The sequence below is a fragment of the Engystomops pustulosus genome, chromosome 4, assembly GCF_040894005.1.
Source record: "Engystomops pustulosus chromosome 4, aEngPut4.maternal, whole genome shotgun sequence".
Classification (NCBI taxonomy): Eukaryota; Metazoa; Chordata; class Amphibia; order Anura; family Leptodactylidae; genus Engystomops; species Engystomops pustulosus.
The window spans coordinates 144,664,337-144,736,425 of record NC_092414.1 but is presented as its reverse complement, the minus strand read 5'-3'; the positions used below and the strand labels follow the sequence as shown (position 1 = coordinate 144,736,425).

Genomic DNA, 72,089 nt, shown 5'->3' with positions numbered 1-72,089 from the left:
GCAATACACTTGTATTGCAGTGTATAGTGTAAGTAACTGAGCATGCTGCAGTTACATACAGCCGGGTCCTGCCAGGAAGGCAGAACCCGGCGAGAAGAGGAGCCGGAAGCCCCGGGTCATTAGCCGGACTTGGGGCAGCGGCAGGATGGATCGGATGTGCTTACCGGGGGAGTCCGATCCACGTGGGACACACTTGACCGCGGCGTGTAAGGGGTTAGACACCCGGGATCGGGTATCACAGGATATCACAGCCCAACACCGGCACTTGCAAGACCCGATGTCCCGAAATCTTCTTCTGACGCGACGCTGTAGAAAGGCGTACACGTCAGAAGAAGTACCCTTAATGACCGCCGTAGAATCCCGATACAGCGGTCATTAAGGGGTTAAATCTTAGTTCTGGTATTGCACAATTACACAAATCGTAATGAGTGACTTTATCAGGGGATAAAGAATATGATATGCACCCTGCTTCGTCTTTTTTTTTTCTCCTCTCTTTATTTTCAAGGTGTTACTGTGTGGTCTTCTATTTTATGTGTGATAGTTGCACTAAACTCATTGCAGTGCCTGTATTTATTTGTGGATTGTGCAAGTCATAATATTGCAGCCATACTATAACAGTGTTCTATTTCATAAGGAGCTTGCAGTTTTGGAAATTTGACACTTTTGTCACTTTATAAGGTCTTCACTTATGTATTTCATTATTTGTATTTGTTTCTCTTCTGCATGCAGATAACCTTAAACTTAGGATCCTGTCCCACGTTGCGTTTTGGTTGCGTTTGCAAACCACAGGGGCCGGCCATGGCCCGATCCCATCAGCGTTTCTATGGTAACACCTACGATCGTGAACGAGCCGCCGGTATTTTGCGTTACTGTAATAGAAAACCCCGTCGGCTCATTACCGATCGCAGGCGTTTCCATAGAACCGGCGATGCAATTGGGCCACGGCCCGCCCCGGTGGGTGCAGTTTGGTCTGTGTTTGCAAACGCAGCCAAAACGCAACGTGGGACAGCGCCCTTACATAAATACGGGGGAACATTTATCAGGTCTTCTAACAATCTCAATTACTCGCAAAATGAACATTCAACTTTAAGGATTGCATAGTTTTTATGCAAAACTACGCCAGCTAGCAGGGGGTCTTCCATCGTATGACGGCGTTTGATAAATCTCCCCCCATGATATCCATCTCTGTTACAGATCATGTCTATTTGCGTAGTTTCACACAACTGTATGCCCGCCCGGCTAACTGTGTGCTGGAGAGGAGGAGGGGTGACCCCTTCCTCTCTCCATAGAGAACAGCACACGGGGAAAGATGGAGCACGCCGGGCTGCCATTGCCGTCTATGGGGACGTATATGTTGCCACATATACATCCCCCAGACAGCCGGCCGTGTGAATGTACCCTTAGGCTTTACGTTCTCTGCATTCACTGAACGCACTTCTTATGTAATAGTGACATCTACTGGCAGTATTGGTCATGCGCACATATCCCAGTGTCACACATGGGCCGCTACAATCATCGCTATTCTGTAAGGCTTCCCTGGATCTCTACCTAAACTTGGTGCTCATGATATAACACAGCATATTGCTGCTATAAGGAACACCAGGAGGGATATTTACAGGAAATTCATACCTATATAAAGCAGCTTCACTGACTGAATCCATTTTTCACGCTGATGCAGGATCTGGCCCTGTTATTGTTTGAAATCGCGCCCTTTTCCTAACAAAATATGCTAATAAGCCACAAGTGTTCCAATGGGCATGTTATTGCCTGTGCAGCCTTAAAGAGAACCTGTCATGCAAAATAACCCCCTAATCTAAATATATTTTCATAAACTGCCATTAGAGAGCATTGGCTCTATCCCTTCATTGTCCCTCTACATGCCTGTAAACTTAAGCAATGAGGTCCTAAAGCTGTATGCAAATGACCTGTGAAATGTCCAATGAGTCATTAGCATATTCAAGCTGTCCAGCTTATTCATGAGTGGGAGGCACAGCCACACCCCAAGTGCATGACTAACAGCCTGTATAACGATGTGAGGTATAATGGTTTAATGGCTCCTCCATGTGCTTCCTGGTGCTGGCGCCACCTGCAGCCTGTGTGTGTATAGGAGAGATACAACAGCTCCAGGCAGCCATGTTATATATAGCAGAACATGTCAGGTACATGTATTACTGATGTCTGTGTCTCTGTATTAGGAGGATGCAGCATGTCAGGAGATGCAGCACAGATACCAGCAATACTTTACTATACATTACACACAGACATGCGCAGGAGGGTAACAGGAGTGACATCACTGCCTTTGATCATGTGACTCACCTCATTTACATAATAAGAATAGATGATTTTAGAATGATTAATATATGAATTGACTAGATAAAGGCCCAGCCTTTGTGATCTGCTGCAACAGGTAGTAGTGACACAGACCTAATAACAGGTGTCCTTTAAACACTTGCAGCTCATTAGCATATTTTTTAAAACAGATATTAGCCACAATTTGTGTGACTATCTCACAGTCCCAAACATTGTTGTGTGCATGTGAAATGGATATTTGATATGTAACTGTGGGACTTCAATTAAAGCTGTACAGTTTATTAATATGAGTCAGAGCTTCTCCTTTATAAGTAGTGTTGCTATATACACTCACCGGCCACTTTATTAGGTACACCTGTCCAACTGCTCGTTAACACTTAATTTATAATCAGCCAATCACATGGCGGCAACTCAGTGCATTTAGGCGTGTAGACATGGTCAAGACCATCTCCTGCAGTTCAAACCGAGCATCAGTATGGGGAAGAAAGGTGATTTGAGTGCCTTTGAACGTGGCATGGTTGTTGGTGCCAGAAGGGCTGGTCTGAGTATTTCAGAAACTGCTGATCTACTGGAATTGTCACGCACAACCATCTCTAGGGTTTACAGAGAATGGTCCGAAAAAGAAAAAACATCCAGTGAGCGGCAGTTCTGTGGGCGGAAATGCCTTGTTGATGCCAGAGGTCAGAGGAGAATGGGCAGACTGGTTTGAGATGACTCAAATCGCAACAGTGACTCAAATCTCCACCCGTTACAACCAAGGTAGGCAGAAGAGCATCTCTGAACGCACAGTACCTCGAACTTAGAGGCAGATGGGCTACAGCAGCAGAAGACCACACCAGGTGCCACTCCTTTCAGCTAAGAACAGGAAACTGAGGCTACAATTTGCACAACCTCATCGAAATTGGACAGTAGAAGATTGGAAAAACGTTGCCTGGTCTGATGAGTCTCAATTTCTGCTGCGACATTAGGATGGTAGGGTCAGAATTTGGCGTCAACAACATGAAAGCATGGATCCATCCTGCCTTGTATCAACGATTCAGGCTGGTGGTGGTGGTGTCATGGTGTGGGGAATATTTTCTTGGCACTCTTTGGCCCCTTGGTACCAATTGAGCATCGTTGCAACGCCACAGCCTACCTGAGTATTGTTGCTGACCATGTCCATCCCTTTATGACCACAATGTACCCAACATCTGATGGCTACTTTCAGCAGGATAATGCGCCATGTCATAAAGCTGGAATCATCTCAGACTGGTTTCTTGAACATGACAATGAGTTCACTGTACTCAAATGGCCTCCACAGTCACCAGATCTCAATCCAATAGAGCATCTTTGGGATGTGGTGGAATGGGAGGTTCGCATCATGGATGTGCAGCCGACAAATCTGCGGCAACTGTGTGATGCCATCATGTCAATATGGACCAAAATCTCTGAGGAATGCTTCCAGCACCTTGTTGAATCTATGCCACGAAGAATTGAGGCAGTTCTGAAGGCAAAAGGGGGTCCAACCCGTTACTAGCATGGTGCACCTAATAAAGTGGCCGGTGAGTGTATATATTTTTGGTGCCAGGCTAGGGTTTAGTATTTTGCAGGGTGAACCTCATTCTTGTCTATGATTTTTAGAAATTTGTCGGTCTGCAGTGGCCAAAAGTGCACAATGTCAGAGAAATGTTGTGAATCTAATAAGAACTGTGCACAAATGATAATTGCTTTACCTTTAAGAACCACCAGATGGAAATGGGTAAAGTGATAAGAAGAATTCCGAATGACAGACAGGTAAATAAAATGTGACAGCACCAGACTGACCAGTGGTTAGAAGCATCTGTGGAAAAGAAAATGGTTTCAATAACCAAATATATTTTTACAAAGAAAAGGAAAAGAAAATCAAATTAATTAAAAGAAATTAAATGTAGCTTCTGTAGTCCTACAAATGTATTATGTTGGGAAATATGTTGGACACAGGTAGTGGAAATGCTGCAGACAGTCTCAGGTTTATTAACAGCAGGAGGCAGAAGGAATGACTGAACTTTCCTTTCCATGTTTCAGTAGCAGATTTACTGCACGTAGAACCTAACTATGGGAGAATAAGGCTAAGTTCACATCTGCTTTCAGTAGGTTCATTAAAACATTATGTTATTAATAGCGGGAAAACAAATAGTGCAACAACCCACATCTCCCCCCCCCCCCACTATTTATAAAGGATGTGTAATAAAAGGGAACTAAAGGTCTATTTAGGACCGTCCACTAGTCCACTTTTAGTTTCTGTTACGCTCCCATTAAAGGAAATCTACCATCAAAACCAAGCATGATAAACCAGGGACACTAACGCACAGATTCAGACACTGGGACTATTGTAATCTTCTTATATCTCTTATCCACGGCCTCCTTCCTTCTAAAATTCATAGTATCATATCATAGTTTGGGAGGGGGAAGTGCTGAAGGCGTAGAGGTAAGGAGGGGGGAGTGTTACAGCCTGTGAAGCTGCAGAATGGAGGGGTTCTGGTTATGCCACCTGAAGTCATTCTGGCTCATTAGCATAATTTTAAAGGTTGATTTTAGAAGGAAGGCAGCCATGGATAACAAGTCTAAGAAGATTACCACAGTCACATTGTCTGGATGTAGGAGTCAGCTGAAATGCAGGTGCAAACTGAGCCTTATCCATGAATACCTGCAGCAGAAGCCAGAGCACCAGCCATAGATTTTTGAAGCAGATTTTTGGAGCATAGGTTTTGGAGCAGATTTTAGGGGACATCTACCATCAGGGTGAAAGACTGTATGCAAATGAGTCTGAGGGGCTCCAGGCTCCACTAACACCTATGGAGCCCCTCAGATTAATTTGCATACAGTCTTTCATCCCGATGGTAGATGCCCTTTAAGGCGGAAGACTGACTTATAATCTGCTCCCAGTCCTCTGGGTGAAGGCACTGCAAAAGAAACATTTTATCTTTACAGGTTTGGAAGCGTCTACAACACAAGTTGAATTTAAAGTGTGAGGACATGTGGGTCACGTGTGAGGGCAGCGACATTCTATGAGAGGTCGTACGTGATGGCTGTTACCTGGTTTTATAGGCTGTGAGGCCGGTCCCTCTAATGTCGGCGGTAAAGCCGTGTACTTGTACTGCTGCCACATGATGGAGCCTGGCTACATACACTATTACTTAGATACGAGGGTGACGCAGGGCAGTACACGGGCATCTCCAGTGTATACATCGCCTCACATCCGCCGCTCTTCCTGGTTACTGAGTGACAGGACGATCATCCAATTGGCTGCAGCGGTGGAGACACGTGACTGGCGGGAAGGCGGTCACACTACTGAGATGGCAGCGTTATATCAGGAGGGTATGTGTACACATAGCGATGTCCTATGCACTCAGTGATCACTGCTAGTAGTGTGCTGGAGCAGAAATTACTTTTCTGAAACAATCCCCCACACACACAGATGCGATGATACATACAAACCCCAACTCTTAAACGCACATTATAATTCTCTGTTGCATGGATCCTCTGCAGGAAAGATATCCAAAATGTATTCCGTTTTCAATAGTTTAATACACGGAAACAAGACTTCACTTTGTGCAAGTTCTGGAATGTGATCCCCAACTCACTAGAAAAATAGCATCAGTGTTGTACCCCAATTTTAGGCTACCTGCATGGTGCAATATCGGACCACAAACAACAGATAAGGGCTTTCTGCAAAGGGCATGTGCAAATAGGACGTATATAGCCCCTATGGCACTTGTGAAGGGGTTAAACACAGCTGGACTCCAATTAAGGCCGGCGCCACACAGGGCGCTTTGTCTGCGCTTGCAAACACAGACAAAGTCGCGCCCACCAGTCGCGCAAAACACCGGCGGCTCGCTCACGATCGCAGGCGTTTCCATAGAAACGCCGATGCGATCGGGCCGAGGCCCGCCCCGGTGGGCGCGACTTTGTTTGCGTTTGCAAGCGCAGACAAAGCGCCCTGTGTGGCGCCGGCCTTAGGAGTAGAACCATCTCAAGAAGGATCAACGGAGGGAACGAGCCGCTGGTGTTTTGCGTTAATTTAACGCGAAACACCGGCGGCTTGTTCCCGATCGCAGGCGTTTCCATAGAAACGCCGAGGCCCGCCCCGGTGGGCGCGACTTTGTCTGCGTTTGCAAGTGCAGACAAAGCGCCACGCATGGCGCCGGCCTAAGGGTGAAGACACACATGGCGTTTTTGGGCCGTTTTTACTAAGTGCGTTTTCAATCGTTAAAAAACGCATCCGTTTTTTAAAAACGCATGCGTTTTTAACGATCTGAAAACGCATTCACTAAAAACGGCCCAAAACGCCATGTGTGTCTTCACCCTAAGGGTTACAATTCCTCCCCATATCACCTAAAATTATCTTCCAGAGAGGCACTGTACCCTAATTACAGCCTTTTTTTTTATAAGCAAATTAGCCTTCTTGTCTCTGATCTCCTCTTCTCTCCCAGGTTGCCAGTGAACCAGACCCAATTACTTTAATTTGAATGTATAGACTGGGAAAGAAGTAAGGGTACTTGCATAATACCCACATAATAGTGTAGTACAAGTCAGAGTATTAGTAGGCCTGTGTTAGGGATTTTTATGCAGGGCCCCAACAGCCCTCTTGACCTTTGTAAGGTGAGTCCTAATTAACCCTTTCATGATTGAACATAATGACCAAGACATACGCGTCAATCTCTTAATCAAGATCTTCTTCCGTTTAATAATCAAAATGCATAATATATATCAGACAGAAGAGTCATCAAAGGGGTGTGAATAGTATACTGCAAAGCTATTGGTCATCAGTATATTCTGGGAAAAAAGTGAATTAATTGTGCTCAGTTCTCAGAGACCTTGTACACAGATATTGTTTATACTAGTTTGCTGAGAAGGAGATGATAAGTGGCTCCAGAATCATATTATTATCAAGGACAGACTGGCTTCTCATCAAATGTCAATGGGTATTAGCTGACAGGCGAGCAAACAGGTTACATAAAATGAAGTTTGAATCATGACATTAACTTGACAATGGTCAGGGAACATGGCCGCTGTATCTAAGATGGCGGACAGTAGTCAAGATGGCGTCCGAAACCAGTGCGACCTCCTTAACAATTCCCCCCTTTGAGCTTTGCTGGCCTGTAACTCCATCCTGAGCGACCTCCTCAAGCTCCAGGTACCCACAGGTAGGCTAAGCCCTTACCTGCTGGACTTGTTAACTCTTCAGCAGATCCCCTGGAGGCTAGTCACTCAGGGGTTACAGGTCTGCATACTCAAATCACATCACTGAGTCCCCATAGTCCATAGGTTTGTAAACAGGCAGCATCATCCTCCACTCCAGGCACTTCTGTCGTGGACAGACATCTGGGACATGGTGGACTTGACGAGGGGGACTACACAATGCGCAATAAGTGACAAGAGCAAAATCACAATCCCCAATATTACCCCCACTTAAAGGAAACCCTTCCAATCCCCCAACCACAAAGTGAAGGACAAAATGTCCACCCCAGAGTTTCTCTTGAGTTCCCTGGACAGTCCTTCAATCTTTTCACGAGCATGGGTAATGGATCCATAGGGGGCGATGTCATCTGGGATGTATATGCGACAAGCCACTCCCACCATCTTACAGACTCCTCCCTTCTCAGCAAGGGTCATGTCCAAAGCCGTGCGGTTCTGGGAAGCATCTCCGATATAATTCACAAGTCTCTGTTGATTACAACAAAAAACAGTTACCCAACCAACATCTTTGCTCATAGCTCTCTGGGGAATAATGGACTCTAGTCCTGTCCATATCTGATTGTGGGCCTTGTACTCATCTGGGACCCCCCTTGGTGCTCCCACTGTATCTATATAAACGTTGTCATCTCATTGCTTCTCTCTCAGACCTCCAGAATCCTTTGGGATTCTCTACCTTTTCTTATGTGTCTGATCAAACTTATCCCTGGGGATCACGAGGAAGGAATACACAAGTGTTATCACCGTACACTCACCTTCCCAGCCTCTAGGCCTGACCTGACTCTCCTATCCCCACAAATCCTGTACACATCAGACACTGCTAATACAGGGTTACCTGTGCTGTCAATGTTATAGAAGGTCATTGTCTTGTTGCACCAACCGTAGGTAAAGTCTCCTACCCTGAGGGCATGCTGGTCAGCCCTATAGTTACAGTGATAGTCATGGTTGGGGTGTCCCTGAGCATACAGTCAGTCAGAAGAGACCAGCTAGAAAGAAGAATAGGTTAATCTGCAATAGAAAGCGTGGAAGCGTGCTGACTTCCCTCTAGATTCACAGACGTGGCACTGGTCAGCAGGACTTGGAAAGGACCATCGTAGCGAGGCTCCAGACTCTCTCTCTGGTGTCTCTTCACCAGGCACACCCTCTCTCCCAGCCTCCAGGTCCCATCGGCATCTGGGCTCCAGGCTTCAGGTTATGCGTCCTGAGGTCTCTGTCTGGATCTGAAAAAGGAATCAGAAACACTTTTGCGGACCTTTTCCAAGGCCTGGCTCAATTGTGTGGCATGTTCCACCTGGTTTCCTGCCATCAGCTATAGCAGTGATGGCGAAGCTTTTGGAAACCGAGTGCCCAAACAACAACCGAAATCCACTTATTTACCGTGAAGTGCCAACATGGCATTCTGGCGGTAACTTATTGCTACCAGTTCATCCATGTCTTTCAATCGTATCAGCCCCCTGAGGCCACCAATACAGTTGAAAGAAAGAGGGCAAATTCAGCCCATCATTGTAGCTTCTCTCCAGGGTCTCTCTGTACAGGAAGAATTGTGGGTCCAGCAGGAGGACCTTCAAAGTTTTTCTGTCAAAATCTTCTAATTTTTCCTACAATTCCACACAGTCAATGAAGTGTCGCTTTAAAATAGCGCTGATGGGAGCATTTCTTAAGTTGCCTGGGAGGAAGGAGGAATCTGTTGATTTTGTCCTGTTTGGTGAACTCTGTCCTGGGGTGATGGGCTGAGTGCCCACAGAAAGGACTCTGAGTGCCACCTCTGGCACCCGTGCCATAGGTTCGCCACCACTGAGCTATAGGGTCTATGGGAAGTAGGGGCTTAGTCTGGGTGCACAGCCAAAAAAAAAAAAGTACTTCAAAGGGGGACAGCCCCATCTTTCTTTTGGGGGTGGTCCGCAATGGTTTCCCTGTTTCTTCCATAGCCTTCTGGATCTCTAACTTAAGAGTGCCGTTTAGTCTTTCAATCCCACCACTAACTTGGGGATGCTAAGGGGTGTTCAGGGCCTGTTCTACACCCAGGAGGGACAAGGTTTCTTTACCTGTCCAGTGAAGTGGGTTATGCGATCGGACTCTATGGTCTCTGGAAGTCCAAACCTGCAGAAAAATCTCACTCACCAACTTCTTGGCTGCAGCTCTGGCAGTAGCCTTGGTCATGGGAGAAGCTTCTGGCCACCCTGGAAAGAGATCAATGCACACAGGCACGTATTCCTACGTACCATTTTTTTTGGTAGCTGGGTAAAATCCATCTGCAGTCTCTGGAAGGGATACAGCAGCTTGGGTGTCACCTTCTGTGGGGTCTTTTCCACCTTACCCGGGTTGTGGCGGCCACAGACTATAAAGGCTTTCACTAGTCTAGTGACAGGGGTAGTAATGCCCGGGCAAACCACTTGCGGTTTATGAGCACTAGCATGGCCATTTTGGATATGTGTGTGTGTGTCCGTGGGATACTTGACTTACTGTCGGGTGCAGGGCTCCGGGCAGGCACACCCTCTCTCCCAGCATCCAGGTCCCATCGGCATCTGGGCTCCAGCTTTCCTCCACTCTTCCTTCACTTCTGATGACACTCGGGCCACCAGGGACTGGAACACCTGTGGATCAAACTTTTAGCTCAGAACTCACCGCTGAGACTTCAGGACAGTCTCCGGGCTCCATCTGTGCAGCTGCCTTCACCATCCCGTCAGCCACATACTTGCCCTTGGCTTGTGGAGTTACCAAATTGTGTCTGCTTTTACTTTTACTATCCTCACCTCTTGTGGAAGTAAGAGAGCATCCATGAGCTCTTTAACCAGCGCGCCATGCTTAGAGGGGGTCCCTGCAGAGGTGAGGAAATATCTAGCCTTCCATATGGGTCCATAGTCGTGTTTAGACCCAAGAACTATACCTTGTGTATAGATGTTCGCCCTTTTACCTTCCGCCAGCTGTAGCACTTCCCTGAGTGCCGTCACTCCACCTCCTGCGCTGACCTGTGTGGAGGGAGTGGTTCTGCTTGTACTACCTCATGTGCGCCACTGACCACTGTATATCCAGCATAGAACCGTCTGTCTTCTCCTGCAGACCTGGAGCCATCTATGAGAAAAAACTCAACATCTGGGTTAATCACCCTTCTCTCCCCCCTCTCTGAATCCTGGAAGACTGGCGATAGAACGAAGGATTCAGAGCTGTGCACCTTATAAGTGTATCCTGGGGCATCAGGAGTGCACACTGGAGTCTGAGCTGTCTGGCCTTTGCTCAGATGCTTGGGCTGTACTTGGGTGAGGACACTGTGCAAGGTATGTGGGGTTTGAACAGTAACTGAGTGATCTAGGGTCTAGGATCTGGCCTTGGTCTGGCCTTGCTGAGCAGATTGCTGGCTGCAGCTACTAACACATGAGGGGCTCCCCTCATGACTGAGTCTAACCGGGCCTAAGAGTAGGTCACTTGGGAGGCCACCACGTTCCTGGGCTAAGACACCTGTGGCCTAGATACTCAGTGCAAAATAAAATAAAAGGTCTGGTTCAGTGGCATGTGCCTAGGGCCGGGGCAGACAGGATTTGCCAGCTTAGGGCTATGGAATGCATCAACTGCCTCCTAACTAAGGGCAAATGGGGAAGAGGCAATTCAGTCAGAAAGGGGCAGCAGACCTTATCCCAGCTGGCCAGTGCTAGAAACATGTGAAGAGGCTTAGGGCCTCAGGGCAGGGGCACATTCTGGACTGCCAGCTTTCTTCCCTCTGTCAGGTATCTGCCTGTGGCTGAGAAGCAGTGGCCTAGGAAGACCACCTTCTCCTGGCAGTACTGGAGTTTGTCTCTGGAAACTTTGCAACCCTTCTGGAACAGAAAACACATAAGATCAATAAATGCATCCTGGCAAACAAAAACAGTAGGTCATCCGCATACTGAAGCGGAGAACATCCAGTAAGGGGCCAGTCTGCCAGTCTACTCCCTGTAGGGCCGTGGGGTATTGGCTGGGTGAGTTTTACCCCCCCTTGTGGGAATCTGCATCAGATATACTGGAATACTGAACTGGTAAAGGCAAATAGGTACTGGCAATCCTCATGTAGGGGCACAGAGAGGAAAACATTTGCCAAATCAATAACAGTGAATAATATGTCACTCTCAGGGACTGCTGCCAGTTTGGGATAGGGACCACTGGGCTTCAGTACACTCATTGGCAGCTTAGAGATCATGGACCATGCTACATGTATCCGGCTGTTCTTTCTGAGTATTTCTTGACCGGGAATGGGCTAAAATCATCATCGGGCTAGCAGGGGAGAGTTCTACAATGAAAGGCACTAACTCTGTTTGGGGGGGCTGTTCTCGCTAACATCCTTGTTCCGTAACCACCCCCCTTGTCTTGCCCTGTCGGGGCCGTCTCCGCCACTCACTAAAGTAATGTCTCCTCCCCGCAACGCCCACTTGGGTTGGTCGGTTGAGACTTCCGGAGATGTTGTCAATCTCACTTTGGCGTGGTCTGTGAAACATCCTCTATTCCCTCTGAACGTCAATGTCAGAGTCCTCCACCACATCTCCAGTCCAGTGTTCTGTGCTACCTATAAAGTTCTGGCCAGACTCCAACGTCTCAATAAAATCCAGGTACACTTAAGATGGTTTTTAATCAAAAAGGAACAAAAGTCAGTCATAGGCTCTGTAATACAGTTGGGGGGCTCATTCTTGCTTAGTCTGTTCATGGGGTACACAGGAGGACATCACATCATACTGTATTCTTGTTCCACAATCAAATAAATTCCTTCAAGTCTTTTTTAGATTGTCAGGGAGAAGTCTAAACGCAGCGATCTACCCCTCCCAAATGTAAATGTTCTCACTAGCCTGTAAACCACGAGATAACAGAACACAGATTCCAAGCAACTCAATATGGAGAAATTCAGTTTTCCGTGAACATCAAGGTCACTATCGTCTCTCTCGTAGATAAGACACAGCACATGTCAGTTCTTCACAAAACAAAACGCAGCTCCAACAGCCCCTACCCTTTTGTTAACCCCTTAAATGCCAGAAAGCAGGTACCGGAGACATTGTAACACTTTTTATAGTAATATTTCTCTAATTGTCGGGATCAATAAATTTGAATAATACTCAAACAACCTCCCACACTCCAAGACCCCTAGCAGACGCCCCAAGCATGGTCAGCTGTTTTCCTACAAAGCCCCACAACAGCTTTTATGGCTGCCAACAGCAATCAACTTTCAGGGACTTGAAGGGAATATAACTTAAAATGGCCGCCACTGAAAAATAAACTGACTTAAGATGGCCGCCACTAAAGAAATAAACTGTCTTAAGATGGCCGCCACTGAAGAATGGTAGGGCGTGTCATCTTCTCTAACCACCAGATACAGGGGTGGAGTCTGGATTACAGGGGCCATTTTTCACTCCAAGGAAAATATAATTAAATCTCTTTTTCTCAAATTCTTTCCATATCAAAAACTTTGAAATGTCCCTTATCGCCCGTCTCTTTCTTCATTGGGCACTCTGAAGGATTCCTGTCACTCTGTCCTGGTCCGTCCGTCAAAGTCAGAGGCTCTAAGTGTCTGTTTCCAAAGTTTTCTCACTTGTACAATCATCAGATCATCTGACACATCCCAAAACCTTCAATACTACTTTTCATTTCAACACAAAACTACCAGCCTTATGTCCGATCATGTCAACTTGCACTTTTCCATCAGTTCTACTTAACTCAACAACCTTTTGTCTACTTACATCATGCCAACCTTCTGTCTACCTACATCTTTTTGTCTGCAATGCACTTGGCTCAATTCCAATTCACAACTCATCATAAATGCCTACTACTGCAACACAACCAAACTTGTCCCCACAGACACAGCGAATGCCAACACCTCGATTTACTGACCCCAAAGAAACTAGATACCAGACTTCCACAGAGTCCACTCTCTTACCGACTCTTTACTAAGTCACTACTAGTTCTTACAGTCTCACAAGGCTGTTCAGACTCCCAAAAAAAAGAAAGCTAAACACACACTTGATCAGAGCGGGTCTCCGCTGCACGTGCACAAATTGAGCTCTATACCTCTATGGGTAACCCTATTGGCACCAGTCAAACAGTACTATAGACACTATGATAATCACAACAGAATATCTCCCACTCTCCCACTCTAGCATTGCAGACATCTAAGGGTTACTACTTCCCGTCTCACTGCTTCAGCTAACACCACAGACTGTCTGACCATCCGTCACTGTCCAATCTCTGTCCAGTCTCTGTCCATCACCTTACAAAGTGGTTCTTTGCCAAAAACTATGAGCTTAGGTTACAGTGAACAACAGTGGCAAATACAAAACACAGAGACAGTCTTACCCGGTCCGTCCAACCAGTGAACCAGAAGTGACATATCAAGGTAGACAAGAAAAAATGAATATCTTACCCTGAGAGCGCTCTGGTCAGTTCTGTTCACCAAGCCGGCGGGGACACTTCACGGAGGCTGTCTTGGTGCTGTTGTTGTTTACTCCTAAACCCACCCAGATGGACGCCAAATATTGTTAGGGATTTTTATGCAGGGCCCCAACAGCCCTCTTGACTTTTGTAAGGTGAGTCCTAATTAACCCTTTCATGATTGAACATAATGACCAAGACATACGCGTCAATCTCTTAATCAAGATCTTCTTCCGTTTAATAATCAAAATGCATAATATATATCAGACAGAAGAGTCATCAAAGGGGTGTGAATAGTATACTGCAAAGCTATTGGACATCAGTATATTCTGGGAAAAAAGTGAATTAATTGTGCTCAGTTCTCAGAGACCTTGTACACAGATATTGTTTATACTAGTTTGCTGAGAAGGAGATGATAAGTGGCTCCAGAATCATATTATTATCAAGGACAGACTGGCTTCTCATTAAATGTCAAAGGGTATTAGCTGACAGGCGAGCAAACAGGTTACATAAAATGAAGTTTGAATCATGACATTAACTTGACAATGGTCAGGGAACATGGCCGCTGTATCTAAGATGGCGGACAGTAGTCAAGATGGCGTCCGAAACCAGTGCGACCTCCTTAACAGCCTGCAACAGGAGCGCGGATAAGTGCTGTTGCTGGGTGGCCGTCCAAGTATGTGTGTGTATATGTATAATCACAGCATTTCATCTGTGGATGTTATGTGCAATGAAAAGAAACTGACACTCGTGTCTTTAAAGGGATGATGTTGTCAGTATTATTTAGGATACATAATACCCAAGTGCAAATTCTAACACATGAGATTGTGTGGGGTTACTTGCAATTTTAACTTATGCCAAATTGGTGAAAAGTTCTGAAAACAATATGTGTGTCCAGAAAATTTCTTGCAAATAAACTATTGTAATGCTAGTACATTCTGCCTATCATTCGGTAAAATCAGCATTGAACACGGCATTAATCATTGGAGCCTATATTACATATGTGGTTATGCAATATTATAACCAGAGCTCTGCAAACTGTAGTCCTTGCAAAGTAAAATAAAAACCCAGGAGGGTGATGAGAAAGAAACTTGAATAATCCTTTAGACAGCAAATTTTTATTTTTTTCTGGGTCTGCTTGTAAGGCTATACTGGTGGAACATAACTGTCCTCAATATGTTTCTTATTTGGCAAAACCTTGTTTTGTACATCAAATCTTGTGCTCACGGGAGCACGAAGGTTTTATTGTAAAACTCTTGACAACATGATCCGTCTCTTATGTTATAAAAATTGAATCTAAGTCCTTAAAATAAATTGGGCATTGTTAGAACAGTGGCTGAAAATGAATTGTAACCCCATTTAAAATTAACTTGTCCATATGTAATTTCAGAGCGGTCATCCAAGTGAAAAATTATTAGCCCCCTTACAGGCTACATTGTAGTCTTTTTTTTCCCTCTGTAATCTTTAATCCCGGATTTTAGGAGATTCACCTTAAAGACATCATGAAGGAATTAATGGGAAGGATATACAGTCCCTTACTATTGTTTGAATATAGGAGGAATGTATACATCTTTTTGTTAAGACGCCTCAAAAAAATTGTTAGGCAGGCCCTGTGTAGGTGGAGCTTTAGGAGGCGCCACTCCAATCACGGCACACCTGAAGCTGTTGTTGCATGCACAGATGACGGAATTGGAGGCTGGCTGCCTGCACCCATTATCTGTTGCTGGATAGCTGTCTCCCATGGATAAAAGAAAGGAGCATGCTCCTAGTGATGTACAAAAAAAAAAAAAAAAAAAGGCAATATAAAATAGTGCAGGCGGAATGTCACTTGCCGACAGTGCATATAGCGAAATTATATACACCTCCGCTTGAAACTAATAAAGGACTTTTTTGGATTCTTACCACCTCTGTTTCTTCATTCATGTGATAGTTCAACAGTGACTGCATCGTTGCATTTACTTTCAGGGCGCGTTCACATGTTCCGCTATCGTCGCATTCATAACGCAACGCTAGCGCACAGTGCCCGGGACTCGGGCCGATCGCATATGCGTTTCCCGGGAAACACATGCGATTAATAACCTGATTGCATGCGTTTCTCTGGAAACGCATATGCGATCGCCCCAAACTCCGCCCCCTTATGAACGCGGCGCTAGTGGAACGTGTGAACGCGCTCTCAATCTTCTGGGCCTCTAGAGCAATCTTTGATAGATCCATTGTGATTCCAATTTGTCCAGGCAATATAACAAGTATCATTACAAAGTAAGACAAATTTCTAAATAAAGTCAATTAGAAGAATGCTCACTCCTGCCCGCACATACAATGTTAAAAATAATCTCAAATAATGGTTATATTTAAACATATGTATGGCTCGTCATTATGGATAATATCATGTATAGTTTGTCAAATTAAAAAAAAGTTTCCCTTAACGCTGTGAAATGATCCTAGTCCCAGGTTTCTTGTGGAAAGCTTGTCCTTAGGCCCCTTTCACACTTGCGTGTTTCACGCGCCTTTTCTGTGCGTGCTTTTGACGCGCAGAACTTGCATTGCACTCTGACCCATTGTAATCAATGGGTCTTTTCAGACTTGCAATTTTTTCAACGCGCGTTTAAATCTCAGCATGCTCTACTTTTGCAAGTCACGCGCGTGAAAAACGCACCATACAAGTCTATGGAGATGCATCAAAAACGCATTGCACTGCGTTTTTCACGCATCAATTGCCATAGAAAAGATAGAGCTCAGTCCTGAGTCCTTTCACGCGCATTAGGCCACGGTCGCACGTACCGCTAAGCGTCCGTCATAACGCGATGCTAGCGCACAGGGGGAGGTCCTCGCCCGATCGCACATGCGTTTCCAGGGAAACGCATGCGATTGTTAAGCCGATCGCATGCGTTTCTCTGGAAACGCATGTGCATTCGGGCCGAGGACCTCCCCCTGTGCACTAGCGTTATGAACGGATGTCTAGCGGTACGTGTGACCGCGGCCTTACCTGCACGTTAAAAACGAATTGAAAGTGCATTGAAAATGCGCATGAAAAACTGAGACACTGAACAAACTCTGACAAAACGGATTGCACTCCAAAACCCGTATTTAGATGAACCTGCTCAACTTCTAATTGACTGTGAGAGGCCTAAATAATTGCAAGACTCGTAAATTACCCCATTATGGAAACTACACCCCTCAACATGTGAAGAAGCACTTGTTAGGTGTTTTATAGGGGTTGAAACAAAATGGAGGTGCGTTCTACAAATTGAATGAATTGTCAAAATTATTACATTTTGTGTGCAAAACATCTGCAATGGATTAAATGAAAAAAGCCACCAGAAAGTTTGATACCCCATATGTGGTGGCAACCTGCTGTATGGGCGCACGGCCGGGCATAGAAGGGAAGAAGGCGCCATCCATAACAGATTTGCTATGTCACATTGTACAGGCTATAATTTTTTTTTCTTTTTTTAATGTGGACCTATAGGGGCATATTTTTTTGCCACATGAGATGCACATTCAAGGTACATAATTTTGGGGCATTATAGCTAATCGATGAGATTTTATTAACACTTTGTTGGTGGAGGGAATGAAAATCATCAATTTTTAAGAAAGTTTTCTTGTGGGTTTTTTTTGGCCGTTTACCATACCATGAAAATAACATTTTTTATTCTATGGTTCGCCACGATTACAAAAATACCTCATTTTATAGTTAATTTTTCCCATTTTTACTGAAAAAATAATTTTGCAAAAATATTTTAACATCACCGACTTTCATATGCGTAACATTTTTTGTATCACTTTTTAGAGCATTTTATAAAAGGTGTTAATTAAAAATTACCTTTTTTGGGACTTTTTTTGCTGGGGTTTTTTTTTTTTCGGCGCTTACCATGCAGGTCCAGTAAGGATTCTGTTTTATTATACAGATTGTACTTTTAATTAAGTGTTTTTATGGGAAAGTGACATTTTAGGGGCTTATATTTTTATGTATTTATTGTAATGTTGAAACTTTACTGTTTTTTTTTTTTACTTCTACATACTTGAACCAGCGATGCTCTGATCGCCGGTTCAAGTCCAATACACTGCTCTACTATACTAATTGACTGCAAGGAAGATCGGGAAGCCCCGGGGCACTTGGCAGACCTCGGGGCTGCCCGGAAGTGGATCCGATCCATAGGGGGAACACCCTTACACGCCACAGTCCCGCTTGACCTCCTCGTGTAAGGGGTTAACACTCTCGATCGGAGCTGGGTGTTGGTGCGCGGCGTCAGCTGTAATATACATCTGACAGCTGCTTCTTCTGGTGCCGGCTCCGTTCGGGATGTTATAGAAAGTCTATAGTATCTTCCCGCAGGGACCTACTATAACGTCCTGGTGTGGGTAGGGGTTATACAGTCCTAGTCAGAACCATTTCTGGCACTCAGACTACAGTTTGTGAGGATCAGTGAAAAAAATGGATGCCAGACTGATGTAAATTGGCATACGATTTTAGGCGTGTTCCTGTGCCTTAGGGTGCTGTCACACAGAGAGTTCTTGGTGCATTTTAAAAGGCACTGAAAACCCACGTCTTTTTGCATGATTACTATGTGTTTGGCTGGTTTGAATCCTGTATTAACATTTTCACAGCTGCTTACACTTCCACAAATGAAGAAAAACAGATTCAAACCAGCCAAACATGCAAAAAGGCATGCTTTTTCAAGTCAGTTTAATAACGGATTAAGAACGCACTGTGTGACAGCACCTTTAGGGTGCATTGACACTGCCATTTTGGGGACAAACTTGCAGCTGTATTAATGTCCTTCTAGGCTCCTGGTGGTGGTACCGTACAAAGGGAAAAGATAGAGCTTGCTCTATCTATACCTGTGTGGCTGGCCGTGCACCACTATCTCCTATGTAGAGGGGATGGTTGAGCAGCTGGATGAGCATATATTAGTGTAAATGTACCCTTAATGATACCAAAGAGCAGGAGGAAGAAACTATATGGAGAAGTGACTGTGCCGTGCATCCATCTTAAGAAGTGGCAAGTAGAAAGCATGAAAATTATGTGTTTTATAATAATCAGTAACTTTTTCCTTTGAATACCTAAGTATCCAAGGTTGTGCAATAGGCAGTTAATAGGATCAGTAAAATACATCTATTAATCCATAGGGAAATAAAATCCTCTATTAATCCACACCCCTCCAGTTTAGTAACTTCACATCAGAGCCAGAAACATTTAACAGACAAACATTTATTAAAGTTCTTAAAAGAAACACAAAACAGCTTAAAAAATCCCCCTTTAGCTACAGTGCAATGCAATACTCTAAATTAAATATACCTTTAAAAAAAAAAAAAAAAAGTGATCTGTACAATGAAGGGATATAGCATAAGTTTCCTGAGGGGAAGGGTTTGATCCATTCATGTGGAAACGTATATGTAATACAAGTCCTTGATTACCTCCAAAAACAAATGAAACATCTATCTACACAAGGCATTTCCTTGTGGCAATGGTTTTCAGTGTCTGGAAGCTTGAAATGAAGACTGATCAGAATCAAAAGGCACTGGTGCAATAGGGAAACCTTTCTGTACACCGCCAGGTATCCCATCTCATCAGTGCACGCAAAATAATCACTTCTGGCAATCAAAGGCTCACAAATTATCACAAATGAAGAAAATAAACTGTAGTGGGAACTATGTAATGCTGGATTTGCAAAAAAAATCATAATCATTATTAAAACAAAATCAGATTTTTTTAACCGTTCCAAGTGGAGAATGAAACAAAAGAAATGTGATGCAGAAATCATACTGGCTGACTTTGGGATGAAACAAGTCATTGTGGCATGTCTGACTTATGCATGGTTGGCTTACTGTAATATCAGGTATGGCCATTTGGAATTTTGCCTTCTCATTGCAATGATACATAAACTTCATGATCTTGCAAAAGAATATTCAACAAAATAACATCTGGACTGACAAATAAAACCCTGTCTGTATATAAAAATCTAGAACCAGCTCTGATAAAGATTAAATAACTTGTACACAAAAAAAAAAAAAAAAAAATTCACAGTTTTTCGCAGCCAAACTCTGATTATGTCAGTGTATGCGAACACAGGGGAACATAAGTTACCCACCAAAGTAATTGGAAAATCAAATCACAAAATATTTGAAAGGTATAGTTGACAATACCATGCCAAAATGAAAAAAAAAGGTTTCTGATGGCTCCTATTAAAAATATAACATTGCAAGAAGATCTACAGTAAGAATTCAAGCATAGAGAGGTATTCCCATAGTATTTAGTCCATTTATCAGTTCCAATCTGATTTTATTTTTCCCCTGAAGCAGCAACACTAAATACTTATCCTCAGTTTAATCAGTTGTGGTCTGCTGTGTACATAAAGCTAAGCAGGGAGACAAGGCTTCATCATTCTAAAACCTGAGCCCAAGCCTCGCTCTGAGGTGAACGTGCAGCAGAGCAAGAGAATGTACATGTCTTATCCATTTAAAAAACAACAACAAAAAAAAGGTATATTTATTTTAAAGCCAGTAGTGCAACACAGACTCCGTGAGGCATTTACCCATGCAGGAAGCGGCCCATCTACTGTGGAATGCTTTAAATTGTCTATACTTTATTTCTAAGGAGATAAAAAAGGGGGAAGGGGAAAAAAAAACCTGTAGATTTGGGACCGTTTTCTAAATAAAATGTAGTCAAGTTTCTACTGTCTCCAGTCAAAAGTACTGGGCTGAGGGAAATATTAGGAGCTGTGAGATGCACCCCACAACATGGCTATTGAGGGGTAAAACAGGTTGTTGGTGGTAAGGATTTTCTTGCATTGAAGCGATGAGGGAGTGCAGTTACCTATGCAGTTAATACCAATAGATTGGAAGAGTGGTCCCTGGCAGTCCCTTTTCTGAGCTGTAGGCATTGCCCTTTTTCTTAGGGCTCTCGGCTCTGAGGGATCGGCATTATTGCACCTAGACTCAGAAACCACTTCTGGGTCGGCCTTCCATTATAGCAGATGACATTCGATTTCTGGTGTCCACTTTTCCCCTGAAGATTTACACCATATAGAACCTACATCCTCAACCCCAATGCCCCAAAGTCATTGACACAGCGACACTGTAGACGCTAATCTGATAGTTTCCTCCCCAGATGATGGCGGGTTCACTTGTGATGTCTCTGAGAGTGGTTCTTCCTTTTTCTTTTGAAAAAACAGCAGCACCTGCCAAAAAGAAAAAAAAAAAAGGAGAGGGAGGCAGGTCAGTCACATGAAGAGGTCTATCACTTTTACTACTGCAAAACTGCACTAAGGGGAGTCTAAAAATAAAAGGGCTGCATATAAAAATATCAAATGCACACAAAGTAATTCTGCTTTAGGGTCAGACAGCTTAGTAGGGGAAACACTAATGTTGAACAAGTTGTATTTAACATCACTGTAAAAGGTGCTTGTCCCTTCATCTGACACCAAACGGAAGAGGAGGTTGGATGCACCATGTGGGTGGTTACAGACGTCTGAGGGATGATGAGGAGCAAGAAACACACTGGTGTGTCACATGCAGACAATATACAAGGTGAGAAGTGGACAACAACTTAGCCAGACAAAGAGGGAGTTCAAAGTGAGAGGACAGGACCTAAGTGGTGGGAAGAAAAATAGGCATCCCTACTGCTAGCACTTTCCATTACAATCCTATATGTGACTTGTACCCAGTTCCAGAACACAAAAGATAAGAAAATATTGTGGTCATACAGGCTACTCTATAAAGACCATTTCCCCTCTCACTATTAAAATATGAATATTTTTGGTGAGGTCTGTAGAAAGACGATTGCTAAACTTGCATCACAGCTATATTTACAAGGGTTTCTAACCTGACATTTATATCATGAATATTGTAATGTGAATAAAAAGAAATGTGCAGTGCTATATGGGATAAAAACACAAGCCTACCACATCCCTATGAGAACACCCCATCCTGGAAATCCAAATATGGTCTAAAAGTACATCTCATAAGGGTCCGTGCATTAGTATGCGGCTGTAAATAAACTCTCATTCTGAAGTTATAAAACCTAGAAGCATATTCTAGAAGATTACAAATATGGTAAACAAAGGCTGCCACATTTCTTACATTAGAGAAGCGGTTACCGCTACTGATAGGTCTGTTGTCTAAAAGTGCTCCGACTTGCAGAGAGAAACCTCTTGTCTACCCAAAGAGCATTATAAATCAGAGTCAGACTGCCAATAACATGACTCAACAAAATAACAAGAGTGGAAGCTATACTGAAACACAGCAGGAGCAGACAAGAAATGTAACAGTACTTTAAGTACAGCGTCTGTATTCTATAGTCAGCAAAACCAAACAGGCTAACCAAAGGAACCTAAATATTTAGTTTAACATAATAGACCGCTTTCAGCGGGACGAGTTAATAGTAATATGTTTGGTGGCTTCGTTCAGTCCTTCAATGGCAGGTCTGCCACCAATAGTGGAAAAAGTGCAAACACTGTGGTGTATTTGTCCTTTTCAGATCACATGATGATGACTAAAATATTTCCTAACGCGTCCCTGTCAATTATGGAATTTCTTAATGGGTTTTTCTACAAGTTGAGTAATATGGTCTATCCTGCAGGGAGCTTAGGAGATATACTAGGTAATCCCATGGACCAACTTAATGTGGGGGAGGGGGTCCTCTCCATGGTGTGCGCTCCTCGTAGAGAGACTCACCACAAGTTGAGCATTTTCACGCAGCTACAGTGTGTCAAAAGACAGAGAGAGAAAGAGAGAAATATTAATACACCCAAGAAACACTAGGGAGAGGATGAGGGAATGCAGCCATGCAGACAACATGCCTCGCAGGTCAAAAGAATGGCGGCTTTACAGGTCAAGAGAGGCTGTGACACCAAGGAGAAATGCAACTATGCCACAAAGAGAAAAAAAAACTAACCAATCTGGAAACAAATACTTGGCATCCATTCCCAAAGTTAAGTGCCTGACGCTTATAAAAACATTCATCAATTTCCTAAATAATTTGTGGTTATAAGTTTAAAAAAGGGCCTTTTGCAGATATCTTCACTATCGATGCAACACTCTCAGTGTATGGTCTCTTGTCACCTATGGCAGATGTTGTAGTGTAGGATTAAGGACAATTACAACTATTCTTAATAAGCTGCATTTGCAATTCCCGATTTTAAACTGCAGCACGGCACGCATATAGTCCCTTGCAGGATCTGCTTGAATCAATACGCTAGGTCAGTGATGGCGAACCTTTTAGAGAGTGCCAAAACTATAACCAAAATCCATTTATTTTTAATGTGAAGTGCCAACATTGCATTTGAAGCAGTAACTTATTGCTATCGGTTTTTCAACATCTTTCAATCATATCGGCCCCCTGAGGCCACCAATACCATTGAAAGAAGGAGGACACATTCATTGTAGCTCCTTTGCAGGGTCTCTCTCTACAGTAAGAATGGGGAGTCCAGCAGGATGACCTACAAAGATAATGCATTTCTGTCAGCACCTTCTCACTTTTCCCGCAGTTCCAAACAGCCAATGAAGTGTCTGAGAGCAGAATCTCTTACGTTGCCTGGGACTGCAGGAAGATTCGGTGGATTTGGTCCTGTTTGGTGAAGTCTGTCCTCGGGTCAAAGGCCTGAGTGCCCACAGAAAGGCCTCCGAGTGCCACCTCTGGCACCCGTGCCATAGGTTCGCCACCACTGCCCTAGGTGACAGACTCTGACCGTCTCTATGGGGTCATATCCGGCATTGGAGCCAGCATTTGCAATGTAAGGCAGTTTTACATCACTGACTGGACAAAGAGCCTTGGAGAAGAGTGTATGCTGTCACAACCAAAGATATCAGAAACCGGTTAAGCAGATCACAACTAGTCTGTGCTGCCTTATCAAGAAAGAATCAGCTATGAAAGTTACTGGAACAAAGATTGCTTGCACTATAATAATTGCTCTATAGTTCTAGAATTACATAAGTTGCCTCTTAAGCTCTGTGTATATTGGGCATTAAAAATAGACATAATTAAAGGCACCAGAGTCAAATGTGCCAGACATCACTGCTCAGTACGATCCATAAAGGAAACCCCCAAAAAGCAGCAAAAGTAGTTTATTGTGCAATCTCTATTTAATTGTTCTGCTCCTATGAAAATGCAAAACCATGAAAAACACTAGTCCAGATGTGTACAAAGTCTAAAAAAAAAAAAAAATCACCTATACATGTTTTATACCTATAGAAAAATAAACGCAAGCAATAGTCAAGATGCAGCTGTTAAGTGTCAAGCTACAGAAGATATATCTGTTCATCTGCCCGGTCACCACAGTATAATTCTAATCCACAAAAAAGTTAATAATCTAGAAACCCACAGTCCGATTGTTAACATCAAGAAAAGAAGACATGTAGTGCCTGACGTACAGAGGATATGTACAATGTTCTCTGTAGACTGACTGCATGCAGAAAAGGCTGTGATTTAGGCCGGGATATATAATGTAGCGGAAGTATTCACAGAGAGGCACAACATGGAAGACAAGTGCGTAGATGAGCCACATAGGAAAGGATTAAATGGGTACACGTGCTGGGGGAGGATCGTAGGTGGCACATACTTAGCTTCCTCCACAACCTCCACTTCGGCATGCGCTGTGATTGGTGCATTGGAATGACCACCTGTTTGGTCATCAGCATTCAGTTGCCCATTGGTTGAACTCATCACCTTTTAAACATAAATAAAAAAAAAATATACATAAAAAACTAAGGCATTAGTGTAAGAGTAAAGGAATAGCACAGCCTACATATGTTATGACCTGCAAGTACCTTTAGTTTATAGAGCACCAGAGTATGATACACTAGTTACTGAGAACCTACTGTAGAGTCATGCACATCAATATTACTAGTGTATCATGCACTGTATACACAGCATATTTCTTGATCATGTTAATTCCAAACATTTTACACTTCCAACCATTATAAGCCTAGGTAGGCAAGAACACAAGAATAGTTTCACCATAACTCTGCAACCCAAAATGAAACAATCTATTTTATATTTTACTGGCTGAAAAATATGGTGCTGATAGGATTTGTGAACTGCTAAAATGTTGTTGAAGTCTTAGAAGTTGAAATATTTTGACTGTGACCTGTGCATGTATCCTTATTAATATTCCATGTAATAATTTTGTCCATAAGGAGCAAGGTCTGAACATATTGTTTATCTGGAGAGGATTATGTTAATCTTAGAGCCACTAGAAATGTATGTTATGTTCTAGGATGCTGCAAGCTATGAAGTATAGACACTGCATCAGAATACTTTTGGATGTACTGTATATACAATTTTTTGTGCTGAAAACTCCCCATTTAGTTTATTATTTTTTATATACGAGTATAAGCAGAGTACTCACAGAAGAGGAGCTGCCGCGAACATGAAGATAGAAGAGGAGCTGCCCGGGGCGTCTGGAATGGCGAGTACGGAGTTTATTTGTCTTAATGGGGCTGACAGGCTTTAGACTACAGGGGGCTGGCACCAATGCATTTCTTTCCCACCCTCTGCTTATGCTCGAGTCAATAGGTTTTTCCAGTTTGTGTTAAAATTAGGGGTCTCGGCTTATACTTGAGTATATATATACGGTATACATCACTTTAAAGGGAACCTGTCACCAAAGGGCTCTCTTTCAATGAGGAAAGCTTACAATAGACAGTAAATAGTACTTCAGAAAGAGGTTTTTAAATATTCCATATATGCATTGGTTACAGAAATACTGAATGGTAAAGTTAACCTGGCCCTGCCAGGTCACCGACTGCAGTCCTGGGGGTTGTGTTTTCCAAAAGGATAAGGCTCAGGTTCTAGTGTGAATCCAGCAGAGGCCCGTCCCCTCGCTCATCATTATTCCCCTCCCACTAACTCCCTATTACAGCTTCCACTCGGGACGTAGGGTTAATCCCAACACGCAGAGTGAGCAGAGGCGGCTTGCCGCACCTCGCTGCTCACGCGTCCCTTCGCTATGCACTGTTTAGTAAGACAGCGTAGCGAAGAGACGAATGCCCTGTGAGCAGTGAGGCGCTTCCCTACGTCCTGAGTGGAACCTGTAATAGAAGGAGGTGGGATAATAATGAGCGAGGGGACAGGCCATTTGGAAAGCACAACCCCCAGGACTTACTTCATCTGGGGACCTGCAGTGAGCCAGGTAAACTTTACCATTCAATATTTCTGTAACATAATATAATATAATATATATATAGAATATTTTGCATTATTTACTGTCTATTGTAAGCGGTCCCCATTGAAAAACAGGAGTGATCATATACTGCTAGAATTTTGGAAGTCAGACCCCTTCTCCAGAAGAGGGACCCAAAAGTTATAAATCTGCGTGATGGGCATAGTGCTTTAAAGGGGTGCTACCATTTCAGGAAATAAAATTTTATAGTTTGTAAAATGAAAAGTTCTACAATTTTCCAATAAACTTCCTGTATCAGTTCCTCACTGTTTTCTAGATCTCTGCTTGCTGCAATTCTATAGAAAGCTTTTTGTTTTTACTTCCAGTGGACAGAAATCTGACCATGGTCACACAAATGCACAGATCGTTAGCATCATATAGAGTAATCAGAGCTGTGTGTTATAACGAGCCGTGCACCTGTGTGACTACAGTCAGATTTCTGACCACTAGGAAGCAAACATAGAAGCTTCCTATAGAGAATGTCAGAAAGCAGAGATCTAGAAAACCATGAGGAATTGAAATAGGTATGCTGGAAAAAAAAAATGCATAATTTTTCATCATACAAAAAGTAACAATTTGCTGAAATGAGAATACCCCTTTAATACCTGCTATACTCTCAAGGCACTTAAAAAAAGGAACAATGTACAGGACACTGTAGTTCGTATTTATCATTATATTTACAATATACTGTGTATATTTTTCATTTAACTTATAATTAATGTTGGCCAACATTAAGAAAAGGAAGCGACCAACCAAAAATTTTCATGCAAAACTAAAAGTTATAGTCTAAAATTTCAGGAAAAATACATTCAAGGAGAATGACTGCACTCATTTGTTTGTTAAACATCAACATTCTTTACATGCCTAAAAATATTAATCCCAACATGCTCTTATACCTGCACAGATCCCCCATGCCGGTCTGATGTCAGGTGAGGTGCCAGGTAAGCGGGGTGAGCCTGTCGGCTGGCCTGTAACTCCCAAGCTCCTCGGCGGTCTGTAGCGCCCGTCTGCGCAGAGGCGTTAGGAAGCATGCGATTGCAAGGTGTGGAGGAGAAGGGTATTTGGGGAGAAGGAGTTCAGCCAGGCCAAAGCAATGGAAACAGATCACTGTGTTAGTGAAGGTGAGTAGAAAGCCAAGCTATGAACGTGTGCTGCAGGCATAGCAAAATACTCAGCTCTCCCTTTATTGAAAAATGCAAGGGGGTCTTGGGTATAAAAACAAATACAACAAGACCTGGTGGCGTAAACAGCAACCATATTTTACAGGGATGGGAAGTTTTTTTTTTTTTTATCCCTCCTCTATGTCTGTGCTTGTTTTTATATATGCAGCTTGACATTTTTCTTGCAAGAGAGGGCTGGGAATGCAGTCCAAGCAAATTATAAAACTTATAAAGTAACAATAGTGAGATGCATTTGTTTAACACCACTCCAAGGCATCAGTCCAAAAGCAATAAAAATTCAGAACAATGTGTAACAATGAAGACAACTGAACAGATCATTACTGTGAATAACGCTGTGATGTGACACTGGCACACGAAGAAGTCGCCAACGTGTCATAATTTCTATATAATAAATTTAGCCATTTACTCAAAAAATATGAACATTATTTCTAATCTGCATAAAATAGAAATCATTCGGTTTTAGCAGTGTCTAGTTGATGTTGCCAACGGCAGTCTATTACTGAATTGTTACCATTTTCCACAATTGGCGATATATGTCGGATTAAGATTTGAGGGTTTCAAATTAGAAGTATAAAATACCTCTCATAATCAACAGGACGACTCCTTTACCTTTAACTATGCCTAATTAATGTATATTGAGAAAAAGTATATTGAAGAACACACAGACTTCTAGTTGTCCCTTGTTTATTTCTAGACTCATGATAACCAAGTGGGCAGTAACCATTTATTAAAAATATTTTAAAATGGATCAGGTACCGATATATCCAAGATCAATGGGTTTCTCTACAATGAGAAAAGCCCTTTATAGATTGAACATTTATTTCCCCAATAATAAATAAAATGGGATGAGAGAGGGGTCTCCAACTTCTGACAAGCTACTTCTGAGTCAATCCAGGCTCTATCTGGACATCAGAGCATAACACAGACTAGTTGTCAGATTTTACACACATTGGGGCAAATTTACTTACCTGGTCCTGTCGCGATCCCCGATTCGGTTGGTCTGATGAAGATGAAGTCCGGCACGTTTCACGAAGCTCATGCGCCCGATTCCTGCATCCGTTGCTTACCCGCCAAGGTCCGCCAGAGTTCTCCTTCTTCTTGCCGGAGTATGTAAGCGCATTGTCTTGCGACACAATTCTAAATGTTAAATCCGAATCCGCCGGCCCACCCCCCGATTTGTGTTGCGTGCAAGTCGGCGCCGATGTGCCAAAATCTGATTGCGTGCGCACAATGGAAATAGTCTGGAAACCTGCCGAAAACGCGGTCTGCGGACCCTTAGTAAATGAGCCCCAATGTATTTGAATAGTATTATGAATCAGTATTTGAAAACCAAATACTTAGCTCCACTCACTTCCCCCACTCTGAACATTTAGGACATAACCAAAGAAGTTAAAAATTACAGAGAGTGAACACAGTAAAAACATGGGACACTTCTTGACCCCTTACTAGCAAGTAGTATTAAGTTACATACCGGCTGTGGAGGTATGGCTGCGGAGTCATGGGCTCTCGATACAAGGTGGGCGTTTGCAGCAAACACCCACGGTCAGTGCTGGCACTCCGGCAAAGCTGCTGGAGGCATTTAAATCCTGAAGGCGCGTGGGCGCCGCCTTCTTAGTTCTGCCCTCTCCCGCCCCACCGTTACCCCAATTTTTTTCCAGCTTCCCACTACATGGCATTGAATATTAAATACAGTCACTATGAAGTGCAATTTGTTATGCTCCCACACAGAAAGAAGAAAAAAAACAAAACAAGGAACAACAAAAGGAAGACAAGTAAACAAAAACCTAAACAGAAAAAGTAGATTGTCCATCACTTGTCTGGATCCCCCTGCGCCTGTACGTTCAGAGACCAGATTTTGTATAATAAGCCTCCCCCCCCCCCCCGCCCACTTACACCTCAGTTTATGATGTACAGCCCAATCAATAAAACTCCAGCACAGGCAGTACAAGTATAGTACAGCACTTCTCATCTCACTCATCTCCTGTGTGTTCTTCCTCAAATTATTGCATCTAGTGATACTGTACCAACACAGAACTCCACTGTACCAGCTGGAGCTGTTCAACCTCCCCCCAAGTGTATCAGATGTCTAATCTGCAGCAGCAATTGACATTTTGCGGCTTCAAAATTTTAATGCAGTGTCTGGATGTTGATTTGTTGAATCCCCATCCACTTTGCTGCAACTTGCCGCATGTGAGGAGTCATAAGCAACATGACGATTGGTCACTAGGTGGCGCCATTTTACTGCTAATAAGGTCTTTTCTCTTCACATATATTGCACCACACAAGCTTTTTATGTGGTCAATAAAACTAAAACCATTGCAAAGGATGGTGCTCATTGTTGCGGATTGAGGATTTAACACATTTAAAAAAATGTCTGAGTATGCTTCCCTGTAAACTGACATTGTATGGGGAGAGATCCATTCTAGTATTAAAGGGCATCTACCACCAGAATGAAAGACAATATGGAAATGAGCCTGAGGGGCTCAAGGTTCCATAGGTGTTAATGCAGCCTGAAGCCCCCCATGCTCATCTGCATAGTCTTTAATCCTGGTGGTAGATGTCCTTTAACCAAAGCAGCCCAAGTAAACGATATTTTTGTCTACTGGATCGGAAAAAAAAAAAAAATACATGAAAAACAAAAACACACAGAAACACAAACACCAGACACAACAAGAGGGGAATAATAAAAATAATAAATATTGTATGGAAATACACAGCACTCTAGGAATCCCTTTAAATCAGAGGCGTAACTAGGAGTGGCAGGGCCCCAGAGCAGGCTTCTGAATAGGGCCCCCATTCTCAATTTAAAAATATACAGATTTCTATACTTGCACATTTATACTCATGCACACATGTATTGAGCATATACACACACTCACATACAGTGCCATATACAGACGCAAAGCATAATATATATATATATATATATATATATATATATCTGCAAATTGTACAGGATATGTATATAACATATATCCTCCACTTTTTAGTGTGCCAGGTCAGATGATGAGCCCCCCTGACACAGCGGCCCTTTAGCAGCTGCTATGGCTGCTACCGCTGTAGTTACTCCCCTGACTTTAATGATGAGGCTGTATGCAAGGAACCTTAGTGGTGATCTTTATATACAATCCAACAATAGCACAATACACACTGAGCAATAAACTCTGCCATATTAGTGTATCAATCATCATCATGTATATAATCATATTACCTATGGACCAATGCCAATGGAGTTTAGAAAATACTAAACAGAAGAAATGCACCAAATGAAAAGGGCATAATGTTTCTAGTATTTCATAAGAAAAAACACACACAAGGAAAAACATTGCTAAACAAAAAGCAATTTATCATTTAAAAAAATTATAGCATTAATAAGAGGAGTTAATATGAGGTCATTGGCGCTCACAGATACTATAGCAAAAAGCGGCCCTAGTCTAACAAAGTATCTCACCTGATTTCTCAGGGGCTGGCTCTGTGACGGCCGCTCCCGATGGGCATGGCTGTCCCTTGTTATCGCAGAGGTTCCCGAATCTACATGGACGGATCCAACAGGAGTAGGCTAGAAAATTTAGAATTCGTAATTAATGCCTTGCCATAGTGGGAAGATGTAAATGTACAACTGTATTAAATAGTAAAACAGACAATTCATAAAAACAATACAACTCTGTTCACACACTACTTTCACAAACCTAGCAGAAAGGCCGTGTATGGAGAATTTACTACCACATCACTAATACAAGGAGTGAACTGAAGTAACAGGCCATGCATACACTTTCATTAGGGAACATCCTCAAAGTAGTACAACATTCTATATTATTCTCTACACCTGTGGTAAAAAAAACACGTACCGTATATACTCGAGTATAAGCCGACCCGAGTATAAGCCGAGGCCCCTAATTTGCCACAAAATACTGGGAAAACCTATTGACTCGAGTATAAGCAGAGGGTGGGAAATGCATTGGTCACAGCCCCTGCCCCAGTGTATATAGCCAGCCAGCCCCTGCCCCAGTGTATATAGCCAGCCAGCCCCTGCCCCAGTGTATATAGCCAGCCAGCCCCTGCCCCAGTGTATATAGCCAGCCAGCCCCTGCCCCAGTGTATATAGCCAGCCAGCCCCTGCCCCAGTGTATATAGCCAGCCAGCCCCTGCCCCAGTGTATATAGCCAGCCAGCCCCTGCCCCAGTGTATATAGCCAGCCAGCCCCTGCCCCAGTGTATATAGCCAGCCAGCCCCTGCCCCAGTGTATATAGCCAGCCAGCCCCTGCCCCAGTGTATATAGCCAGCCAGCCCCTGCCCCAGTGTATATAGCCTGCCAGCCCCTGCCCCAGTGTATATAGCCTGCCAGCCCCTGCCCCAGTGTATATAGCCTGCCAGCCCCTGCCCCAGTGTATATAGCCTGCCAGCCCCTGCCCCAGTGTATATAGCCTGCCAGCCGCTGCCGGACAGATCGCACAGAAGATAAACAGGGGTCGCCGTAAAGGTGAGTTTAGATATATTTATTTTTTTGACTCGAGTATAAGCCGAGTTTGGGTTTTTTAGCACAATTTTTGTGCTGAAAAACTAGGCTTATACTCGAGTATATAAGGTACATAGGCATTCTAATTTCTAATTAAATTCAATAGCGATTACAGTAATCTCTTTTTTTTTTTGCATCAGACAAAACAGATTTGGACAAATTGAAATAAACCATCAAAATCATAAACTAAGGACACTTACTCACAGATCCAGGCACTGACTGTTGTATTATTTCTATATTTGTTATCCATAGCCTCCTTCCTTCTAATATAAACTTTTAACATTATGCTAATCAGTCAGAAGGGCTCCAAAGGGCATTAACAGAGCCCCTACATGGTGCAGCTTTACATGTGCTGAGCATTCCTCTGCAGCGAGATAACACAGAAACCCCCCCCCAGGAGTGCCTCAGACTCATTAGCATAATTTGAAAAGTTGATATTCGAAGGCCATGGATAACAAATTTAAGAAGATTTCCACATTCACAGTGCCTGGATCAATGAGTAAGTGCAACTGGTTTATCATGATGGATTTTGATGTTGGATTGAATATGAATGTTATGGGGGAAAAAAAACCCAGCAACTTACAATTGGCCTGCCAACCCAGTCGTAAACATAATCAAAAGTGTATCCTTTCCGTTCAAAAAGTTCCGAGAACAATGTCCGCAAATAATCATAATCTGGCTTCTCAAAGAAATCCAACCTTCTTACATATCTTAAGTAAGTTGCCATTTCCTCTGAAGAAAACAAAAACAAATTAAAATACATGGTTTACATAATGGAACAATATCATCATCATAGTCATCATCTGTGCCAACATCCCAATCAATACATACAGATATGTCTTGTCTAACATTTACAATTAGGTCTTGATATTGTTGCCACTACACTAGAGCAGTGTTCCCCAAGACCGGCCCATGGAACACCTGGTTCCAGGCCGCGCTGGACCTCTGTAAAAACAAACAAAAGAAAATATACTCACCTTCCCCATTCCCCTGCAGCAGTCTTCTCTCCCATTACTTAATTTCCATGTAAAGGCACTGTTCTGTTGACGGTGAGCGAAGAGAAGACTGCTGCAGGGGAACAGGGAAGGTGAGTATTTTTTTTGTTTTTAGTTCAGCTGGGATAGTAGAAGGTGGGGGGGGGCTTCTTCAGGAACTGGACAATATAAGCTAGGCACACAGGGAGTTATGTGGGGCATGCAAACTTACATTTTTGGCTATGAAACAGAAACCAGACTGTATCCCCCCCCCCCCCCCCCACCTACGGGTCCGTGGAGAAAATATATGTTTACAGCCGGTCCCTGGGCAAAGAAAGGTTGGGGACCACTGCACTAGAGGGCTCCATAAATATAACATGTGGGAGGGGAAACATCAAAGTGATTCATTTTAGCCTAATAGAGGTTTCATCCTGGGTGTCCTGGGAGCCCCGAATAGCTTCAAGCTCTGCTTTAAGGACTTTTTCCCCTCTGTACCTCACACAAGAAGGTACATTTAATTTCCTCAGAACCTACAGCTGCATCATATATACAGTTGATAAATGTAGCTGTACAAAGTTTATAAAGTGCCATTTTGAAAAAGGGGTAAGCTATACTACACATAGTGGTATAATATATATTAAAAACAGCACCCAACTTTCTTAGATATTTGCCCTTCATAGGCTACACACACACAAATATTTTCGCCAGTGTGCCATCCGTATTTGCCGTTCAGTTTATAGGTAATACAATCATGTGACAATCATTTTCCAGCCTTCGGTTTTTCAAATAACAGATGACAAATGGACTAGCAACAGATTACACCCCGATGAGAGAGGAATCTGTTTTCGGCCAGAGTAGAGTGCACGTTGCTGTGCAGGCATCGTCTCTCACTACAAAACATTGCACCTAGCCAATATGGTCACGTTGCAAGCTGTAGTCCGACCCTGCTAGATTTTTGCACTAGAAGGAAATCTAGCATGTATGAACCACAGACACCTAAGCACTTTGACTGTGGTAATAATCTCGTGTGTGTTATCAATGGCCTTCTTCCTTCTAAAATTAACTTTTAAAATTAGGCTAATGTGCCAGAAGAGCTCTGTGGGAGTTACAAAAGCTCATCAGTGCAGCAGATTCATAGATTGTTACACTGTGAAAGGACAATTCTGTCCTTCCCACCGTGTGCTGAAACTTCCTTTGATTACATCAGGCAGAGGGCGGGGGTGCTGAGTAGATGCGGAGGGGGAGACCGTGTAACAGCCTGTGAACTTAAAGCCCAGAGAGGCTCTGGTAACACTCTGCAGAATTCTTATGGCTTATAAGCATAGGTTTAAAAGTTGATTTTAGAAGGAGGGTGGTGATGGATAACAAATATTATTATTGTTATAGTGGTTATTACAGATTACCACAGCCAAATTACCTGGATCTATGAGTAAGTATCCCAGGTTTATCATTCTTGATTTTGTTGGTAGATTTCCTTACATGTCATGTGGTCCAAAATTATTCCTTAGCCCTAAGTCATATTACTGAGTCAAATGTTCTTACCAGGGAAATTCTCGCAGAGGACTTCTACAGGAGTGTTCCGTTTTGTATCCCCAATCTTCTGGTAACGCTCTTTAAGCGTGTCTGCCTGTAAGTGTGACAGCAACAGCAATAATAAGTGAATGCAAAAAAAGATCACACAAAGGATACTCAACTTACTACACAATATAAATTAAAATAATTTAAAAAAATGTTCCAGATGCACATTAATGGCTAAAACGTATAAACTTGATACCACAAATAAAATACAGCGGGTTGTATAACTGTGTCCCACTACATCATGAGCAAACATGTAAATATGAAATAAGCTTATATAAATTAGGAGATCCTAAAATACATGTGTTTTTTTTCTTAAACACACACACACAAAATAGCTGGGAGGAGCACAGTGACCATTTATTTTAGGCTGTTACATTTCACTTCTAAGAACGCATGGAACAATTCTGGCTGCCTTTGACTACATGAATAGAAATTGGAGTGTTGCCATAAGCTGACATTTAAGCATGTAGAACCTGCCACGGTCATAAAGCAACCATACTATACCACCTGTCCAGTGAAAACACATTGGAGGTCATCGAGGACTAGCTGCTCCAATGATCTTGGGTGATCTTGAGTTTATCCTGACGGTCCCATCTTTGAGACCCCACCACTCAGCAAGTTAGCATTGTGCTCGACTTGCCATCACTGGACAACCACAACCAATTTAATGAGCCATTCACAGTTTCAAGAATAGTCTGTACTTGGACATGCATGGCTTAATCTTTGGAGACAAGCATATGCTACTGGCCGGATCAACCAACCAGGCACACAGAATATTGTATGATCTTATCATAATACTAACATTTAGTAAAAATGCTCAAAAAAAAAAAAAAAAAAGAAGGAAGGAAGAAGAAGATCTTACCTTTAGACCTTGCCACGGAAGGCTGCCTCGTAAGAAATACATAAACATATGTCCCAGTGCCTCCAGATCATCTCTTCGACTTTGCTCTTAGGAAATGAAAATGAAATGAATACACCTTAATGTTGTCTTCATCAACAGATTCCAAGTATTACATGACACTGGGTTATTTAAAGGACAGCTTAACTTTACCAATTGTCATCTACACAATTGTTTTATGAAATTCTGGCTAAACTTTGGTTTACAGTTATTCATATTCATAACATTGAAGTATGCTACATTTTCCTCTCTCCGTACACCATAGAGAGCTGTGATAAAGATGACTGACAAAGTGTCTAATGACTAAAAGGGAACCTATCATCAGATTTTCACCGTTAAGCCTCATAACAGGATCCCATAGAAGTTTTTTTTTTTTACAGTTTCCAGTTCAATTTTTATTATAGAAATCCATAGATCATATCTTTAATCAAATTTTAAAAACTTAGTTGCCAACAGACAACAGTGACAAGAGGCATGTTTTCTCTTCAGCCAAGTCACTGTATAACTTGGCAAACGTCTCCATTCCCCCCTCCCTCACGCAGCTACGGGAGGGTGGAATGAGGGAGCCATTGGCCTAATTTAACAGTGACTCGACTGAGATGGGGTAATGAGGGAGCCGAGGGAGACATTGGCTGAATCACGCAGAAAACACAGCAATTGTGACACTTAGTATACTGGCAACTAATTTAAAAACGGATCTTATCTAGATATGTAAAGTCTTTCAGATACAATGCACACTACAGAAAAAAAAAGGCTTGCTTCTATTAATTCTTGCTTCTAGACCTCTCTATACAAATTGAACCCGGCAGTGAGGGTGCTGTAGCTTACCAGGAGAGTACAAGTTATTTTACTGGACAACCCCTTTAATTCTTCTTAGTCTGCTTACTGAGGAAAGCTGTCGGCAGGCGTGGGTCTGGAGTCTTTTGAGATCCCTGCCGTTTCTCCTGCACAGATCATGGAGAAGGCACAAGGTCTTAGGCCAGTGAAGGCGAACCTTTTAGAGCCTGAGTGCCCAAACTTAAATCAAAAGCCACTTATTTATTGGAAAGTGCCACCACAGCAATTTAAGCAGTAATGCATTTCTCCTTGTTCATTGACAACTTTCAATCGTTCAGCCTCCCAAGGACACCAACGCAGTTGAAAAGATGAGGGCAAATTCATCTATCATTGTAGGAAGATTCTGCAGGTAGATTCTTTGAGTCCTGTCTGGTGAACTTCATTCTGGGGTGATGGCCTGGGTGCCCAAAGAGAGGGCTCCGAGTGCCGCCTCTGGCACCAGTGCCATAGGTTCGCCACCACTGTTTTAGGCTGTCAGACACTGCCAGAGACCCTAGCGATGAGGCAGAAGAGGTATATTATTGCTTCTGCCTTCTCCTTCTCACTGCATAGTGCTACTTCAGCAAAATACAGTGAAAAAAGGAGAAGTGATAATAAACTGTTTACACCTTTACAGATTTCAATGCATAGTGCTGAAGAAGCGCTATGCAGTGAAGATCGGAGCCCGCAATGACCACTTAATCGCCAGGTCTGCCAGGTGTCAGAGCTGCTGAGTCTGATCAGACCTAGTAGAGCTCTGAACAGACAGCTTCCCCCTGTAACTGGGGCCCTTACAGATGCACCAGTTACAGGAGGAAAATAAAATATAAAAAAAAACAAAAAAACAAAAAACAAACAATATTTCCTAATAAGATAAAAACAATATGGCCAGTCGCCATATTAACAGATGCGGAAAATCCCCATACACTGTAGTATGCCAGTATATGGTAGGATCAGACAACCTAGGCTTAAAAGTACCTTAGGGGATCTGAAATTTAAAAAAAAAAATAAAATTTTAAATCAACCCCTCCTTCCCTAGAACTGATAAAAATAAACAGTAAAAATCAAACATTTTGTTAAGACATTTTGGGACCTATCAAAACATAATAAAAGGTTATACCCAGTATTTCACGTCGTAACAGAAAATAGAGCCCAGAGTAGACAATGCCAATTTATTTTTTTAGATTTTGCAACATATAAAAAAAAAAATAATAATAATAAAAGGTGATAAAAAGGCTGTAAAAATCCTCAAAAAGGTAGTATTGAAAATGTCATCTCATCTCGCAAAATAAGGACACTACACACAGCTCTGTACACGGAAGTATAAAAAAATAAATTAGATCCATTTTTGTAAATCAGTAAAACTCCAAGCCCACAAGAAAAATGTATTTTATCAATTTTTAATGCATTTTTTTCCCCACTTCCCAGTACAGGGCATGGAATATTAAATACTGTCACTATAAATTGCAATTTGTTACACAGAAAACAAGCCCTCATACAGCTCTTTACATGGAAAAATAAAAAGTTATAGATTTTGAAGGTGGGGAGAGAAAAATGCAAAAGCAAATAGGTTCTGGTGGTTAAGGGGTTAAAAAATTTTTTATTTGTACCCAACCTGTGTGTCAAATTTAAAAAAAAACACAGCTGCAAAAATGCTGCGGTCATTAAAGCGTTTTAAGGCCTGGTCCAGAAAGGGGTTAAGCAATGCTGCTGTAAACAAAATGAAGCCAGGTTCATGGACTGTAAACGAGTTTATTTCCTTACTATAAGATCCTCTTGTTTTCATACGCTAGATCAATAACCATAAAACTTAGTCATACATCAAAGTATAAAGTTACAATGTTTTTTCTTTTCAAAAAAGCCTATGAAGCATTTCCTTCCTAGAAGAGTAATGTGCACAGCGGATTCTGCCAGCAATAATCAGGACGTTATTTGTGAGTGTCTTTACATGCCTTGGTAAGAGAACATTTTCAATGGAGCAGCATTATATGGATTCATCTATGTAAATGCAAATGTTTCCACTGAAATAGCGAGGGAGTGTAGGTGAGAATTAAGCAGAGTATTGTAAGAGCATTGATATAATAACATTTTACACTGTAGTTGCCATAGAAATCATGCTATTATGCAATGTTCCTCTACAGAGTCTGTCAAACAGCTAGCAACAGAGAATAATAAGAGGTTTAACAATGCATTCTCTATAGCCAACAGCCAATCCCAACCATGCACTGTAATCAATGGTGAACACATACTTATTAAATGCCTGTCATTCGACTTCTAACACTGCAAAGAAGCCATCATAGAGGAATGACTAGCTCCAATGAGAAAGTAAAAACTGTATAGGACTACAACTCTCCTCTCTCTCTCAGAAGAACTGTCATGTTCATCACCTGGGGTCCAGCTGAAATTATGAACACCGGAACAATCACTGTATACAAACCCAGAAGTATGTGCAGTGCCCATGTCCGCTTACTGCAGCTCAGCTCCCATTCCCTGGAACCAACCCAATGCATATAAACATTACCTACATGGCACCTGCTGTTGTAAAAAGCATGACTTTAAAACACATCTACCAGCTCCTAAAGGTAATAACTTTATTACACATTATGATTTCATAATTTATGCAAATTAACCCTCTTTCTATGTTGGTTATTGCTGCCGCTTTAAAAAGGGACAACCATGAACCACAGAAAGAAAACGTCTGTCCCTACATGCAAGTCAAAGACCCTGGTATCAAAAAATATAATTTACATCAATATATATAGCTAGAAAACAGGATAGACAAGTCTGAAAATCATATTAAGTGCCCTTCACAATGCTCTATGTACTTACGGGGTAATTTGGGAAGGGATAGACTCCCTTTAAATCAAACAATATACACTTTGTGAAAATTAAGTCCCTGGTGACAGGTTTTCTTTAAGGACAGGTTGTAAAAACTCTCTGCAGCTGTATTGCAAATATGTCCGTCTTTCTGTTTTCTCTAAGCATTTGCATTACAATATAATTGTGTCTTAACTTACCTTGCACCCTGACATAATCATCTGTGTAGTCCCAGGGGTTGGGCTTTGGTATGGATCCATTTAAAAAAACAACATGCAACTTGTCTGTGCTGCCTACTCCTTAGCTCACAGCCCTCAAAAGGGAGAGGGAGGAGCTGCACAGGAGCACAAAGCTGGGGGCTGAGAGCTGAGCAGTCTGCAGTACAGACAAGTCACATGTTTTTTTTAAATGTATCCAAACCAAAGCCCAACCCCTAGGACTACACAGAGGATTCTGTCACGGTGCAAGGTAAGTTAAAGCACACAATTATACTCAAATGCAAAATGCTTAGAAAAGGCAGAAAGATATATGTGCAATGCAGCTGTAATGGACTCCAGCAACCCGTCTTTAAAGAAAAATGAGGTTCCTGGTGAAAGGTTCCCTTGAAGCATCAAACATTTTATCCAATCATAAAGCTAGATAGGGCAATACCAAAAGAAACCTTTCAGGCTAATTGTGGATAGAAGATGGTCATAACAGAGCGCTTTTCCAGCTAATATCCGATGATAAATGATGTATGAAGGGTGGAGGATGTCCCGCTATACCAAATACAGCTATTGATCTTACATAGTTATTACTTGGGAAGATTACGTACAGCTTATATTACACTTCCTTACATATATCAACAATCATTCACATCATACCATAGAATTTTAATAGAACACAGGTTATTAGGAAAGTTTTCTACTTAAGTTTATTCCATTCATGGGGCTTAGTTGGTGGCCGCACACATGTGCCTACAGTCACAGCTTTTAGCCACTTACTAGAGCAACCTAATGGCCTGCCTAGTCCTGAGGCAGCAGGCATACCCTATACGACTGCATAGGAGACTTGTCTTCACCTCATTACTTCTCACCTTGTAACCGCGGGACTGGGTTGCCTGAATAACATTTTAAAAGGTGGCACTGTAGACAAATCCATTAGCCATCAAGAAAAAACAATTTCCTCTACTGCCGCAGCAGCCACAGTGTCTGTAATTCAAGGACCAAACAAAGCTATGAAAAACCCTGCCAAATTTCCATACACCAACAATATATACCATTTATCAATCTGCTCAAGAACACAGGCATCTTGCTATATAGTGGCACCATCACTTATTATAATATTACATAAATTACTATGGATTTTGCAGCAAAACTTATGTGGTACATGCAGACCTTGAAGTTAAATCAATGTGCCTCCAAATACTCAAGTCTACTGCAAACCAGACTTTCTTAATTTGTAAAAGGTACCACAGTATCCCAAGTATAACCCTTCCCCCCAATGATAAGCAGTTTAAATATCATCTTGTTCCATTTCTGTAGTCTTCAAAATGTGCCGTGGTGTTACTAGCTGGTGAAGTATTGCAGGCCTGCCCCTATTAAGTGAATGGAACAAAGCTGTAAACCCCCCACAGAGTTTGGAAAGGGGAGTACAGAGTTTATTATTTTTATTTGCTGGGCATGGGACTGACCATATACTGGCTGGCTTTCTGGCTATATACAGGGGACTGGCTAGCTGTATACTGGGGGGAGGCAAAGACCAATGAATTTTCACCCTAGGCTTACACACGAGTCAAATCGGTCTTCCCAGTTTTTTGTGGTAAAATTAGGGGGCTCTGTTCCATTCAGCTCTATGGAGCTGACCGAGAATGCCAAGGGCCATACTCTGCAGTCTTCGTCAGTGCCTTTGTTATGACAGGGGTACAATGGACCACCATTCTTGAGATCCGTGGGGGTCCCAAGACCCCCACTGATCAGCAAATTAGGCCCCATACTGTGGAAAGGACCTAACTTGCTACGTCTGGGAAACCCCATTAAGGAATTAGACTACGACTACTGAATAAGCTGCTTATCTCAAAATAAGAATAATAAGAATTATAATTATACTATATCTATTTCTATTGCTCTATAGAAAAAAAAATAAAAAAATGTGAAGTGCACATCAGACAATGATCATACCTTTTCCTAAATGAGTGTTTATGGACATGTATCTGGCCGTTCCAGTTAAACTCTTATGTTCCCGATAAGGTATGTGCTTTTTGGTTTCCGGGTCTATGTATTCCTTGGCCAGTCCAAAGTCAATGATGTGGATGACATGTTCTTTCTTATTCCCTTGGCGACCAATTAAGAAATTCTCTGGCTTTACATCTCTGTAAATGAGGTTCTTAGAGTGAACATATTCCATCCTTGATATCTAAAGAATATATAAAAAGATAATGCAATTATAAAAACAAGAGTAGGTTTAAAAAATACATTACTTTCAGTAGTTTTTACTACTGGTTTTAGCTTACAAGTAATGATGTAGAATACAATTGCACAAAATCAGTACAGGCAGTCCCCGGGTTACATACAAGATAGGGTCTGGCGGTTTGTTCTTAAGTTGAATTTGTATGTAAGTCGAAACTGTATATTTTATAATGGAAGTTCTAGACATTTTTTTTTCTTTTGCCCCAGTGACAATTGGAGTTTCAAAATTTTTGGTGTAATTGGACCAAGAATTATCAATAAACCTTCATTACAGACATCTTACAGCTGATCATTGCAGTCTGGGACTATAGTAAAGCATCCAGAGAGCTTCACCAGAGGTCACATGGGGCAGAGGGGTCCGTCTGTAACTATGGGTTGTCTGTAAGTCGGGTGTCCTTAAGTAGGGGACCGCCTGTATTCGGGTCAGAACACAGAAAAGGTAGATATTTTCCCATTATACTTCTGTGTAGTCTCCACACTGGGATTGGGTTAACAATCACCAATGTAAAAACAGTGACGTGTGAGTAAATTTTCCATTTTCAAGCCAGTGCTTCTATTAAACAAAAAAACAACAAAACAAAAACAAACACTTCAGAAGTCCTGTCATGCCTCCTTAGCCACATACACAATATGAGCAATATCATTGTGTCTATAGTTTTAAGATTTCTGGAAATGCTCAAATCTTTTTTTCCTCTGAAAGATGAGAATCTCTTCTGCCTTTAGGTGCCTGATTCTATAAACTCCTCAAGGCAATTTTATTACATTGGGGTAAATGGATGCTTTAAGAAAATATAGGTTTTAGTTTGAGTTTAGTATACAGGCAGTCCCCGGGTTACGTACAAGATAGGTTCTGCAGGTTTGCTCTTAAGTTGAATTTGTATGCAAGTCGCAACTGCGACTTCTATAATGGTAGCTCCAGACAAATATTTTTTGGTCTCTGTGACAATTGGATCTTAAAAAATGTTGGATTGTCATAAGAACCAGGATTAAAAATAAAGCTTAATTGCAGACATGTTTGATAACTATTATAGCTGTTTGTTGTAGCCTAGGGCTAAAGTACAGTAAATTACTAACATCCAGAGGTCCGTTTGTAACTAGGGGTCGACTGTAAGTCGGGTGTTCTTAAGTAGGGGCCCGTCTGTAATTCTTTACGTAGAGATTTCTGTATTTGTTCATGTCAAAACTGCAAAGCTGGAAACCACGACCATGTGCGAGCCAATAGAAATTAATTTGCCTGTGTGCTATCTGATCAACAAACAAATAGCCTAAAGGGGGTTTTTATCAATGCCGCCTGTCCATTGACTTGAGCCCCGCACCAGCTGATGTCTAAAGTCTCTCTGCATTGCTGCAGTTTCTTCAGCTCACAGAGATCGTAGGAGCAGGACCAGGTTTGTCAACTTTTAACTAGCCTATGTGCACGTAAAAGACAAGAAGCAGCGCACAGAAAAGAAAAGGTGTTTGGGGGGGGGGGGGGGGGCGTGGAGTAGCCTTTGACCCCGGAACTGTACGAGATTACTCCACGTCCCCAGTAGCCTGCATATTTAAGGATTAAAAAAAAATTTATTTCTGCAACAGCTGCATCCAAGAGTTTGTGAAAAACGTGATGTAGTTGCTGCCCGGACGGGAAATCTCTCCCTCCTTCATGGTGGCTTTCCTTTAATGAGAAGCTTTAATTGAAAATCTCCTGGTATCAGACCTCTTGTAGGGCAATTCTCAAATTTGTTGTAGGCTTATGATAACTACCTTTAAAAATTAAAAAAATATTTAATGGATAATAAAAGACGGAGTATCCACTGTTACGTAATTATTTCAGCTTCTTAAATGATTCCATTGAGTGCAGACATGTGCATTCACACAAGCATTAGATGATCACTGCTCTACTAGTTATTTTTAAAGCACAAGTCCTCAATTAATTGGAATATTTTAAGAGGCCGCCATAAAAATGAAGCTTTATGTCATTGGCGGACTCCAGTGAATAATGGCCAAACGCTGTCAGTTTTTTCAAAAACTTTAAATGGACGGCACAAAGTTACACTAAATGCAATACGTTCTTGTCTTGTACAGTGGTTAGCACATTTCATGAATTTCATTAATGGCAACGTAAACTGTCAAAAAGGGACAAAGCCTAGGGAAATACAATTCAGGTGATTTTAAAGAAAAAAAAGATGCAAAGGGGATGTTAGTGACCATATAAAAGGTATGCTTACCAGCTGAATAGCTATCATTAGCACAGTTTTCAAGGTGAAAGTTCTGTCGCACAGGTCAAACAAGTCTTCTAAGCTTGGACCTAGAAGCTCCAGTACCATGGCATTGTACTTTCCACATGGGCCAAAGTAGAAAACTTGGGGAAGCCCATCAGCTGGAAAAGAGAAGTATAATGGGAATTAAAAAAAACTATTAGCACAAGAACACATTTCTTATTTCCATACAAAAGAAGAAAAGAAGCAGGATATTAATAACGGATGGGGAAAAAAAAAATAAGTGTAGATGATATAGTGTAGATGAAAAATCATTGTCACACAGTAAAACCTACAGGAAAGTCTATTGCACCTAGACCTCACTATGATGCAAGGACTCGCTCCCTGGGTGCATGGTCCATTTATTACAAAGAGCACAGTCTTGTGGTGCCTACCTCCTTTCTCTCTTAGGTCAGAGCCGAGCTCCAAATGCTCAAATCTGCATACTTATGATATTTCCTAAGAGGGAGGTAAAAATAAAAAAATTTCCATGTACAGGATGTTGTGCATGGTAAATCTATATTTAAGTCCTTGTGCCACCATTTCTCTGTTCCTGCAGTCACTATGTACTGCCTTGCAGCCACGACATGTCTGCACCTGACTGCTGCAGGCTATTACCTCTCCACCATCTGACTGACTACAATCATTTGTGCATGCACAGCTTGCAATCACTGCAGGCCAGTAAACCAGAAACTGTGGGGTTCTTTGAATGAATAGGTATGGAAAATCTATTAATTTCTATTTAAAGCTCTTAGTCCTGTGACTATGCAAAAGGGAGAAAAAAAAAAAAGTCAGGCAGTAATCACTCAATAAAACAAAAAGGAAAAAGTATGGAGCGTTAAATATGCATTAAATATACATCTAAACTGCTGAATCTATATAGTCACATAGATACGCCACCATATGGGCAGCATCTACCTAATTGTTCATGAACTGCTGAGAAAACACATTGAATAAAAAATAAAGTTTTTAACCAAAATATTATTCTCCTTATAACCAAAGACTTTATTAGCCATAGCTGAATAAAATGTCTGTGAAACTGTGTGCAGTCAAATTTATTTTACCTTGGAGGGTCATGTCATGTGGGTAATACCATAGGATACGGAGTAACCACTTCATCCCAAATACCAATAGTCAAGAAAAAGTAGCGGTCTGCGGCACTCATGGAAACCACAATGGTATTGTGCAAAGAAAGCTTGTCCCTTATTATTGCTGCGGGTGCATATTACATGGATTAAAAGAAACGCACTTGATCTTATGCATTTTTTATCCATGTAATATGCACCCGCTGCTTTCTTTGCGCCATACCATTGTTGTTTCCATGAGTGCCGCAGACCGCTACTTTTTCTTGTATGTTGGATCATGGAAGTCGAGGATTTGGTAGCGGGCACCGCTGCATGGCTTGCTCGCAGGAGGACACTTGGGTGAGCAAACTGGATGTGTTTCTATATATCCAAAAGACAAATAGTGAACTATTAAAACTAGCAAACTATTTACCTGTACTTCCTAGTTGCTTGTAAAACCGATATTCCAGATGAAGCTGAGGAGCACGGGATTTAATTGGTTCCTTAAAAGACAAAACATAATAAAAAATGTTTTTTTTAATATGTTCATTTGTAAACTACATGCATTTTTAAGATAGGTAAAACTAAAATGATATTCCTGGATATTCCATACAAAACTGATTATCTGCAACTGTTCAATCTGTAAAATTTGCATGAAAAGCCCATGCAATTTAGCGGTTTAAGCTGCTGTAGACAATAATTCTTTATTTATATAGCGCACACAGATTACGCAGCGCTGCACAAAGCATGTCAAATTGGTCCCTGTCCCCATGGGGCTCACAATCTAAACAACCTAACAGTATGTTTTGAAGTGTGGGAGGAAACCGGAGTACCCGGAGGAAACCCACGCAAACACGGAGAGAACATACAAACTCTTTGCAGATGTTGACCTGGGTGGGATTCGAACCCAGGACCCCAGTGCTGCAAGGCAGAAGTGCTACTCACTCAGCCACCGTGCCGCCCAATCAGTCCTGTGTGGGCATTCTGAAATAATACACCAGTGTGCTTGGTTAACAATCCTTGATCCTAGTGGTAGATTTCATTTTAAAAGGGAACCTGTCATCAGTGGCCCTTTTTATGGCTCCGCCATATCCCCATAGAGAATAGTGCACACATTGCCAAAGCATTTTAATAGTAAAATTTTTTTTTTTTTTTCAGGAAAAAAAACTAAAGTTAGATCAAAGTTTACCTTTCTGTATGCAAAGCTCACCCTGGGGAAACTGCTGCATCATGCCTCAAATAAATTAAACCTCCCATGTCCCCCATATACATATCTGCCCCACCCCTCACTGGCCACTCCCATGGGACTAGGGACACAGCTCTGCAAACAAAGGTAAACTTTGATCTAATGTAGAGTAAAACTGGATTTTCTGAAAAATAACAAAAAACTCTTTGGCATGGTGTACCCTACTCTCTATGGAGACATGGCAGAGCCAGAAAAAGGACTCCTGATGACAGGTTCCCTTTAAAGGGATAACATTTTTTCACAGTTTAGTACTTTGTAAGCACTAACCAATAGACTTAAGGCTGCCTGTGCAGTACAGGGAATGTAATAACATCTGCACAAAAGCTGTAAGACATGGATCCTTTCTCCAAGTAGTAAATGGAATTAGGAATCAAGGTCAGGTAAACAAAGCACAGAGTTAACGACTTCCTTCTAGCTTCTTAGCAGCAGTCGGCTGGTTGGCATTATAGACATGGGTGGAGTTTCCTCTATTCCAGCAGTTCTTCAAAACTTTAGCTTTACTATTGTTAAGTTTAGGATTATTGGACTAAGACAAAAGTAGTCAAAGAAAGAAGAAAATATGTTCTATGTGGATACAAGTCACTGAAAGAACACAATATAACAACACTTTCAACAGTTCTGTTCTTATTAACTTCCCATATTTTACTGTCTTTACCCACTGATAGAATAGATAAACTAAATAAAAACATGCAAGACAGACACTCAGTTAACCAAGGGCGTCTCATACCAATGTAAAGCATCTGTCAAATTCATGTAGATGACTTTTGTGTAGGGGTTCTTCCTAGTACAGAGATCAGTAGGAGAACAGAAGAATAAACAGCAGGCTGTGGGGGAAACTTCTATGTGAACTGGCTTCTGATTTATGCTCTAAATTATGATCTAAACTCCATACTATAATGTAGTAATAGGGCTTTCATGTACTGGTAAAGCAAGAGGTTTCAACACATGATCATACATCCTAACCATCCTGGACTAAGTGGGACAGTCCCAGTTTTTTGGCGCTGTCCTTCCGTTACAGGCGCCACATGAGGCGGCTAAAGGGCAGGGGTACACCGTAACAGGAAAATGGAGAACAGGAGGCCACAATATGATGGGGATAGAGAACAGTTTCCACACCATGTGAGGAGGGGTGGGGTAGGAGTACAGATCGTATTATGTACAAGTTTGGAGAGATAAAAGTGGAAAACAAATGTAAAGTTTTATGTATTGTGGAGTTGTGGGTCCATAGGGGGGTTGGACACAGTAAGAGTCATTATATTATGTGGGGGCCATTAAGGTAGACATTACACTATGCTTGTGGGTGGGGCAATGAGAGTGTTTAGAAAAGGGGAGTGGCTTTTGTCCCTCTTTCTCTCGCCCAAAAGTTGGGAGGTATGCAAGACCAATTGCAGTACAATTTGCATTAAGTTACTGAAACAAATGGGAAGACACTTCACAACGTTCATGTGACCTGTGAACTCTGACACATTGAACGAGGAAGCCAGCCTTAGTTTATACATGTGCTTAACAGCAGGAAAGGGAAGGAAGCTGGAATTTAGGTCAGGAAACTGGAGACAAATGTATTCCTGACAAAAGCACAAACATGAGCGCTGTATACCCACCAGTTTAATTGCCACATATTCATTTGTATAAAGATTCTTGCCTGAAAGAGAAAGAATACAGAGACAATTACATACCTGCAGAAACATACAGTCAGCGGACAATGACCCTGCCTTGGCTTATGAACGATCTTAGACTGCCCAGGAGAGTGAATGTTTGACACACTGTCTAGGAGAGAGAACGGGAAAGAGTACCTTTTTCAACCAAGTTTGGTTTTAACTTGTGGATTTCCTTTAATATAATTTCTTCTAGTCTTCCAGATCACCATCTAGATTTTAAAAAGTCTCAAAATCTGGAAGGATCACTATGCTTTACAGTAGACAAACTTAAAATTTGAAGTTCACTTTGCAGCAATTACCCATTTACTTTACAGACGAAACAGACAGGATTCAAAAGACAAAAACGACTCTATAGAAGGCACCATCATCGTGTCCTCTACTGACAACAGATTATGTCACAGTTTATCTACAGAGCACCTAGAAAAACCATACTGTAGTCTTCAATAAGTGGGCTCCAGTCCATTGCTACTATGCGATTGCTAAAACACCGATCAATTAATGCTGTTAATGGATCAGAGGAAAAGCTTTGGAAAAATGGAAACTTAAGTAATAGTAGTTTAATTATTTAGATTCTATCCTTTAGGCCAGTGATGGCTAACCTATGGCAATGGTGCCATAGGAGGCACTCAGAGCCCTTTCTGTGGGCACTCAGGCCATCACCAGATATGACTCCAGGTATCTTCCTGCAGTCCCAGACAGACCAGGACTTGCTCTGCACAGAGCTAAGTGGCAGCTCTACCTGGGACTATTTTCTGCTTTGTTGGTGTCCTCAGGGTGCTGGTATCAATGAAAACTGTGACAGAGAATGGAGTATAAATCACAAATTAAATTTCTGTGTTGGCACTTTGCGATAAATAAGCGGGTCTTTGTTGTAGTTTGGGCACTCTGTCTAAAAGGTTTGCCATCACTGCTTTAGGCTAATTTTTTTAATGGTGTCCTTCAAGGTTGTAGCTACAACTGCAAATAGACAATTTTTGTAAAGTTCTTAAACCTGGAGAGATGTAAAGAATAAAACATGGAGAAGAACTTTTTGAACTCTAGAACTATTCTTCCAAATACAAATAGATGCCTTCAATGGCTTGTCATTCAGCCCCACAAGACAGAATGTTCACTGATGTTTAAAGTCAGAACTCACAGAATACTGAGTAAGGGCTCATTATGTGGACGCGTATATGTCCCCATAGATGGCAATGGCTGCGGTACGGTGCACGGTTCAGCGCCGCACACTGGGAAAAGATAGAGCATGCTCTATCTTTTCCAGAGTGTGCTGCCGTGTGAATGTACCCCAATTCCTCCAAAATAATAAACACAGAGCATCCATGGGACAGAGGAAAAAAAACAAACAATAACATGTCTGCTGCCACCAGGTAGAGAACATGAGGAAAATATACTATAAAGACTTATTACATAGAAAAGTGCCAGGGCAGCCATCCTATCCCCAGGACACTGGTAAACAGGGCAGCACTTGACAAGTCTCCACTTGGATGGCAACATCTTATGTCTAGGAATGGCTGTATTAGTGCATTAATAAAAGCCTTTATAAAAATTTTCATATGAGCCAGAGGTGCTCCAGCCTATGTCACCGGGACACCTCTTGGCTGCACTGTCTGATTTTTTTAAGCACGCTCCTGGTCTCGACCATGTGTGTGCGCGAGTGCATGGCAAAGCACAGAGTAGGGGGAGGGGGGTTGTTTGAACATGAATAATCATTTGGCGGAGCCAAAAGGTGCGCCAACGACATAGACAAGATCACCTCCAACTCATCTGCAGGTTTTTATGAAGAATTTTTAAGGCCGGCCCTGGACTTAAGATGTTGCCATCCCCTACAGTAAAGAATGAATGAAGAATAAATAAATCTGTCCTTTAAAGGACAGATTTAAGCTACACAGCCTAAATTGGCCTTCAGTGCTATATTTTGTAACATCTTTTCACCTTGAAAATGCCCATTACTGTGCACAGTGTTACATTTGTGTCAAAAACACAAAATCCACAACCACCATGAAAATAAAAAAAAATTAAAAAACTGAAAAATTTGATGTTTTCCATCAAAACTTTGTCCATGGCTACAAATAATATGAATCCAATCATATTTTGAAGAGATTTTCTTTGCACAATGTGCAACTTGACCTGCAAAATGTATTTTGAAACACAACCTGCATCAATTCTCTGTGGGATTTCATCATTTTCAACAGATAAGGTTAAAGCAGTAGTAATTTGCAGCTAAATTTGCATAGACCCATACGTCCGCAAATGGTGGCAGTGAGCTCCTTGCAGCAATGGCAAATTCGAAATGGTAGGTGTTGGTTGTCACTCCAGTACAATGAGCACAGAGCCAAATCAGGATGGAGACGATTTGGGTTCTCCTCACCTCCATGCTGTACAATCTGCAGTTTACGGCCACTGGACAATGCTGGCGCCCTTTAGTGTGCCGCTGGGGGTCCAGATTTGTGCAAGATTTTGGTTATATTAGTGTAGCCCCTTTGTGACGTGCAGGAGAGGGGTGGGTATTTAGTATTTAGAGCTGCATGGCTAAATTTTTTTCCATGCCCCTATGGAATATCTCACTTCCTAATTTCTTTGGAAAAACTATACGTTTTTCTGGATGGCTGTGGAGTTCCTATCCCACTTATATATATTGTATCCTTGGGAAATCGGTGGCCAGGTAGTCGTGGAACAGAATTAATTATAACCCACTACTTTGTTATTTCAGGTAAATTGTAGGATACCAATTACAAAATCCTTACTCATTAGTATAGGTCTCCTGGCCAGTTACATAACACGTACCCATCTGTGTCCACATTTGTTTGTGAGTATGCTGAAGGGGCTTCAATATGGAACACAGATTATTCCCAGGTTTTGGAAGCAAAATCTTTGGAAGCAAACTAATTGATGTGGGTGAGGAAACAGATATGGTGAGGCTTATGGAGATCCTCAGTGCCTGCAGAACTAATTGAGGGATTGGCTTCCTTTGTCTCTTGCCACCAGAAGACAAGTCCGAGATTTCTTTGAACTGCATATTGGCAATACAACTACCTTTTTTTTGTTAATTCCAATTCTGTATCTAAAATTCTGTAACAAAACCTGCAGAAAGATGGTGGTGGTGGCTGCTTCTAGCTTTCAGGAGCAAGTGTCAAGCTGGTGTTGCATGTTATTTTAGTTAACAATAATAATAACAACAACTATCTTACCTAACCGTAGTTCCCCAAAGTTTCCACAGCCAATCTTCTTTCCCACCCTAAAGTTGGGTCCCACCATAAGAACCCCTGAGGAGGTGGTCGAGCTGGACGGCCGGGAGCTGTGACCAGTCCGTACTGGCAAAGCCTTTGTTGCTCGTGGTCGGTCATCCTTCTCCCTGTTGCTATGGTCCATGTTAATATACCATAAGAGCTATTTCTCCAAATCCCAGCTGATGCTAGGAGACTCCCAAACCAAAGAGACAGAAAAACAATGAGGTGGTCAAAAATGACCCAGCAGAGTATCCTCAGGGGTCAAATAAGCTGTTCACATCACCGCACAGAGATGCCAAGGTACCATTTCACATCCACACAGCAGCTTCATGATGGAGGTGTCCCATAAAGGATATCCTTTACAGAGGGAAAAAAAAAGTTAATATATTATATATACAAATCTATATTCATGATCAATGTAACATGACTTATCATTACAGAGTAATCCCCACACTTGTTGAGCTTGCCAAAAAGCACTTACAAAAACTGCCCATAACTGATAGGAGTTTCAGGGATAGATAGATAGATAGATGGTAAACTATGACTGATCATAATAAACCTCCCCAGAGTAACAAATCATTTGTATAGCACCAACATTTCACACAGTACCCAAGAAAAAATAATAACAGCAGTCATTTACCCTTTACTGTGGTTACAGAAATATGGGTATCCTTTACTTAAAGAGAACCCGTCATGCAAAATAACCCCCCTAAACTAAATATATTTTCATAAACTGCCATTAGAGAGCATTGCCTCTATCCCTTCATTGTCCCGCTACATGCCTGTAAACCTAAGCAATGAGGTCCTAAAGCTGTATGCAAATGACCTGTGAAATGTCCAATGAAGCATTAGCATATTCAAGCTGTCCACTCTATTCATGAGTGGGAGGCACAGCCACACCCCCAGTGCATGACTGACAGCCTGTATAATGGTGTGAGGCTGTATAATGATGTGCTTCCTGGTGCTGGTGGCCACGCCCCCTGCAGCCTGTGTGTGCATTTGTGTGTGTTTAGGAGAGATACAGCAGCTCCAGGCTGCAGCCATGTTACAGCAGAACATGTCAGATTCATGTGTAGCTGATGTCTGTGTCTCTCACCTGTATATTAGGAGGATGCAGCATGTCAGCAGATGCAGCACACACACTAGCAATGCTTTACTATACATTACACACAGACATGAGCAGGGGGAGGAGAGGGGAGGGGGAACAGGAGTGACATCACTGCCTCTGACCATGTGACCAGCCTCATTTACATGATAAAAAATAGATGATTTTACAATGAATAATGTATGAAATAACTAGATAAAGGCTGGGATGGGATACTTGTGAGCTGCTCCAACAGGTAGAGGTGACAGGACTAGTGACACAGACCTGATGACAGGTGTCCTTTAAAAGGAACCTGTCACCACATTTTCACAGATTACCTAGAATTAGAGGGGGGTTTTTACTGCTCGCCCCTCTCATCTACTCATCCCCATGCCTTATGTCTCTTTACTATTCATCAGTTCATGTCATGTGATCAGGGCATCTTAACAATAGCAAACTGTACTATATGTAATAACGAAGTCACAGCAGCCTCCATGGACTTCTACTCCTCTCCATCATCCATGGAGGCTGCTGTGAATTAATGTGATAGCATAGATCAGTGATTTTCAACCAGTGTGCCGTGGCACACTAGTGTGCCGCGGGGAAAGTTCCCCAAACTATGGTGCCACCTGTGTTTTGTTTCCCAGAGAAATGTAAAATGAGAAATACTATAGTCATGAGGCTGGAGTACTACAAGTACCAGCTCATATGCTGAGTATATGAGCTGGCACTCGTACTCTGGCCTCATGGCCATAGTACTTCTCATTGTACCCCTTTATTTTGCAGTATATTGTGTGTGTCTTTCCACCATTCCTGCCAGGATATCCCTTTTGTGTTCATCGAAACAGGCCCAGGTTTCACACCGAGTGAGAAAAATAAATTTAGAATCTATATTATTAACTATATGTATAATATGACTGTTTTAGTGTCATTTTGTGCTATTTTGGTTGGTGGTGTGCCCCTGGATTTTCTAAGTATAAAAAGTGTGCCACGGTTCAAAAAAGGTTGAAAATTACTGGCATAGATGGTGTGATCGCATACATACAGTTTGCCATTGTTAGAAGGCTAATGGATCTGCGTTGATGTCACTCTAGCAACATGACAAATGTAACGCAAGTACCATGTAAAAAAAAAATTGATAATATGTCCTTTAAGTAACTAGAGCATTATAAGTTTGTAGTTGAATATTAGCAGACAGTCCCAAAGTACAAGGAGGCAGGGTAGTGATTTGAAGAGACCCCGAGCTGTCAGTCAAAATAATGGGGCGTGGTTCACTGTCAGCCTGGGATAGAAGAGTCAAAACCACTAGACAAGAATCCAAAAAGCAAATTTGCATATCAGAAAAATGGCTGTAATTAATTAACAATGCCTCACTGGGAGCTAATTTTAGGTGATATGGGGAGGTCAGTGTAGTAAAATTCTGGTGACAGGTCTTCTTTAAACTGGGAAATTAGAGCTTTATTTACTCCAGAAACTGAAGTGAATAATGTTAAATGTGTTAGCCCACGGAATGTAGTATTGGGGCACAGACTACTACAAAAGTAAGAAAATATTGTAGCGCCTATAATAAATTTCCTTGGAGGCTTTATTGTACCATTGTATCCAAAGCAGAATGATATTCATAAAGCTCTATGGGACAATCACGTACAGGATATCGCCCACTTCAGAAACATGTGGCTCCTCACCCCTAAGGAGGAAGCCTCTATGATTCATAGCACTCGGACACAAATGCATGAATCCTGCCGAGCGTGTGCTTAGCATCTCTTCTGCACTACAGGTTAACCAAATGCAGACTGGTGTAGGTCCCAGAAGAAGATATTCGATAAAAAGGTATGAGATGAGAAAAACTTCAGAGGATACTGGGAATTAGGCCATTGCTCACGGTCCCATTACTTTCCATTTACTAATGTACATGGGCTGTCGACTACACACACCGCAAAAGATATAGCAGGTCCTAATCCTGAGAATACCTGCAGCCACGGCAGTCATTTCCCATGGACAATAGCGGATGAGTATTGCATCAAAAGGGCAACAAACAAGGATCATGTTACCTCCCCTGCTTGTAGCCTGTAAAATGCACACTTTCATTGGGATGAGGCAAAGCAGGCTCCATGGTGGATGGAGAGGAGAAGAAGACCATGAAGGCTGATGTGACTTCATGAGATTACATATAGTACAGTCCGAATACCAACAAACTAAATGCAGAGCGTAGGTGATCTTGGAAATCTCAATGTAAACTTCAATATAGTCAGCATGTTATAGTAAGATAAATGAAAGAAAAATGATAGAAAAAAAAAGGAGATGTAGGGCAGACAGAAATGGATTGTAAAGTGGAAGGGTGTCCGCTGCAGTGACAGGTACAGAACAATAAGTTGACAAACAAGTTTCATGATAAAATCTGAGGGGGGAGTCAGCAGCAGCTCAAATGCAGAGACAACCTTTTGAGGGTCCTCTACCATTACTCCAAGTCCAGCTACAAATCTGGAAAAATCTATACTTCAATGTCTCACAGAAAGTTAGTATAAAACCAAATATTTATGATATTGGTTTTATCTTGGATGATTACTTGGAGCATATGCTGAGAAATTGGCAAAATGACAATGTCATGTTATTACACTCGTAACTAAAATTTTAAAATTAGAAATAAAATTGTGCATGAGAGCAAAGCCCTTGCAGTTTTCACTTTCATATACAGTAGCAATGCTTTGATAGTCAGTCTTTCCAGAGAAATTATTCCGCCCCTTTGTGCTGCTATAAATAAACTCCTGCATCGCACCCATGCCCGCCACTGGTCGACTCCACACATCAAAGCACTTATTAACCTGGGTGGAGGTTTCCCTGATCTGTTTACTTGATGAATGTCTCCCGCTCTGCATAAATCCACAGTAGGCTTTCATTGCTGACAAGACAAAAAAAACCCTACATTGAGGTTTCCTACTAGACACCAACCCAGAACAGCAAGAACACAAGAAAAATAAAAGAGAGTCCTGCTTCCCATGAGGACAGTATATCAAGGAAAAGGCTACACAGTCCTCGTAGGGGAATATGTCAGCAGTTTTGACCCTAAAGTTCATTTGTATCACATACTTAAAACAAAAACAGATTTACTAAGAGCGTGCGCCACTATTGGATTATCTGACACATTAACTGCACATTATTTGGGCAGATTGCACTAGTTTTCAGATGCCTGGGCCATTGTGTTATGACGATGTACCTGGATGATGGGACTTCAATAAAGTCAAGAGGGGGCATTCCCAGCAAGATTCTTCTCCATCCCCGACTCCTTACTGGTCTTATATATACAGCTTATAAAGATTTATTTCTACATAAAAAGGAATCGCCCAGAAGAGGACATCATTGTGATAATAACACAGTCCTGTGCGGCAGTACATAAATATATCACATTTACAGACTTCTTACTCCTAAAGACTGATGAGACATGGGGTTGGGGGAAGCGTGGATTTAACATACAAGTCGTTGTTAAGGAAGGGTATTTCCAGGGAAATGAAAACATTGTTTCAGATGTACAATTCCAAATAGAGCAGTGATTTCAAAAGGAAAAGGCACAATACACAGAGGCTCTACCAGGAGTTAGACCGGGAGCACTTTAGTAATGAAGCTGACACTAGTTGGGATCAACAGGAACCATGAATCAGATGGGCTGGATTTTCCTGTATGTTACTATTCAGCCAAAACCTCTCAACTTTTTTAAGTTATCTACAATAAAAGCCTAACATCCTGCTGCTGGGCATTTACCAATAGTAACATCCCTCATTTTCCCCAAACGGTTATGCCATCTCTATATTTTCTCATACATTGGGGGTTGTGGGGATTTATAAATCCATTCACGATAAGGAATCAGAGGGGTGACTGTGTGTGGTGCTGAGGACCATTGGAATATTACCTACAGAGATTCCTGGGTGAGGAACCAGAGACACCATGACTATGCTCAGTTATATTTTCAATGTGTAGGAGACTACTACTGAATTGTTCAGGCTAAGCTGTGATCTTGTAGAAACTTATTTTCTCCAGAAGATCCTATTCAGGTTAAGGACATCTGGCTATTGGACTAAATGGTGATTTTGCTAATTTCCTAATGCAAGTGGTGCAGGGAGATCCATAAGTGGTTAAACAGAACAGGTCAGATATACAATAGCAACCAAAGCTTTGGTTAAAATCAAAGTGAAAAGATCCTGACGGGAAGACAGTTTCATCCAGTGCCGCTGTCTGTTCTGTGCAATGAGCTCATCCAGAGATCAGCCCATTTATTATTGAACAGCTTGGAAGGACAGGGGAGAGATTAAGTAATGCATTAAGGGGAATGGACTTCACCAAGACAGACGGACGGACGGACAGATACACACTACAGTGCAGGAACACAAGGATCAGCTTGATAATCTGAAAATCTTAAGACATTCTGAGACAGTAAAAATAGTAATTTTCCAGAATAATATTCCTCTTACTATTTTTGAGGAGTATGACATTTTCGGTAATACAAATATTCATAGCTATATATAATGTTATAGACACTATTTATATATAAAAATCATCAGTCAGTATCATCTGAGACGAAATAGCAATTTGAGGCAGTCATAGCAATATTAGATCATGCAGTAAACAAAGGGTACACAACCTTTTTTTTCCCCACAAAAGTGCAACCTACAGACTATGACCCTGTTGCCGGTGTCCCGCCCCCCTCCCCCTTAAGACAATGGCCAACAACGACTTCCCCAGTATATACCATGGCTGATGCCACCAAAGGCCCCTTCCCAAGACATGACTGCGGCTGTGCCGCCAAATACGCCCCCCCCCCAGGATCAGACTGTGGCGGATGCCGCCAGATCTCTCCCCCCCACACACACAAAGTGTGTACCATTAGGTACAGATCTCTCATCCTGATCACAAATAACAGTGATCCTTTGGGATGTTAATATAAGTCCACTGTTATATGTGATCTGTATACAGACATGCAGAGCGGATGCACTTTGCATCTTCTCTGCATGCATCTTTCTAAACCCTGTGTTTGGAGAACCCCAGTGGCGTCCTAGCAGTGGCACAGTGTTTAGAATGAGAGCTGTGTGATAGGGGAGCAATGATAGTCCGGATCGAGCATTGCTGGCAGCCATGGCACACAGCACAGAACTTAAGGGGGAGCTGCATCCCCTGATCTGGAGTCAGATCTGTGTCCGCTGTAACAACACATTGTAGAGGGGCAGCCAATAACCATACCCCTTACACGCTGCTTAATATCAGCAGTGCGAAAGGAGCTTTATTATTGGTCTTGTGGACCCTGCATCAAATGTCCTGCAGAGTGGTCCAGCGCACAGCGATCCTATGATATTTCCCTCCTCCTTCAGGATTGCAGCCTGTGTCGGACCGCTCAGCCCACAAGCTACAGAGGACAATTGCCAGGCGTATTTTTGCACCTGGCAATTATTTTAGGGGGTAATGGTCTATGTAAGAGAAATATATACATCTACAATGGAGCATAGGACTGAGCTTACATATGTTACTTCCTTCACATCTAATATATAAAGCTGTGTGTGTCCGCCAATGTAATCTAGACTGTCGCGTTTATAATCACCAAATTTTGCACAAATGCTTTCCGTGACTCATTGAACGTCATAGGCTAGGTATTGAGTTGAAATCACTTATAAAGCACCATATACAGGAGCCATAGTCTGCTGGCTACTGAGGCAGTAAGCAAGCAATCACAGCTCAGATTCAATTTTGCCACAGGTCATTAATATAAGCTCTGAACTTTGATTGGTTACTACAGATGCTTATGTGAGGCAATATTCATAGAGATAGCGAGACAGACAGGCAGAAAGTATATTTGTTAACACATTCTAATCCGTTATTGTCAAGAGTAGTTATTTACTATTCTGGGCAACACTAGTTACAGCTAGTATATTATAAAGATGTGTTCCTGCATAGTCCACAACTATGAACCCAACTTTTGGCCAAGTCTGTTGCTTCCATTATCCTGTTCCGTTACCTAAATTTCAAATAAATGGTTGCCTGTGTGGTAGCCCCAATTGTGTCATAAGGGCAGATAATGTACTAAACACACGCAGACACAATGGAATTTCAATACACCCCAAGACAAATAAACTAGTAACTTGGCAAGATGGCTGCCCAGATAAGAATTTTACAATAAAGAGTGTACCAAAAATAGAGCAATGAAGGTTAAGAAATGCCTATGAAATTATTTACTTATAACATTATGCAATTTACCTAAAATTTCCATAGCAAATTTATCAATTTAGGAATTTAGGAATGAAGAGAAATGGAGCAAAGCTGAGTAATGGAAACATAATATGCTTCACAAACTTTGATGACATCAAGTATAGGGACTAGTAAGACATATTCCCCATATACACAGCATATCCAAGCCGGTCATGTGATACAAACCTAGTGAGGTCACTTTGTTGACAACCACTAATGCATTGTGTAATCAATATACATAGCAGGGAACCAGCTGGATCCAGTATAACGCAGGTAGGTACGTGCATAGTCTGCTACCTGGGATTACATCTCTGCATCTGGAAACCAGAAATCAACTCCCAAGCTCATTGCAGCATAGAGGAAACAAGAAAAGGCTTCCATGAGTGGGTGTCAAGCAATTATGTTCCCCACATGAATTCAGGAGAGGAGGAACACTGATGAGAGCAGAAAGCTCAGCACGAGCTCTGCCTGCAACAAAGTGCCCCCTCCCCGCACAGGAGACGAGGCCTAGTGTGTACACAGGACACAATCAATACAACCATTTATAACTCCCTGCCACTGCACTCATTAATATTACATGACGGGATAACATGACAGGGCATGCCGCACTAGCCAGTGCACAGCCAAGCTGCACATATTTCAGGGAAATGGCTGGGCTTCTTGAACCAAACTATTTGCAGAAGTTGCACCACATTTCCGCTGACTGCGGCAAAACAAATACAAAAGATGACAAGTGATCAAAAGTCTGAAACGTCAAACTCACTGAATTTTTTCTTTTACAGGAAAAACAACCCACAACATTATAACTCATTGCAAGTTTCACTCCATCACCATTTCCAAATTTACTTTGAAGTCTGTGAATGGCATTACAGGTTGGACTGATGTATCATACATTAGCCCTGTTCACATATTTGTGGTGTTCATTTAATGCATATAGTTGACTCCACGTGTGAACGCGCCCTAAAAGAATAAATAGGGACCTTTTCCTGGCATATACCTTAAACAGAGCCTAAGGCTGGATTCACATGACCGGTGCCCGCCGTACCGTAGCACGGCGGGCAGACGGCAGCGCGCGGGGAGAGGAGGAGGGGGACAGCGATACTCACCCCCTGCCCCTGTCCATAGGTATACATGGCGCACGGCGCTGTATGCCCTGAAAAAATAGGACATGTCCTATTTTTTCACAGGGTACGGAGCGGTACGGCGCCCATTGCCGTCTATGGGGGACATATATCGGCCGTATATATGTCCCCCTTGCGGTAGTGTGAATGCAGCCTTACACTGATACTTTGTAGCAGTATATCAGCACAGAATGGAGATTTATGCTACTTATACATTTAACACATTGGATTATCTAGAGTAGACACCATGAAATGAACACTCGATTAACTCTATATGAGACTTTGCATTTCATTCAAGCAAAGAGTTTCAAAAAGATTTATTGAAACAATGTCTTTAAGAAGGTTGAAAAACCTGAAAGATCACAAAGACCTCCCAAAATGGGGTGGTTTTTATGAAAACACCCTTGCAGGAATTATTAGGGGTTTCCTGCTACCAATAACCAGTGAAGAAATCACAGGTAAATCTGCAGCAAAAGAAAGAAAAAAAAATGATTTATTTCTCCTACAGTATGTATGATCACAAGATCAAGAACAAGGTTTTACTCTATGAAATCAACTCCTCACATTGGCTTTCAAAACCACAAAAATCTGATAGCCAGAATGGGGGAGGGGGATGTATGGACATAAGCACCACTGCAATGTTTATACGAGGCAGCGCTCAGTTCAGTAGGGAGGGCACTATGATGCATCTTTACTGCTCAAAAAAAATAAAGGGAACACTGAAATAACACATCCTAAATCTGAAGGAATGAAATATCCTCATTGAATACTTTGTTCTGTACAAAGTTTAATCTGACGACAACAAAATTACAAAATCAATGGAAATCCAATTTATTAACCAATGGAGGTCTGGAATTGGTGAGAAAACTTTGATGCAATGTTAGTAAAATAAGTCAAAATTAGGCTTAGTATTGTGTGTGGCCTCCACGTGCCTGTATGACCTCCCTACAACACCGCGGCATGCTCCTGATGAGGTTGTGGACCTGGACTAAAGCACCCACCAACTCCTGGACAGTCTGTGGTGCAAATGTTTTCCATACAACCCCAATTGTGGACATCAGGCCCTCATGACCTCATGGAGTCGGTTTCTAACTGTGCAGACACATGCACATTTGTGGCTGCTGGAGATGATTTTGCAGGGCTCTGGTAGTGCTCCTTCTGCCCCTCCTTGCACAAAGGGGGGAGGTAGTAGTCCTGCTACTGGGCTAAAAGAAGAGTAGACCCTGCCAGAGGGGGCACACACCAGTATGTCAGTGTGCTTGGTTTATAATTCATCATCCTGGTGGTAGCTGAAATTTAAAAGGAAACTGTCAGGTCAATTTTGGACACCAAACATATGCTGTCCTTATATTCCAATACTTTTCAAAAGCCTTTTATTTTCACTACACCAGTTCCCTACACTGTACTAAATGCAAACACATTGAAACAGTGCTGTCTACAATTAGGAATCGGTTTCTTCTGGAATAGATATACTGGTTTGGTTTTAATACCTCATCAGGTTATTAGGCTTCCTAAAAGTCATTCTTGATGTTAAGAGGGGCTGCCTTCTAAGGAGTCGATGTTTTCCTTATCCCATCCGGGAAAACATTAGAATTTTTCCCAGAATTGTTTCATTGTATCAATCAATTTGACCTTTGTTTATTAAAAAAAAAAGGGGGGGGGCATTTACCATACGCTGGCGCACAAAGCATGATGAAAGTTCTGGCCTCCCGAAATTTTCAGCAGCCACCTGCACTGGCATTTAATTCTGTCAAGCCCTGCCTCGAGTAGAATTTCACCAGAGAATGTTCAAGCTTAAATTGTCCCATAGTGAATGCACACGCCGACAGCCACGACCCTACAAGTTCTTCCGTGGCCACTTGGCATGGAGGAGGTGTAATAAGGGAAATTATTTACTTGCTTGTGCACTAAGAAACTGGCATAAAACCTTGATAAAGGTCCCCCAAGTATGAGGGGTCAAACACTGTACTTCATTACAGCAAGTCACAGACTGCAACCATAATTTGGGATACTAAACCACTGATCCATAAGTTGGTTTAGTTTCTTAAATTATCCTTACCATTTCTTTTTAAATTTGGATTACCAAATTCAGAGACACACTTCTATAATATGAACAAAATGAGGAAGTACATCGGCTATTACATCTCAATTTGCATGTCAGACACTGTTGAACAACCATCATTTTGTCAGCATGTTGCATTGAAAGCATGACTATTAATGCTGATCTGGCAAGCTCTGTGTAGCGCGGCGTAATCTGTGTGCGCTATATAAAATATAAAGCAATACAAAACAAACCGAAAGGCGACACCAATAAGGTAGTGCATGCTTTAAGATGTTCACATTAACAAAAAGATAGAAAGAAACATAAAATACGACAACTCAAGAATGTCAGCTGCTGCCTAATTTATTTTAATTTTGGACATTTCAGCCAAAAAAGGCACCAATTGTGCTAGGATGGCCAAACACACGCTCAAAACCAGAAATACAGTATATCCTATATACTCGAGTACAAGCCAAAATTTGTGCTGAAAAACCCTAACTCTGCTTATACTTGAGTATATAAAACACTGTACTCACCTTTCCGTCGTCCCCCGTAGGTCCTCTTCTGCGTCCTTCAGCTCCTATACTACAGGGGCCTGGCAGGCCGTATACTACTAAATAGGCTTATACTCGAGTCAATAAACAAAACAAAAAACTGTACTCACCTTTGTCAACCCCTTAACGCTCTGCGCCGTAGCTCTACGGCGCAGAGGTATAAGGTATGTATGAAGAGGGCTCACAGGCTGAGTCCTCTTCATACAGAGGTGGGGGTTGTTGCATATTGCAGCAAACCCCCACCGCTAATAACCGCGGTCGGTGTTTGCACCGATCGCGGCTATTAACCCTTTAACCGACTTTGCCGGCGGCGTTTAAAAGACGGCGGCGCGCGGGCGCCGCCATCTTTATTACGATTGCCGCGCCCCGAACGTCATCGGGGGGCGGCGATCGGTTGCCATGGTAGCCTCGGGTCTTCGTTTGACCCGAGACTATTGGCATCTGCAGATTCGTTACAATGAGCCAGTGGCTCATTGTAATGAATGTGCTGCAAAAATGCCATATATTGCAATACAGAAGTATTGCAGTATATGGTAGGAGTGATCTGACTATCTAGGGTTAATGTACCCTAGATGGTCTAAAAAAAATAGCGAAAAAAAAAAAAAAAGTTTAAAAAATTAAAAAAATTTAATAAAATGTTAAAAGTTCAAATAAACAGTAAAAATCACAAACATATTAGGTATCGCCGCGTCCCAAAATGCCGATCTATCAAAATATAAAAACGGTTACGGGCAGCGGTGACCTCCGAGGCGGGAAACGGCGCCCAAATGTCCGAAATGCGACTTTTACACCTTTTTACATAACATAAAAAATGAAATAAAAAAAATGATCAAAATGTCGCACAGACCTCAAAATGGTAGCAATGAAAACTTCGCCTCATTTCACAAAAAATGACCCCTCACACATCTCCGTGCGCCAAAGTATGAAAAAGTTATTAGCGTCAGAAGATAGCAAAAAAATTTTCTTTTTTGTACACATTCGTTTAATTTTTGAAAATGTATTAAAACACAATAAAACCTGTATAAATTTGGTATCACCGCGATCGCACCGAACCAAAGAATAAAGTAGGCATGTTATTTGGAGCGAAGAGTGAAAGTCTTAAAAACTGAGCCCACAAGAACGTGCGTTTTTTCTTCAATTTTTCCACATTTGGAATTTTTTTTCAGCTTCGCAGTACACGGCATGTTAAAATAAATAACATTACGGGAAAGTAAAATTTATTATGCACAAAATAAGCCCTCACACAGGTCTGTACACGTAAAAATGAAAAAGTTATGGATTTTTGAAGGTGGAGAGCGAGAAATAAGCCGAAAAACCCTGCGTCCTTAAGGGGTTAAAGAGAGTGTTCAAATGCATGGAGTTTAGCTGAAGAAACATTACATACATAGCCCCCTACCAAAAACTAATTCCATTAATGAATTTCATGAAGTTTTCTGGAAAAATAAATATCAGGAAAACCAATGGTTGTCATGATCAACTGTGTCCTTACTTTTCAGCATCTTCACAAATCATATTAAGGCAAATATAATCCATTCAACAAAGAAATCTGAGCTACTGATAATGCAGGGGCTAGAACACGGACATGTAATGATGCCCAATCCTCTGAGTCACTAATTAGCATCATAATTTGTGAAGATTACCATCCATTCATATGGCCTGGCCCTGAGATGAATTTATCAAAGAGGACCGGACGCATCATTCCTGACAGGTATGCAGCATTTGAGAACACTAGTATACTGCTGCCAAGTGACCTTAAACACATGGCGCCAGTGCACCTGTTCCATTTTCAGGATGCCAGCCTAGTGCCATAGAGCGCTTAAAATAAAACAAGGCAAAGGAAACCAACAAGTAAAATAAAGCCGCTGCATGGCACTGAAGCATATTTATTAAATGACACTTTCTAAGTTTTCGTCTGTCACTTTGATGATCCTGTGGCTCAGATACATTTGTTTGTAACCAATAAAAACACATGCTGCTAAACAGATATGTAGCCTGCAGAATAAAATTACACAAAGTAGGGGCAATTACGTCGATTATTTGGTTTCAAGTATGACAATGATGCTCAAGTCCAGCAAGATCGTGAGAGCATTTGGCAAGGCAGACGGCTGCAATACAGTTTTAATCAGAGAAATTCAATATTATATTCCCCAGAAGACATCTGTGGGTGCTTAGCAGCTGACATCATATACAATGTGAAGATGATTTTTTATACAACATATCATTTCACTTGAACAAGTATTAGCTGTTCACAACAGTCCAATAAAAATTCATTTTCCAATAAATAGGATGGACTTCCCTAAAGCAATGATGCCATCATGAAATAACAGTGCATTGGACTCTATTAACAAGGTGAAGTATCCAGGAAGATGAGAAGAAGTTACCGAAAAGGCTATACTATGTAATTTTCTTCCTAGAAGCTTTTTTTCACATCCTTCACAAAGAAACCTGTTAAAGCAGCTCTAAAAGGGGCCATCATCAGATACTACCCCCAAGACCAAGTAGCCCCTATGGCTAGGCCGCTCACTTATAAGTGGAGTCCTGAACGTCATGCATTACACCTCAATGCATCACACAATGGTGAGGGAAGGAGCCTCAACACGCTGGCACTCAAGCCTCCTCCTATAAATGCTTCAAAAAAGTAAATTGGAAATTGTGCTCTGACCTCTCTTGCAATCTCACATAAATGAACAGAGGGGCAGCACGTATATTCAGACAAACATATAAGGAACCAGAGATCGCGTTAACGCCTGTAGAAGCGTCAGACACGCATGTTCAGAAAAATTTTGTCTTTAAAAGCCCCATGTATATAAATATGCTTGGGAATTTTCTACTACCTCCCTCCCTCAGTCCTGGCTCCGCTGCGGACACTTCTTTACTGCAGCTTGCGTCCCCGATGGATGGTCAAAAACTAAGTCTTGGATGGGGGAGGGGCTCCAGATCATTTCTGCAATAGTTATGGAAATTAAAGCTCTTTTTAGTGAGCTGGTTCATTAGGCTCCGCTCACTAAGAAGAGCCAGCACAGAGCAGCCTCTGTACAGACCCCTGTCACTGGTATCCTTGGGGATCTGGGATCCATTTAGAAGATTTTTTGTCTCCACCACAGGCTGTAAGTGTATAGAAGTAACTGTTAGTGGATCATAAGTATTGAACTGTATGTACTGTATGTGTTTTTACTTGAGTGCAGAATCAGTGTGTGATATGTATTGTGTTTATGTGTGCAGTATTAGGACACATGCATTTATTGGCCATAAACAACAGCTTTGTCACATTGTTTGGATCCCATATGACATTGGTCGAGTGAGTGGCACTCCCCTCGCCCAAGCTCTTAGCAAATGACTGAGAGGGACGCAAAGACAGCAGGTTTTATTACTTCCATCTTTGCATGTATTAGGAGGTTCTGCAGCAGGTGAGGCGTGTGTGTAACAGTGTAAGCAGTATGTGTTGGGAGGGGACATGCACACTTTTCTAAAGCCCTCTCTGTATACCCATAGCCTAGAAATATCATGGTGTCATGGGCAGGATCGAGCTGTCAAATTTGTTCTCCGTCATAGGGATGTGCAGTAATTCTGGGGATCCAGTAATGACATCATCAGGATATCATCATGGGCTTTTTTACACTTAGGTTTTTCACTGTTCAGTTGTCAGTGATCAATTGTTTTCACTCTTCAGTTCAGAACCTGTTCTTTTTGTGAAGTGTAAAACAGCCCATTGAAATGAATGGGTCTGTAAGGATAATTGAAAAGTCACTGAAGCCAGGAAGAGAAAACCAATCTGTATGTGTCCATAAGGTTGGTTCAAGATTGGTTCAAGATTTGTTCAAAATGGGTTCAGTGAAAACCAATGTAAAACCACCCTAAGGGTCCATTCACACGCGGTATGCCCGCCATGCGGGCATACCACCGTGTGCTGGAAAGGAGGAGGAGGTGACCCCTCCTCCCTCCATAGAGAATAGTGGCGCACGGCCGCACACACGCCAATAGATAGAGCATGCTCTATCTTTTTGCGGTGTGCGGGCCGGATCGGTGCCACACATGTGTGGCACTGTATCTGCGCCGCGCCGCTATTGCCGTCTATGGGGACGTACATGCGGCCGCATGTACGTCCCCGCAGACGGCCATGTGAATGAGCCCTAAGGATGGTGGCACACGTAAAAAACATCTTTGAACCCGGTTTTTAGTCAGTTTTTAAGCAGTCCGTTCAAAACACATGCGTTTTTGAAAATGCATGGTTTTTTTTTACAGTTTTTGTCCGTTTCTTCCAATTATCAATTAAGATAATTGGAAAAAACTGCCAAAAACGGATGTTTTCAAAAGCCCATTAATTTTTAAACAGACTGCTTGAAAACGGCCTAAAAACAGGTTCAAAACGCCACATGTGCCACCACCCTAAAGGAACCAACGATCATTGTAGCAACTTAACAAATGTTTTTAAGTTGTGTGATTTCAATATGCTGTAAGCAAGTTAACCAGATGTTAATATTTTGTTACAATAAAGCATTTATTGAACTTAAATGATTGTAAATAGCAAAGATCATGTATTACTGTTCAATGTGTACTTGGTCAGCATGTGCAAAAGGCCTAGACTAAATATCTAATCATTGCCTGTAAGCAGATAAAATCTGGGTTCCCCCAACTATAGGTTCCCTTTGATAAAACCACTAAAAAGGTACTAACATTGAATTCTTTAGCGTTTTATCCATATCACACTACAATAGACAAATACATGTCCTCACAGACCAAAGAATAAAATCATCTTAGAAAAAGGGTTAATGAGTTTGCATTGCATTAAATACTTGGGTGTGGGCACAGGCAGAAGAAAACAAAAAGGTCCCTTTTGTGAGTCACCTTCTCCTGTTCCGAAACGAAACTACAATCTCAACTCATGCACGTCGGCTGACGTCTGACACTATACCTACTGTAGAGCAATGCTCCAGTAGTACTTCAGTGCTTGCCCATGGATTATAGGAAAACAAGCCATCAGTAGCAAAGCTAATAAGTGATAGGTCCATCAAGTAGTCAATTATCACAGGATGAAAAAAATGTGTCAGAATGGGTCTGAAAAGCAAAAGTCCTTCAAAAACCGCCAAAAAAAAGTCCAAGTGTTTGATGAAAAACGGCTTTCTTCCAAAAGCAGCACCACGCCTGACCATGATTTGTACAGGTATTGCAACGCAGCTGTATAGAGATTAATGGAGACAAGTTGAACTAGTGGCACAAACCATTACTGGATGTAGTTTTTGGAAGAAAGCAGCCATGTTTTTCAACCTCCTGACAAGCACTCTGGAGTGGGTTTCTGCCTATTCACCGTTGAGTTCCCTTGATTCACAATTTTTTTCAGATGAATTTCTAGTGTTCAGACTTCTCCAAATCCCCCGCTTAGACAGATTGCAACCCCCTCTAGAAGCAGCATGCAAGATAGCGGCACAATGTTATACACTGAACTCATTATTACAGGCATGGAGCTCTGGATCCAAAAAAAAAAGGAGAATAATAAAAAAATTAATATGCACACAAGGGGTTGAGCTAAAAATAATTGAAAATGCATAAAATAAAGCATAGGGCACATAGCAGCATTACACTCACATGACTCAAAATTCTCCACGGATATTGTATGAGGAAGGTACCTTGTTATTGTTGACAAGCCCAAATGTTATTAGCTCCTTGCTTTCCTAAATGTTGAAAGGCTTGACTGGATATTGTATGTTTCTAATCCCAGTTATAGTATATCCAGGCAGATGGACAATTCCGGGAATAAAGGTCCTGCAGGACTAACTGAAGTTCCAGAGATTCACTGAACTACAATGCTTTCACCAAACATACAGAGGATGACACGGATCACTCCCACTAATGACAAAGTTATAACATATACATCATGTATGTAATGTGCATCCATGGGGGTATTTGCAGTAGGATTGATTTCACACATTTCCAGGTGCTATAGCAAAGATAGACATTTGAGGGTGCATTCACATTGAAGTGTGCCCGCTGTACCATAGCATGGTGGGCACACCTCAGCGCCGGGGAGGAATAGAGGAACATGGTGCACGGCGCCATATTCCGAGAAAAGACAGGACATGTCCTAGCTTTTCACGGGTACGGAATGATATGGTGTCGCACTTGTGCGCTCTCGCTGGGCCCCTGGCGCATATTGTATATAGCCTGTATACATGTTTCCCATATGGCAGTGTGCATGCAGCCTTATTGTGGGGGTACTACTCTCTAAGTATACATTCCATCCATTATACTACTGTGCATATGAGCCCTAAGTACAACACTGAAGAACCACAGAGTGTTATAGAACTGTCTAGAAGTCCAAGACTGGGCTCCATTTCAATAATCACTGACCCTGAATGTATTGCTTGTAGTGTTGCTGATGTGACAATCAAGTTTGTTAGGCAGGAGTTTTTGTCCATCTGACAAGGTCTATTTTACTGTAACCAACAAGAATTACCGATTCCATGATGTACATTATAATTAAGTATCAATTTTATGATTTGATAAGTCCTCTGCAAGGCGTATGCATGTCCCCTCCCATGTTGAGCTGTGTGCCAGCAAAGGGCAAGTACAAGTAATGTCAAAGGGTAATGCCACTCGTCCCGTTTCTGGTCCGTTTTAAAGCATGTGTTTTCAGTCCGTTTAAAAACGAAATGTGTTTTACCAAGCAATTGGCTTCTTTGAACCTGTAGATTTATTGCAGCCAAACACATGTTAAATGGTAAAAAAACTGACGCGTTGTAAACAGACTGAAACTGCATCCTTTAAAATGGACCAAAAACGGGACGTGGGGCATCACCCAAATGCACACGATTGTGTGCTTAAAACTACCCCCTTGGGTAGTTGGCCCTCATTTCGGCCGGGTGGAGACAGTTGGGGTGAGAGCTTCCACAGGACAAGATAAAGCACCTGCAATATAATATGTGGTGTGGCTATGTAGCTTGGTCATGCTTTGATGAGACAGTACGCTCATCAAAACCTGAACAAACATAATGGAAGTCCATGGCGATTGCCAGTTAGCTGCCATTTTTCCATCTGTCATGTGCATGAGGCCTAAATTGGTAGGAATGCATAAAACCATCAGCCCCTCCAAAAGCAAATATGTTCTAAAATATTTTGACACTGGCTTATAATATATATATGAATGGCAGGGGTACACAAACCGCTCAGCATTCATTTTCCCATAGCAGTATATAAAATGAAAGCTGAGCTCTGATTGGTTGTCATAAGCAACTTGAACAGTTTCAGACATTTCAGATTCATCCCGCCTCCCATAGTCTTCAAGATCACTGTGTAAGCATGCTGCTGCTCTAAAGAGCTTAAGCTCTCATCTGAACTAGCCCTAAGGCTAATCCAGACAAGCCATTTCCTGCAATGATATGTTTTGTATGAGCAAATACAGTAATAAAAACTTCACAGACTGCCAAAACAGACTATAAGAGGATCGTCTAGTGGTCACAACCCATGTTCTCTACGGCTGTAGATGTTGGACAGATAAAGACTTTGTGACTACACATGGTCATCAAAGTGACATGCGCAAAATGCAAACAAGTATATAATGTAGCAAGTAGTGCTCCGCTTCATGCTTCCTCAGATGAGCTACTAGCAGTAGCAGCAACATAACATTGAGTTGTCACACAATGAGTGTAATATTCAGGAATTAAAAACACAAAAAAGATATCCCAACACTTACTGGTAGGTACTACACTGATCTTATCACCGCTGCTGGCAAGTACCCTACAGTACTTTTCGCTGTACAGGGAACAATTTTCAATACAGTAAGTGGCTGGGAACACCACTATGCCAATGACAACAGAATGATGACTACACCTAAAAGTAGCATGGAGTGCCACATGGAGATCAAAGGATGACCAAGTCATATATGCTTGGATTAAATGTTAAGACGAGGCTCTCTATTCTGGCCTATTCTCTATGGGGTCAAGCAGGTAAGGAAGACCAGAAAAATGGTTCATTTTCTTTATCAATATTGCTTGTTGAAATCACTTAGTTATCCAGCATCAATAACGTAGAGTCCTGTACATAAGTTAAAAGTGTCTGACTTATTTGAAACAGCAGACTTCATCAGTCACAGTATGACATTTTTATCATGGTCATCTAAAAGTACAGGGGTACGGCATGAATGGGCAGATCAATCTGTCATGGTTATGTACGAATGATCACATAGATTATGATCTCCTACAATGCAGCCAATCATGGCCAACACTTGATGCTGCAGATATATGGCAGTGGAAGCTCATAACGGATCATTACCTGCCTGGCATATGGTGGTCTTGTGGACCCCAGGGCCAGTAAGCTAGAGAATGGGCCCTGTCACCATTTCCATGCATGGACACTTGCTATGCAAGCCAGGGCATGCTATTATGCTGACATGGCATTATATATGGACCTATGAGACCCTCATGGATCACAAGGTGAATTATTTTTTATGCTTATGACGGACCTAGTGGAGATGATGTGTGCTGATGACTCTGGCAGCACAATATGGCTGACTATAGAGGGAATATGGAAAAGATAGATGGAGATAAGCCATACACGGAGTGGATAAAGAGATGGCCCCACCATCTGCTCCCCCATGAGGCAGTAGATGACTGGGTCATGTGTGTACGGATATGTGGAGCAGTGAGTAAGGTGGGCAGATGTGATAGCACAAGGGACAATAGCACAGCCGGGACTCGTCACCTTGTTTCCTGCGGGTGTCAGGAGCAGCACTGGAGTGGGGAGTGTCACTGGGACAATGGCTCCGCTCGCCACCTACGTCCAGACGGCTGCAGGCTCCACGGTGCGCTCCTGTGCACTTCTCATAGAGGCTCCAGGGGCCGCGCTCTGCCCGCACTGACCGGAGGCCGGGCCCCGCACTTCCTGGCTCTGTCAGTCTCCAGCGTCCTGGGCGGTGGCGGATGCTCGGACTAGAACATCCTACTGCAGGCGATACCCACAATTTACCATTCACCCCCGAGAAACCGCAACTAGACAGGTGCCTCACAATACAAGCCCAAACTCCGTTGTTTCCGGTTACTCGCTCCGCCCCGGTGTCCCGGTTTCTTTCCTCACACACAACGGGGCCGAACCGGAAACTCCCCTCGCAGCTCCGCCCTGCCCTCCCGCACAACAAGGAAAGAGGCGGGGTCCTCATGGGAAGACTGCATGACGTCACATAATGCGCTGCGCCTGACACCGCTAGAGGGCGTGCCTTGAGCTTTGGCTCCGGTATGTTACGTACAATAGATGAAGATCATTTCTACGTCGTGAACGGCTTGTGTATGAGCAGAGAATGCTGCGCACGAGTAACGTCCCTACGCGCAAGCTACAGCAGCTTTCAAATCTGCCAGCATATCACTATAGATCCTCATTTACATTGCTTGCCAACATGAAAGATGGCGCATTGCGTAGTTCCGCCTCAGAAGCCAGTGCACGCCCAGGCCTGTGCATAGCGACCGCTTCTGTAGTTGCTATGCGGAAACATGAAACAAATAGATGCTGTAAAATCATGGCGCCATCTAGTGTTCTTTATAACTAACTAACTACAACATGTAAATTAAAATTACCCCAAAATGTTAGTTTTTACAAGGATTTGAGATAATTTATAAAACACTCATGATTGGTACTTGGGGGATCTAGGTCTGACATAAAAGAGTTCTGGGACAGTTTACAATAGTGATAAAGGCTTCATGTTTCAAGTGGTGAACCTATTTGTCCCAAAACACTTTGCATACAATCTACCCCAGATGACTTCAATATTTAAGTATATTCTGTAAACCTATGCTTCTTCCAAGGCACTTCCAAGAACGTCGAACGAGTAATCTACCCTTAGGCTGTGTTCACACAGTGCATTTTGATAGCATTTTTAGACACAATCCAAAAGCTTCCAGTGTGATCACATGTTGAGATAAAAATGTGTTTTACCTGCTGTATCTTTTTCATCTCAGACAGCTCAGCAGCCAATTAGTGGATGTAGTAGCTGTCACCAGTAATACAATAATTAATACTACTAAGAATGTCCTAAACCTACAGACCGCCTTTTAACACCATACATTAAGGTAGGCTTTAACAATTAAAAATTCAAATGAGCCTGAGGGGCTCCAAGCTCTATTAACTCCTATGCATAATTTTTAAAACCCTCTTTCTTAAAAACAAGGGCATAAGAAGCTAAAAGAAGAGCAGAGCCTCACAGAGGAGGCACACACAACTATGTCGGTGTGCTTGGTTTACAATCCTATCCTGGTGACGGGACAATGAGCAGTTGAGGGTAGGCGATCACCTTGGGCACCACCCTCGTCTTCTACCCTTGGTGCGTCCTCCCAGTCCTCAATAGTGATCA

General features: G+C 42.1%; 2 protein-coding genes across 6 annotated transcripts in view; both read right to left on the bottom strand.

Annotated features, from left to right (window-relative positions):
- STOML1 (stomatin like 1) overlaps nt 1-5,601 on the bottom strand; it is a 12,581-nt gene extending 6,980 nt beyond the window's left edge. Inside the window, exons 1-2 of one of the 2 annotated variants that reach the window (XM_072147935.1) lie at nt 5,365-5,601; nt 4,023-4,129 (exon numbers count right to left, since the gene is read on the bottom strand). In XM_072147935.1, the coding sequence (XP_072004036.1) occupies nt 4,023-4,129; nt 5,365-5,437 (180 nt within the window). In that variant the 5' untranslated portion in view covers nt 5,438-5,601. Of the gene's footprint in view, nt 1-4,022; nt 4,130-5,364 lie in introns of those variants that run through there. The other variant, XM_072147936.1, reaches the window with a different exon arrangement.
- A 13,499-nt stretch (nt 5,602-19,100) lies between these two features.
- CSNK1G1 (casein kinase 1 gamma 1) lies at nt 19,101-70,842 on the bottom strand. Of its 4 annotated transcripts, XM_072147928.1 has the most exons (14): nt 70,451-70,841; nt 50,690-51,085; nt 47,445-47,485; nt 45,031-45,100; nt 43,504-43,655; nt 41,009-41,243; nt 35,181-35,266; nt 34,283-34,367; nt 32,350-32,498; nt 30,702-30,809; nt 26,966-27,076; nt 24,468-24,574; nt 22,585-22,608; nt 19,101-21,089 (listed from the first exon to the last, which is right to left on the bottom strand). In XM_072147928.1, exons 2-14 carry the CDS (start codon nt 50,868-50,870, stop codon nt 21,032-21,034), a joined length of 1,407 nt encoding a protein of 468 aa, XP_072004029.1. In that variant the 5' UTR covers nt 50,871-51,085; nt 70,451-70,841; the 3' UTR covers nt 19,101-21,031. The 4 variants fall into 4 exon arrangements, with proteins under 4 accessions (XP_072004029.1, XP_072004031.1, XP_072004030.1 ...); XM_072147930.1 differs by lacking the exon at nt 26,966-27,076 and having other exon boundaries at nt 70,451-70,842; XM_072147929.1 differs by lacking the exon at nt 22,585-22,608 and having other exon boundaries at nt 70,451-70,838.
- Nucleotides 70,843-72,089: the final 1,247 nt, after the last annotated feature.

What these genes read in the sequence shown, in the direction of transcription:
- CSNK1G1 (XM_072147928.1), bottom strand. Translation starts at nt 50,870, where the DNA reads ATGGACCATAGCAACAGGGAGAAGGATGACCGACCACGAGCAACAAAG. An exon ending in TAATGATAGCTATTCAGCTG is followed by an intron (nt 41,244 to 43,503) that starts GTAAGCATACCT and finishes TATATTCTTTAG; the next exon opens with ATATCAAGGATGGAATATGT. An exon ending in GCCAGCCCCTGAGAAATCAG is followed by an intron (nt 27,077 to 30,701) that starts GTGAGATACTTT and finishes GCCTCTGCGCAG; the next exon opens with ACGGGCGCTACAGACCGCCG.